Genomic DNA, 72089 nt, shown 5'->3' on the forward strand with positions numbered 1-72089 from the left:
GGATAAAATAAACATCATGTTTTTGTGGAGCAACATCTCCACATAGATTTTAGCAAATCACTGAATTGAAAGGATAAAATAAACCAAATTGATTGCTTTGTCTTGAAAGTGGAAGGAATATGCTCTCCCCTTAACTGGGTGATCAAAAATCCAGACCACTATTACAGTTTTCTTTACTTCAAGCAATAAAACTTTTAGCAGGCCTGCCTTCCCGAGGAGTTAGAATCAACTCTTAAAGCCGTTTATGGCCGGTGTGAAGGGAACGACCTAAGTGGGGAACGACTTTGATGCCAAGAATTCCAACCCACTATAATCAAATGTGGAAAGTGACGAAAGTCCTTTTCAACGGTTGCGTGCAGCGATTAGCCTTCCCCTAGTATCCTTGAGATACGTAAAGCCTTTGTTCTAAAGGTTGGGAAGCCTCCTGAGGGAGTTTATCACTGACGGCCGAACGGGAAGCCTGATTACGAATCATAGAAATAGAAGCTTTGAACCGAGTCAGTAACCAGACATTTATAACATCATAGTGCAAGGGTGGGGAAAAATCCGCCCCCAAGATTACTCATCATATATCTCTCAAGATAACTACTCAACTGTGAAGCAATTCACTTTGAGTTAATTTCTGGAAAAAGGCAAAAAAACGGGCGCCCTCTAGGGGGTGACACGGTTGTTTGAGCTGACGGAGTATCGAGACTACTGGGCTATGATGTTATTTATGACCCTTGACTAAAGAGTCTTTCTGAAGTGTATTACTTGTATCAAAACCTGTTAAAACATTGGGGATTTGAACACATCCTCGCAGAACATACACTTTTTGTTAGATTAGGCAAAATGGTTGTACTTTTTGTGTCGTGCTTGCATTTATTACCTCAGAAAATCATCCATCAAGCTTGAAAAATTCGCCACAAAATTTCAAAATTCACAAGAAAAACTCAATCAGGGTAGTTTAGCGCATAAGAACAACTTCTTAGCGCTTACAGTACTTTTGTTAGCGCATCCAAACCTCGAATTAGCGCGTCGGTTTCAAATAGTAGCGTTTGATCCCAAGACAAATCAGTGCAAAATCCTTTAGCGCATCAGAAAAATAGTCTAGCGCGTGGAAGCCGCAGCTAAGCGCGTGGGAACCAAATTTTAGCGCATAAAATCCAACAGTTAGCGCGTCGAAGACCCAGGATAGCGCATAGCTTTTTCAACAGCTAGAAAAACAATTTTAACAGTCCAAAAACTTTAGCGCGTGTTTGAGGGCAGCCTAGTGCGTGTGGTTATTATTTTAGCGCATCAAGGAATTTCAGTAGCGCATATAAACTCTGTTCTAGCGCGTGATCCAAAAACAAAAAAACAGAGAGCAAAACCGAGAAAAATTTTGAAATTTTCAAAAAACATTTTTCGAAGCATTTTTCATCAACATCATTTTTCATCAAACCAGAGTGGCAAACAAACCATTAAAACTATTTCTCAAGCAAAATTTGTGACAAAACGAATGTTGTCAGAATCCTAAACGAATCGCGCAATAGAGGATGTCTCTCCTATCATAATCCAGAAACCTCATCATCAGTATCAACAGAATCCTTTACCATCCTACGGATTTTTATCTCAAAACACTTGTTTAAAATCTTCAAATTGTCAAATCAAGTTTCTAGATCAAGAGACTTTTATCTATATCATTTGACACGCTTTGTTGTGACGGGGCATCTAAAAACCTTCACTCTGATAGAGTAAGATTTGAAATTTTCAAAAACAAGAATCAACTGAATCCAAACAAATCAAAGGAAACCATTGATCACTCATGCATGACTAATCCCCTTATTTTGAGAAGAAAGAACCTCTATCGTAACATCACGTTGAAGAAACAACAACCTAGTTTTTCCAAATTCATCAAGAGAAATAAGTTTTTGTACATCAATCGTCAACTCTTCAAATCTCATCGGGTATTCCTTCACCACGTCAAACGTTATATCCAAAACAAATCTAGCGAATTTGATAAAGAACCTTTGAAAACAAGAGCATACTATCAAAAGTCTGCTTTTAATCAAACCATAAACTGCAGCGGAAAAATCAATCTCGCATTCTTGCCCGACGAGTGCATCACTTATAACACATCTCGACTAGAACCACCCACCCCCGAACAACATATCAACGAGGCTTTTGTCCCTTTTATCACTGAGAGTTTCTACTAAAATGTTTGTTACTCGCTCTCAAAGAGACAAACAAAGCGAGGCACACGCTGAGTCTAGTATGAATCGAAGATTATCAAATCCTTTTGAAGTTCCGCCCTTAGAAGAACCTGAAATTACTGAAGCACTTCTTCGGGAATGTCAAGAAAACCCTTCATTCCAAAAACTTGTAGAAAAACTCATGGAAAATGACAAAGAAAAATATTTGTTGATGCTTACAAGTAAAGGCGTTAAACTTCCCGAAGATTTAGACCCCAACATTTTTCAAACCGGATCTCGACAATATGCATATCAAGAACAACAAAGAGAAGAAGAAAATCACATACCTGAGCAACATATACCTGAACAACATATTCCAGAACAATGCATACCAGAAATGCGTATACCTGAGCTCGAAACTCCACAACAAAACATACCGTTTACCACACCTTTTCAGTTAAGAACAAATACAAGGGAAGAACTCTTCCCTCGACAAGATAATGCACCTTTGGTTGCTCTTACTCAACGAATGCAAATGTTGCAAAGGCAAATACAGGATATGCAACAAGGGACAACAGTACGGTACTCTTTAAACGAAATCTGTCCTTACCCATTTGATAGAAGATTGAACATGGTGCCTTTTCCTCCAAACTCAGATGTTCCTAAATTTGATAAATATGATGGCAAAAGTGATCCCCGAGATCATGTTTGAGAATTTTGCACACTGAGCCTTGAATTTGCTCATGATGACACCTATTTGATGAGGTTATTCCCCAGAAGCTTGGGATGGCAAACCATGGAATGGTTATCCAAAATTTCACCACCTATTAGATCATTTGATGAATTGGTTAACAAATTCATAACCCACTATTCCTACAACATCCAACATGCCATAACCATGCTAGATGTTTGCAACACCAAACAAAAGAATAATGAAACGTTCATGGTGTTCCTTCAACATTGGCGACGTATGGTATCTAGATATCCTCGAGATATTCCTGAAAAGGAGAAAATGGAAATCTTCATCGATAACTTAAATGGCGAAATGAGTTACAGACTAAAACTTCAATGCATACCATCTTTCGCTAAATTAATTGAAAATGACATTCAAGTAGAAGAAGCATGTGTCAAAAAGGGAACACTCAAATTCTACAAGGAAGGAACCAACTCATCAAACTACAATAACCAGAACAACACCAACCTTGACAAATCTCGATTTTGGACTCGAAACAAAAACGAAGGCAACAATGAATCATATGATCCCAAATCTAAACAACCAATGCTTGCATTATCCGGAAATCCTCAAAATACGAAAAATCCTAAAAATGCTACTCCCAGTGCTAACACATATGCACCAAGCACCGATCAAGGACAACTCAACACAAACAACACCAACGATACTCAAAGCAAAAACATGAATCCAGGACCTAGCAACAATTCACGCAACAACACGAACAATTTCCAAAAGCGTATCTTCACACCACTGGGACAATCATTCCGCATTCAGAGAACTCTTGACAAACAAGATTCTTTCTTTGCCTCCAATCAGCAACTATGAACCCCCAATCAAACCACCTTGGTGGAATGATTCACACTATTGTGATTTCCATCGCAACAAGGGTCATAGAACAAACGAGTGCATGAGATTGAAACACATAGTACAGGACATGATTGATCGAGGTGACTTAACGGTGGATGGTCTCAAAACAAATGGTGATCATGGAGCCTTCAAAAATCCTCTCCCAAATTACAACAAAGATGGAGCATCAACTTCAGATGATACACGTGGAGCTCGTATTAATCACATCTACAACAACACCATCAACCACATATCAGCTGAAGATCATCAAGTCAATGTCATCACCATTCAAGATCGGCATGATCATGAATCTGTCAATGTAACAACCCGAACTCAGAAATATGTCTTGAAGGGACATACTGCACCTACAACTACCACACCAAAAATCCAATATGACTTGGTTAGCCAACTACGCAAGACTCCAGCTCAGATATCTATCCTAGAATTATTGAAACTATCACCAAAGAACAAAGACATATTGGAACAAGCGCTATTGGAAACAAATGTACCTCAAAATCTGGATACAGACAGATTTTAAGCCATGGTCGCCCATATGACAGGACCTCATAACCTCACCTTCTCAGAGCATGACAATACTTCCTTGAGTCATCCGCATAATACTCCTCTCCATATTGAAGTCATTGTTTGCAAACACCGAGTAAAAAGAGTCTTAATAGATGGAGGAGCCGGACTTAATATATGTACTTTAAAGCTTATCCGTGCATTAGGCTTCTCAGAAGAATCTATTGATCCTTGCAAGAAGATTACCATCAAAGCATATGATGCTGAGGAAAAGTCCTCTAAAGGAACAGTGATATTACCTATTCAAGTAGGACCAGTACAAAAGGATACTATATGTCAAGTCTTAGATATTGATCTCACCTACAATATCTTGTTAGGACGACCCTAGATACATGAAATGCAACCAGTTGCTTCTACGTATCACCAGTGTGTCAAGTTTCCTTATGCTGGACAAGAAATCTCCATATCAGCTGATCATAATCCATTTCAACATTGCAACGCAATGGGGGCAGCCCAAGACAGTTTGGTTTCTCATAATAGAGAAAAGCAGCGATCTTCAACATCAGATCCACAAACAGCAAAATCCAACTCCTTATGGGGAGACTTCAAGCAGAAGATGCAAATTAAAGACCAAGGCATGGGAGAATACTCTTTGGAACCGTTCTGTTTGGCCAAATTGCCAACATCACCTAGATCGCATGGTTTGCCTACTACATCAGCACATATGGCTACTCGGCCCATCACTAAATTTGATGGTACCTCCAATTGGGTACTCTAGCACATGAATCAGAAGACAAAGACATTCTTAGCTGGTTATACAAAGATGAGGAAGAGGATCATAGAGCAGCCGCTCTGGAAATTGTTCTACCAATACACCTATATGGAAAAGGCTACTTAATCATGAAGCAAATGGGATATGGCGGTAAAGGACCTATTGGAAAATGCAAAGAAGGAGTCACTGAACCTATAGATCTTCCTTCACAACCTAGTCGAAACAAAGCAAGATTGGGTTCTAAACTCACATTCCTATTGAAACGGCCACCACACACAACTACAAAACCTCAATGGAAGGTAAAGAAGAAGTACAAAGAAGAATCCTGGCAGGAAGCACTCTTTGAATTAGCAGAAACAATCCGCAAGGCACGGGAACGTCAAGATCAGAAGTTGCATCAGGGAAAGCTTCTAAGTCATAAGAAGGCCCTATCTGCAGCAGTAGCTCATATTCAAACACCAATGTCTCAAAAACAAATCATGTCATCTCCAGATACCGTTATTCCTCCCCGAGGAAGCACAGTCTATGAACAAATCCAGCAAGTAGAAGACGAATCTGATACAGAATCAACAAAAACCATCAAAATGGTATCCATCATCAAAGATTTGTTTTCACCATACAACATACCTGTTTATAGCACAGATAGAATCTGGGACGATGCCTATGAGACAGATTCCAATGAATATGAATGGGGTACCTGCTCCAATGCTACTACAGATATCCCTAATAATACTGATTCTATATCCCTTTCTCAAGAAGAACATAACACAGAAGATAGACCTCTTGAATTTGGACCACAAAATATCTATGACACTGAGGAAAGGGAACAAAAACATTATGAACAAGTCTATGTGGAAGATAATACCATCGAGGACCTCGACGAAATCCTAGACTTCTTTAAAACCAAGAACAATCACGATGCAAACTTTGTCCTAACACTCACAGTAGCCGAACTTGATCCACCCAACGATTCCTTACCGCTTATCTTTCTTGACCTCATCGACTGGGATGAACCGGAAACACATGATATACCAATTTTCCCAGATGATGAATCTATTATCCATTACCTATGTACCATAAATCCGAAAACAGGCTCTACCAGTGAACAAAATAACGATGTCTACAAATCAGGGAGTGCCAAGTCTCTCAGTCGCAAAAATGAACTAACTAAAGGATTTGATGCTGAAAACCAGTCAATGGCAGCTCTAGATCACAAAAAAGTAAAAATAAAGGACGCATCTGAGGGTGAAAACCTTTTTAAGGCACCTAACGATGGGAGACTTGACACTCTTCCTGAATACTTTCATGAGCGATCACCCATTTTGATTGAGCCCACTCAATCAATCAACATTGGTACCACAGAAGCAGCCAGAAACATACACCTTGCAGAATTTCTGACAGAGGAAGAAAGATCGGCATTCATCATCTTCTTTAAAGGACAACAAATCAACTTTGCTTGGTCATATGCTGATATGCCTGGAGTAGATCCACACTTAATCATGCATCACTTGTCCATTTCTACAGAAGTTAAGCCAGTCAAGTAAAAGCTACGAAAGATGAATCCACAGGTGGCACTCATGGTCAAAACTAAACTAAAGAAATTATTAGACGTCGGATTCATTCGACCTATTGACTATGTAGAATGGATTTCCAACATCGTTCCAGTATCAAAACCAGATGGTAGTATCAGAATCTGCACTGACTTCAGAGACATCAACAAAGCTTGTCCAAAGGACGACTTTCCTCTGCCCAGTATCGACATAATTGTAGATCTTACAGCCGGTCACGCAATGCTCTCACTAATGGACGGTTTCTCAAGCTATATCAAATCAAAATAGCCCTAGAAGATCAAGATAAAACAACATTCACCTGTCCTTGGGGAATGTACTGTTGGAATGTTATGCTTTTTGGCTTAAAGAATGCAGGGGCCACTTATCAAAGAGCAATGACCACAATATTCCATGACATGATGCACACATTTATGGAAGACTATGTGGATGATTTACTGGCTAAATCCTTCACCAGAGCCGAACATCTTGGCATCCTAACAAAGATTTTTGATCGATTGGAGAAATTCCAAGTCAGGCTCAACCCTAAGAAGTGTGTCTTCGGGGTAACATCTGGCAAGTTACTAGGCTACATTGTCTCAGCTAAAGGTATTGAAGTAGATCCAGCAAAGGTACAAGCCATTATGGACATGCCACCACCAAAGAATATCAGTCAACTCAGATCTCTACAAGGACAACTTCAATCAATCAAGCGATTCATCGCTCAGCTAGCAGATAAGAGTCTACCATTTAACCATTTACTACACAAAAATGTACCATTCAAATGGGAGGCCGAGTGTGCAGAATCTTTTTACCAAATCAAATAGTACCTGATGAATCCACCAGTTCTGGTCCCACCAGTCGCAAGAAAACCTCTTATCTTATATATCTCAACAACAGATATATCACTGGGGGCACTATTGGCACAAGAAGATCAACAAGGAAAGGAACGCGCCATATATTATATCAGTAGGATATTGAATGGCTATGAACTCAACTATATATTCATTGAAAAGGCTTGCCTAATAGTGGTCTTCGCATCTCAAAAGTTTCGACATTATATGCTAGCACACACCATCAAGCTAGTCGCAAAAATTGATCCTCTCAAATATCTACTCAGTAAGGCAGCTTTTACAGGCCGATTGGCTAAATGGGTCATGATTCTCAGTGAATTTGACATCCAATACATAGAAAGACGAGCCATTAAGGGACAAGCAATTGCAGATCAGTTGGCTGAAGCACCGCTACCAGGCAAACACACCATGGAGGTTGAATTTCCAGACAGGGATGTTCTTGCTTTTTCTCCCAAACAATGGACCCTATACTTTGACGGATCCTATACACAACACAGTTCAGGTGCTAGCATTCTGTTCATCACTCCTGAAGGACACATTATACCAAGATCATATAGGCTTATGTTTCCATGCACAAATAATGTGGCTGAATATGAGGCACTGGTCATAGGCATCAAAATGGTCGTAGAATGGAAAATCACAGAGTTAAAAGTCTATGGAGACTCACAACTAGTCGTCCATCAAATCAACAATGACTATCAGACAAAGGATGATAAGCTACTACCCTACAAACGAATGGTGGATGACTTCAAACAGTATTTTGTGCACATCACCTTCGAGCAAATACTAAGGTTGAACAACAAAGTAGCCGATGCAATGGCTACAATCGCTTCATTACTACAAATTCCAGAACAACAGAGTCGTTACGAGTTCCTGGTAGAGCAACTGTTCTCCCCCGCCTATGACCACTCTGAATCCCAGGTTATCTATGCCTTGACTGGTTCAGATTCTCCATTATATGGACCAATATACGACTACCTCAAGCATAATATCTTACCAATTGACCAATCCCGTAACCAAAAATGTAACTTTATCCGACAAGCTGTCCGTTATACCCTTACCGCTGATACTTTGTATCATCGAGGTCTCGATGGTACTCTTCTTCGTTGCCTTGATCGTAATGATTCCAATTCTGCTTTACACGAGCTTCACGAAGGTATTTGTGGCACACATTCCAGTGGCACTACTCTTGCTAAAAAACTTCTACGAATGGGATACTACTGGCCTACAATGGAGAAAGACTCCTATCACTTCGCCAAGAAATGTCCTAAATGCCAGATCCATGGTAATCTCATACATGCACCAGCACAAGAACTGCAGCCTTTTACAACATCATGGCCCTTTTGTTAGTGGGGACTAGATTTAGTTGGCAAAATTCATCCATCATCTTCAAATGGACACAAGTTCATTATAACAGCAACAAAGTACTTTACCAAATGGATAGAAGCAGTTCCCATGACCACAGTGACCGAGAAACAAATTGTCTCTTTTATCCTAAATTATCTGATCTGCAGATATGGTATTCCAAGTTCAATCATCATCGATAATGGACGGCCCTTCAAGAATCAAGATGTCCAAGAACTATGTGAAAAATTTAAAATTCAACATAGGTTTTCTACACCATATTACCCACAGGGAAATGGTCAAGTAGAAGCATCTAACAAGACAATACTGAAAATCCTCAAGAAAACAGTGAATGATGCCGGCAAAGATTGGCACGTACAACTCAATCTAGCACTTTGGGCATACAGAACCAGCATCCGCACACCTACAGGAGCAACACCATACTCATTGGTGTATGGATCAGAAGCCATTTTACCCCTGGAGGTAGAAATCCCATCTCTCAGAGTCTCTTTGAAAGATTTAATCCCAGATGAAGAGTATCGAGTTAACCGACTGCAAGAACTTGAACTATTAGATGAAAGACACCAACATGCTTATACTCATCTCAAAGCATATCAACAACGCATGTGCAGGAGCTACAATCACAAGGTCATTCCTCGCAATTTCAAGGTTGGTGACCTAGTCCTCAAAGAAAATCCAAGAAATCAGCAAGATCGAGAAAAGAAAGGGAAATTTGAACCTAACTGGTTGGGTACCTATGTTATCATATCAGTCTATGGATCAGGTGCCTATCAGCTAACAAATTCTGAAGGAGATGTGCTCGATGAACCAACTAACAGCATCCATCTAAAGAGGTACTACACTTAAGTGGCCTAGGGCACGGAAAAAGCTAAAAAAAAAATAAAAAATAAAAAATAAAAATAAAAAAAACTCCAGAAAAAGGCAAAAACATAAAGTACAAATAAAAACAAATGGTGAAAACCTGGTAAACAGGTGCTCTTGTGAAAGAACGGCTCCTCTATCTATTTCCATGCCATTTTATCCATCAAAACACTATCGGCCATCGCCCGACACTTAGCATATATTCATTCAGGACATACTTAGCGTAGTCACTATCCTGAGTTATCCATCTATATCTATCCTCTTACTGCATTCCACCATGGCTTGGAAATCACTGTACATGATCATATCAAGAGGCACACTCAGCTAAGGGCATTAACTTGTTCAAAAACTTGCAAACATTCAAGACATCACAACTATTGCAAAACTCAGAAGCATGACATCCAACAAACAAAACTACGCCTCATCGCAAAAACCAAAACAAAAAAATTCACAAAAATGCCAAGGATGGATGATTTTCTGAAGTACTAAATGTTGCATTCTTGCATAAAGTCTTGACTAGTTTTGCATTTTGAACTTTTTGAATTATTGGATTCTCTTCCTTGTCTCACTAAATGCTTCACAACTAGAGGTCAAGGGGAACTTCCAATATTTTCTTAGTCTTCTGTTTAGGAGGCGATCACTTGTATTGTGTGAATCCTTGCCTCGAGACGTGATACATCGAATATCACTGAAGGCCTGATTCCACTTCACGCATACAAATGATCAAATCTTGTCTGTTTACGCAATACGCACTCAGGTCGTCCTGGCTCAATTATACCTTGACGCTTGTGCTATCTTGCAAAATCAAAAATCATGTAAATTTTTCTCAAGTCATTATGGTTCAATTATACCATTATGCTTGTATAAATTTTCAACATATCCTAAACAAATCAATGCTCAATGATGATATCTACAAAGAAAGCAAATGAATGGCTATATCGGATGGCAAATACAGAATGAGGGATGCTCCAAAAACATTAGTTGCATATCATTTTACAATTAGTTGCATATCATTTAAACATGTTTTCATATCACTTTAACATCATTGCATATCATTTTACATGTTTGCATATCATTTTAACATCATTTACATATCATTTTACATTTAGTTGCATTTTAAAACATACATCTCATTTTCAAGATACATCTCATAGCATATAAAAACATACATCCTGCATCATACCTTATACATTTAAACATTGCATCATCATAAAGAAACGAAATAGCCCACATAACATGCATCCATATAAACACATCACATGATCAAAAATGGTGCCATATCTATATATATCTCAAAAATTATCCAAATATACAAAATGTGTCCAAAACTGTGTCCAGTACAAAGAATACAATGCTCAAAAATACAACAGAGACCATGTCTCTCAAGTATGACTATCCCCTGACGGAGATGGTCTGGCTCCAGATGCACCCGCCCCTGGATCCCCAGGAGGGTCCTGTCTCGGTGGCCCTGTAACACCTCGGCTCTCAGACCGTGACCCAGTAGTTCGAGATCGACTAGATCTCGACTGTGCAAAGCTCTGTACTCGTCGGTCCCTGGGTACTGCAGCCTCATAGTGCCGCCTGTAATACTCCGCCTCCTGGGCTCTCAACGCCAGCTCTCTCAGGGTGTCTCTCATCGGACCACCCGTCGCTGCTCTCTGCATGCTCGACACCACCTCCTCCGCTCGTCCCTTCCGCTCTATCTCGGTATCTCACTCAATGGTCAACTGAGAAATCTGCCGCTGATAGGTCAAAATCTGTGCCTGCAGCTGCTGAATAGTCACCTGTAGGGTCCGGATCTGAGCATCCTCCATATGACCCGGGATCCGAACCCGTAGTGGTACCTGTGCTGGAGGAACCCCTCCCAATCAACCTGTCCTCGGTGCTGGAGGTGGGAGTACATCCGTCCTCCTCCTCTGCGCTGGTCGCCTAGGCTCATCATCACCCCCCACCGCAGCCAACACCTCCCCCACTCTCCCCTCTCCACTGGCTCCGATCGCCAATCCGCCTCTCCCCCTATCTATCCTCCCCTGTCTCACTACTCTATCCACACCTCTATCCCCTCTCCTCCCTCTATCTCCCCGCCTACCTCTGGCTCCTCTCCCTCGTCCTCCTCCTCCATCATCCCCATCATCTCCGTCGTCTCCCCCGTCTCCCTCCTCCTCATCTGAATCAAAGGCTGGCCTCATCTCATCAGGATCAGATATCCTGGCCACCGCCCGCGCAGCAAACAATCGAGCAAACTCATCCGTCATGCCCGCATCCTGAATCTCAGGGGCATAATCCCATATCTGCCCAGCCAACCCCACAAACTCCTCCACCGCCACTGCACTATCAATGGTCGACCCCCAATCCGCTACATCCTGCTGTCGCCGTGCATATAGGCACGCTCCCTGAGGAATACCCTACTGGCGCCCAAACTGCCTCAAAACTCGAGTAACCACAAACCTCTCTATAACGAACGGGGTCCTCCCAATCAGGTACCTGGTCATAAATACAAAGGGCATCTCTGGCCCATCCTCGGCCCACACCTCACATCCTGTATACGGTCGTCAGGTGACCGTATCTATGTCATCCAGTACTCTCCTCCAATGCTCTAGTTTGCCCAGCTTACACTGGACAACTAGACCCCTGTATCCATAGGCATATGCACATCCTACGAGCCTGTCCCTGTCTGCTAGTGGCCTCGCTGCTGGAATGTGCTCCCAGCACCATACCTGTAATAAAGTCATGCCAGCTGACAAACTGCCGTAACCGAGGTATACTACCTCATGCAGACCCCTGTATAAATGGGCTAGCATAGTTGACCCCCATGCAAATCTCCGGTCCTGAGTGACCATCTCCTCCAAAACCAGCCCCCATCCCACTGAGAATCCCTTTGACCTGCGATCAGGACAAAGGAATCCACCAATGAAACCTGCTAGTACGGATGGCAGCGGTGCATAATCTAGGTCCAAAAACTCCTGCCATGGGATCTCATAGCTGCAGACGGTATCATCCTGAAAAATACAGCGCAGTGCCTCTGTACCACCTTCCTCTGACTGCTCATAGGGTAGTAGTGCCCCTACTACAAGGATGTGCAAGATCCTGTAACAGTCCTCTAGTGTGACTGTCATCTCTCCCGTGGCAAAATGGAAGGTGTTCGTATCACTGTGCCACCTCTCCGCAAGTGCTATCAGTAGCCCCTGGTTCACAGTGAACCGAGGCATATCCAAGAGAGAAGTCAATCCACATCTCTCAATAATGTCAAGGTCGGCCTGCGACAACCGCGGTATCAATGTCCACGGTCTGGGAAATCTCTCCCGTGACTGGACCACACCCAATCACTCCTGTCAAACAAGCAAAACAAATCCAATATCAGTTTCCACATCAAAACAACGATATCAAAATCAAACTTACATCAACAACATGAAACAATTTGCTCATCTATATCAAAGTTCAAAATCCTATCATTTCATATCAACTTGTAAAATAACTCAAGTTCTCAAAAACCATATCAAAACTTGTAACACAACTCAAGTCTCCACAATCACATAAACTTGTAAAACAACTCAAGTTTTCCACCCATATCAGCTTGTAACACAAATCAAGTTTCCAACCCATATCAGCTTGTAACACAACTTAGGCTTCACACATCGAACTTGCAACAAAACACGCAAACAAATCATATTTTGATCAAACACAACACATTGATATCTATACATAACTTGGAAAATCACAAATCAAAACAAGTTATATCAACACTCATATTGGACAAAAGCATAAAATCATGATAGACAGACCAAAACAAATTTTCAAATCGGCTCATCTCACAAATTTTTTTCAGATGCGCTAAAACAAATACCCAATGCGCTAAAAAACCCCCATGCGCTAGGCTGTCTTTCCTACACGCTATTCTTTTTACCCTATGCACTAGACTGACTCTACGCGCTAAAATTTTCCCTCCATGCGCCACCTAACCTACCCTATGCACTAGACTGACTCTACGCGCTAATCTACATCTCCTGGGTGCTACCCATTTGGCCCTATGCACTAGGTTAACCCTACACGCTAAACTCCCTTACCTATGCAAACCCCTGCGACCCCTATGCGCTAGGTCTACCCTATGCGCTAACCTGTTGACTTGACGTCCTACCCAACGGTTGCCATGCGCTATTCTACCTATATGCACTAACCTATTATTTCTATGCGCTATCTTATCTATTTCGAACGCGACCCCTAAAAATCGACTCGATGCGCTACTCTAAACTTTGTATGTGCTAATCTATGCCCTAGACGCACTAAACCATTAAACCCGAACTTTGAAAATCAAAAAATGACTAAAAACGACAAAATGAAAAGTCAAAAGAGGGTCAAAAATGTTGACTTACTAGTGGTCCACGCGCTGCAGGTCTCCGATACCTCCGAACGCGCTCGAAACGGTGTCTATGATAAGGAATAGGCATTTTCTCTGCAGACCAAATTCTCTTTCTCCAAAGTCAACAGAGCACAAATGAATCTAATTCAAGCCCTTTTCCCCTTTTATAGGAGGAAAATGAAATTAGGGTTAGCCAAATGGACTTGTAATATGGTCGCGGTCTCCCCTATACCATAACATTTGTAACTTATCAAGAGATGAATCAATTTCACCACATTTCACATGCACGAAATCATACACATCATACACAACTCATCAAATTAAATAAAAAATTTTCAAAATATTGATTCATCTCCCGAGGGGGCATCACCATCAAATATCGAATTTGGGGCATCACACATCAAATCAAATCCGGGGCACGACTGACAAATCAAAAGAGCGACAAAAAAATTGCATTTGATCATAAATCACAAAAACACATCATTTTCTTTGAAATAACATGTGCACACATGTCACTTCAAAGAGGGGCAAAATGTAGACGTATAAAAATGACTATATTCCTAAATGAATATTTTATGTTCATTTCTCTATTTGATTAAATTCAATTTAATTAAATTATCCACATTCTTCTATTTTATTAAGTAAATTACTCAATTTATTTAAATAAAATTCACTATACCCATTTAATGAATAAATCATTTTATTCAATTAAATCCCCCCTATCCACTTTTAATTAAATTCAAATTTAATTAAATAGTTATCCTAAATTGAATAAATCTAATTTATTTAATTTCCCCAAATTGCAACCAAATTGAATTAAATCATTTAAATCATTTAAATCAATTAAATCCTATTATCCCTCCATCCACTTGCAAAATCCTAAATCCCTTTCTAATCCTTTCTAGACTCTTCTAATCGCTTCTAATTAGCCTAACCCATCCTCTAAACTTTGTCACATTCCTAAGCAAGAGGAGGTCACTTCTCAATTCCTCAAAGTCTTTGATAACCATTAAAGGCTTTCAACCTTCAACCACTTAATTCCTCAAAGTCTTTGATAACCATTGAAGGCTTCCAACTTTCAACCACTTAATCTCCCAAAGTCTCCAATAACCATTAATGGTTAACTCAAACCCTCCTACATGGTTAAAACATTTGTTTTAACTCAACCTTCATCCAACCCAAGGGTCTCATCAGGCCTTTAATGCTTTGACCATGATTATCTCTTAACCATTTGCACAAAGGTTTATCCTTAGATTAACTCTTAATCCAGTGGGTAATCCTAACTTAAGCTTGACCCTTAGCCTCTAGATAACCATGAGGTCTTCTCAGGCATTCAATGTCTCCAACCCCTTTTTCTCAACCCAACCCTATGTTGACACTTGTCACCATTTCATTGGTGCAAATTGCAAACATGGATCCCCAACTTTCAAACTCAACCCTTGATCAACTCTTTCAATCCTGACCATCCATTACCCTATTTTTGCTATAAATAGAGCTCTCATTCCTCCATTTTAATCATCCTTCAAATTTGTAGTATCACATTTATGCTCAAATATATTCAAGCTTTCTTATATCATTTTATGCTCATCATTTAGCCTCTCTTTAGAATAAAAATTAGTCTAAATATGCATGTTTAGAATACTTTCTTTATCATTTAGCTCAATCATAGACTAAATATATCATGTTAGGATAGTACTCATACTAACCTTGTCATCTTATCATCTAGTTTATTGCATTTCTAGAATCATACATAGCTTATAACGCATCTCATACTAAAATCTATCGAAACATCCCTCGTTCTTGCATTTGCCATCCCTAAACCATTTTGCTCAGTGATCTGAGAGCAAAAACATTGGTTTGAGGGACATTGTGAGATAGAGAACCATGAGACCCACCTTGGGAAGCTAAGTAATACGTCATTACTCCATAGCTTGCACCAAGAAGTCCTGTGTGTGTGTGTGGACTAGTATTTAACAATATTTTCACATATTAAGTTCTATCAGCCCACTTTTCCCGCATACAGTATCAACATGAATACTGACTTCTGTTCCATTATAAGGAAAATTTAAGCATTGATGGCATGTTGATGGAACTGCCTTCATTTCATGAATCCACGACATGCCGAGTAAGATATTGTATGAAAAAGGAATATCAAGTACCTGGAAAAGGACATCTCTTTCTACAGGTCCCACTCTGATAGGTAATGATGCCAGACCTTTAGAGGTCCTTTCTTCTTTATCATAGGCTTTTATTGTTATTTTCTTGTCGGGATCAATGACATTTTCAGAGAATCCTAGTTGTGTAAGCAGACTGTAAGTACATATATTCAATCCCACACCTCCATCTATCAAAACATGTTTGACTATGTGTTTATGGATCATGGCTTCAATATGCAATGGCTGGTTATGTGGATGATTTAGCGAGTTATCATCTTCTTCAGAGAAGGTCAGATAGTGAGGTGAAGTCAGATGACCCACCATAGACTGAAACCGATCAATGTCTAAATCTTTTGGAATGTTAGTGGTGAGCAATGCTTTGTCTAGGATATATTTGTGAGCAGGCGAGAGTTTTAGCAATTCAAAAATTGAGATTTGAGCATTTATCCTTTTCAACTATTCAACGACACTATATCCAGAAGCTGATGATGAAATCAACCTTTTAAGTTTATCCAAGGTTGATTCTTTTTGTTTGTTTGACGAGGCTGGTGAGTTCGATGTTGCTTGAGCTGGGTTGGAAGAACTAGCTACTTGGAGAGTGACTTTCTTCTGAGAACGGGTCAGAGCTCTTACATATCATGATTCATTCGGTTTATCTTGGACTATAATCACATTGCAATATTCTGATTGGGAAGGCTCAATCATGTTAATGATGTTGTCATTGCTGGTATAAGTATAATTTACTTTGGCACCTCCTTTGGTCTTTGAGGAATCACCTTATTCGTAAACACGTAAAGGGTCCTTAAATGCTTTATGATCAGCATTGATCAAGTGATTCCCAACAACAACTTTACTAGCATATGTGAGATCTTGAATCTCATGTTTTAGCTTCATGCAATTGTTTATATTATGACCTTTTTTCTGATGGAAGTCACAGTATTCATTTTCTCTTCACCATCTTGGTTTGACTTCTGGATCATATGGTCTGGAGTTATCTAGTAGTGTTATCAAGTTGTTTGCCAATAGAGTTTTGAAAGCGGATTCATATGATTCTTCGAGAGGAGTAAAATCACGTTTAGTTTTGGAAAGACAAGGCTTTTCTTTGAACCATTCTTTTGTTTTCTTTGGTGGATTTTCTGATGTAGCCTCAACAGCTTTAAGTGCTTGTGTACCACTAGCCAAGTTGAATATTGTGGGCTTTGAGTTAGTTTTAATACTATCTACTACTCCATCATTAACAACATTCTTATTGTTGCCTTTGCCAAATTTCCAATACTTATTCTTCTCTTTAGAGCTAAATCGTGGTTGTGTTTCTTTTCAAGGTGAGATATCTCCCTTCTTTATGAGCACATCTTCCATTTGAATGGCATTATCTACCATTTTGTTAAATGATGGGTGTACTTTCATTTGTACACAATACTTCAGTTCAGAGACCAAGTTATTGACAAATATATCCATTTTCTCAGAGTCTGGGATAGGTCGAGAATACCTAGAAAACATCTTTCTCCAGCGTTGGAAGAAAGTAAGAAGAGGCTCCCCTGTTTTCTGTTTAGTATTGCAAAGCTCGATAATAGTCATAGGATGTCGAATGTTGTATGAGTATTGTTGTAAAAATAGTTGGATTAGTTCTTCAAACATTTTTATTCCTTTGGGTAGACTTGAGAACCATTCCATTGCTTGACCCCCTAAACTCCTTGGGAAAAGGCGCATGAGGTACGTTTGATCATGCATGAACTCCATACAGGCAACACGAAATTCCCTGACATGATCTTGAGGTTCCGAGGTACCATCATATTTGTCAAATTTTGGGATCTCAACTCGTGAAGGAAATAAAGGCATGTATATATTTTTGTCAAATGGAAAGGGACATATTGTTTCTAGAGAATATTGTTTTGGGGACTTATCCTTATTCTTCAGTTATGTGACCTCCATCCATAAGGCTTGTAATTGTTTGTGTACCATGAGTATAGGTGATTCTTCCTTTTTAGTAACAAGTGTCTGAACATCATATCCAGTAGGAAGTTTGGCACCTTGTTTTTCTAGTTCTAAGAAATAGTCTTCCTTCTCTCGAGCCAGGATAACTTTCATCATTTTTCTAAAGTCTTTGTCCTTTTGACAGTCAAAAATATCTTTTTCTGGGGGTTCTGTGTCATCTTCAGCTTCACTTGATGAGGAATCATTGTCGATTTCATGAACGTTACGGTTGTTTTTGTCATTGTATTCTGTCTCATGTATAGTGGGAGATTCAGGTTCATAAAAAATTGGTCTGCTTGATGACGAAGGTATGCCAGTGAGTGGATCCTCCACGTAAAATGAGTTGTCTTGATATGAGAAGGGTTGTCCTTTGCCTTTGCCTTCTTTCTTGTGAGAACTCCTAGTTTGAGTAGGCATTTTTATGGATTAGTGTGACCTAAAGTTGTTTGTGATGCAGAGATCAAGATCAATTTTAGAGCTAGTTGTTCGGTTAATGTATTGTTTGAGAGAAACAATTAAGATTTTAGTCTGGTTTCAGGAAAGACCTATCCTGTATAAGATGTCTATCTAAGTTGATTATAAGAGTAGTGTAAGATTCAGTCTGGTTTCAGGAATGATCTATCATGTGTAAGACACTATCTAAGTGACTTAGGTTTGATAGGTAGTTGTTTGAACTAGCTGAAAAGATGATCGACCAAATCGTGCAACACAAATGGCAAAGGTACACTGTCTTGATCTGTTTATGCTTAGGATAATGATAACCAGTATTATGCTCGTTGTAGACTATTTTTAGGCAAGTTTGACTGTTCTGTTCTGACAAAACCAGAGACTCATACAACAGGATTTTCTGAACCGGACGACAATTTAGCAGCTATAGGATGACAACAGTTCTGTTTTGTACGAGTTGTTGTCTAGTACCGTACGACAAATGGGTATGTGCAGGAAGACAAAAGACTTAGGGCAGTTCTGTTTTGTATGACACAAGATTTAGCTTCAGACGATAGACTTTTGGATTTCGTATGACACATGATACAGTGCAGGACGACAAATGACAAAACTTGTATGACACAGGATGTGATGTAGGACGATAAATAATCAGTTTCGTACGACTGTTCACAGGGAAGAGACTAAAATTCTGAGTTTTTTCGATTGCTGAGTATGACAACTAAGTATGACCAATTCTGAGATGGACTGATTTTTTACCAGGATAGGCTAGTTTTGGACAAAATTTTGACTTAGGATGGACAAGTTATGACACAAATAGAGTTTCGACTTAAGATGGACAAGTTCTGACACAGACAGAGTTTCGACTTAGGATGGACTAACTCTGACATGGACAAAGTTTCTAATCACTGAGTTGTTTATTGTTTTCTCCAGTTTTTTGGTATTTCAGTTTTTGTTTTGGGGATGAAAACACAGAAAACACGTAGTATAAATAGTAACTCCAATCACAACATGCAAGCCCTAAGGAATTTGGTGACAGAAGAAAACCTTTGCTTGTAGACTCAGGTACACACCCAATAGCTAATCAGAATACGGCCGCTGAGTCTCACGCAATGGATTCTCAACGCCGTATTATCCGACTCCAAACGCTAATGGGGGCACGAAATGACAAGTATCTTAGGAGAGTTACTATCTCTCTTGCACAAAGATTATCCCCCCTTTCGGAGGTGAACCGAGTGGCTTCTAATTTTAATTGGAACTAGTAAGGGATCCGTTCGACACGTCGAGGTATAAACTCAATTAAGAGGTCTCCCAGACTTGAAAACCAAGGTTTAATATACTCGAAGGTACAGAGGAGAGCTATTCCCAAGCACTGTTGTTGACTTGATTTTCATCAAATCACATTTATTTTATAGTGGGTTGGAGTACTTGGCGTTTAGCTGTTCCCACTTAGGTCGTTCCCCTCACACCGACCGTAACAACTTTAAGAGTTTTTCAACCCCTCGGGAGGGTAGACCTGCTAAAGATGTAAAAATCTCAAACAAAGAAAAAGCCTCAAGGGTTTGGATTTCTGATTGTCTAGAAAATGACAAGAGCATACTCTCCTACCTCTCAGAATTTTCAAAAAACATGAAAGACAGATTTGTTACCAAATAGCAATTTAGGTGCCTACAAAATGAATTGAAAGAATACACGATGTTTAGTCAATTTTCCTTAGGCAACCTACAAAGACAACGAATCAGTAGTCATATTGTCTTTGTGCGACAAGCATATTCTTTGGCAATCGTTCTGTAAAAACTGATTAGGCTGTGAAAAATTCTAAGATAGACAGATAAACAACTAGGGTCAGTCGTCAGAATAATCAATTTGAATAGAATACCAAAATCATGAAATTTGCTTCTTTTGTCTTTTTAACAAAAAAAAATACAGAATCTTACGACAGTATGTAAACTCGTACGATACAGGATTCTAGCTTGTACGAGACAGGATTCTAGTTTGTATGACACCTGCAGTTTGTCGTTTCAGCCTATGGGAAATATCGTACGAGATGTATAGATGAAAATCTGAAAAATCTGAAATCTGAAAAATAACAAAAAAGTAAGGAGTCAGTCTTGGAGGCCAAAAAATGTAGTCTTCTACCCCACGGTGGCCGCCAGAGATGTGTGTGTGTGAAAAAGGGTCTGTAACTGCAAGCACAACACTTCAATTAGGTCATTACATGTATGGTTAGAAAATAAATAATCAATAAATAATAAACCATAACAAAGCGACTAATTGCCTTCTAAAAGATGCGAGTATAAGATTGCTCTCAGATTTTTTATAATCAATACCAATGACTAGACTACACCAAGACGAAGGATTTAATCTATATGATATTAACTAAATGGATGCAAAATGGATGAATAATTCAAGAAATATGGATTCAAGCAATAATGAATAAACTAAAAATGGATGCAAATAATCTAAAAAAGCACAATGATCTTCAATGACTCCAGAGTGAAATTAGCGTGATAATAATCTCCAAGTGTGTTCTCAAAAATTTCTGGGGTGAATTGAAATGAGAGCTGAAGGCTGAATTTATAGAGAATTACAAGAGAAAAGCTCAATTTAGGATTAATAGAAAATAATTGATAAATCAGGTTTAGTTAACCTTGAGATAGACTCCAATTATAATTTAATTGAAATGCATTTAAATTAGAAGTCCATGTTGCATTGGAAATAATAATAAGTTAATTCCATGCATTTGTGATAAAAATAGACAATTCTTTTATTTATTCAAGAAAAGAGTCTTTTCAATGCAATTGAACTTCTTTTTTTGAAAAGCTTTGAGTTCCAATTTTAGAGAATAATCAATAATTCAATTTAATTGCTTTTTTGATTTCAAGTTCTAAATTTAGAAAAAGAAATAATATCTCAAGTTTGATTTCTCTCTCAATTCATTTCTTTTTGTTTAATTTTCAATTCAACTCTTGTTTTGTAATTAATTCTTCTTTTTGTAATAAATTAATTCCTTTTGCATGATTAAATGAAAAAAATTATTAATTAATTAAATATGCAAGGATATTTAATAAATTAAAATGGGTTAATTGATCAAAATGATATTCTTGGAAATGATTCAATTAATTAAAAAAATATTTAATTAATATTGAGTAATTGATTTGCCATGTGATATTTGATGATTAAAGAATTAATAATGTGCCCAAGGTTGATTTAATTGCCTTTGGTTAGGACCTTGGTGATGTTGTCTAGATTAGGGGCCCATGGTTTAGATGACCATTTTTAGGGTATTACAAATATCACAAAAATTTAAAAATCGCAAAAAATTCAAAAACTTTGCAAAAATGATCCGATTCATCTCCCGAGGGGGCATCCTCGCATCAGTATCTATCAGTCAGCATCTGGGGCATCATATCGAGATTTATCATCTCAAACATCAAAACTGCATCATACCGAGATTTATCATCTCAAAATTGAATCAATATCATATCGAAATCGAATCCGCATTGAAATCAAGATCAAATCTACATCCTTTCAAAATCAATATCAATAATATCATCAATCGAGTTTTCTTTGAACCAACGTGTCATCACACATCGCTTCAAAGAGGGGCAAAGTGTATACACCTAAAAATGGTCTGAATATAGTTAATTAAATACGCAGTTATTTGATTAATCCCCCTTCCCAATTAATTGAATTCACAAGCAATTTGATTAATTTCTCTATTCATCTATTAGTAAATAAATCTACATGATTTATTTACATAGTTCATTTCATATCCCCTTTTGATTAATTAATTCTAAATTAATTAATTCCCCTCCATATAAATCAATTCTTCTAGTCCCTAATTAAAATTAACAAACTCAAGTTTGTTGAGATTAATTATCATTTTCCAAATTATTTGAATTTCTAAATTCAAATTAGCACACGACTCCTAACTTTTAACCACCTAACCTAACCATCCCCTAACCATCCCCTAACCTAACCCATTCCACCTAACCCTATCCTATCTTGCACATTCTAACCTCCTATGGTGTGGATATTCTCTCCTTGAGACACATGGTACTTTTGCCACATGTCTTCTTCCTTGGACATTTGCCCTCTCATGAGCAAGGCTCCTTGACACTTGTCATCACAGAGATGACAAGTGTCCCTTCCTCCAACCTCTTCTCCAACTTCCTCAATCTTGGCCCTTGATATCTTTAGATCAGATCTGGATCGTCGATTCCTGCCACCTTAGTTTTGGCCTTGGAATTCCTATAAATATCCTCCATTTTGGAGCAATAAGGATCCCTTGCATTCATAGTTTTAGCATCATTACTATAGGCATTTTCATTTCAATCATCTAGTAATTAACATTTTGGATTAATCATAGCATGCTAATCTAGTTTCTTAGATCATGCATTTCATATCATTTGTATAATCAATCATGATCAAGTAGCTACTCAACTCTTGAGTTGCCACTTTGGAGGTCATTGCTCCGCTGAAAGCCAATCAATCCAACACCTTCAAGGTCCTCAAGAATAGAGGAAAATGGGACATTTCAAGGAAGACTTATGGTTTGTGTCTTTAATTTAGTTTTCAATTAAGCTTTCCATTATGTTTTATTGTCTCATTATATGTGCATGCCTTTTTTTATATACCACATTTTTAGCATCACACACACATATATAAACCCCACACACACAAACAAAGAAAAGACAAGACCTCAGCTATAAAACAAACGAAAAAAAAAAGAAAATCTAAACTATGAAACAAACAACCAAATAAGAATAAATAAATATAAAAAATAAAATAAATATTTGTCTTGTAATATTATGTGTCAAATACTTCACCACTTTCAAATATCGTATAGATTGTAAAAATTGTGCTTTATTTCATTAGCCTATTAAAGTAATTTTCTTCCTTAACAATTTTACAAATAGAAAAACAAAGCCAAATAACCTGTGGGGAAGCGAAGAGCAGCGAAGCAGAAGAAAGAAAAAGAGGAGAATGGCGGACAGAGTGGATCTGGATGGAAGGGTAATCGATGCCATGACGATCTGCATGATCGGAGGCGGAGGCTTCATTGGGTCTCATCTGTGCGAGAAGCTGATGCACGATACACATCACACGGTGCTGGCTGTTGATGTCTACAGCGACAAGATTGAACATCTACTAGAGGCGGGACACCCCTGGTCTAACCGCATTCAATTTCACCGAATCAATATCAAGCACGATCCCCGCCTCGAAGGCCTTATCAAAATGGCTGATCTGGTACTTGCATTTGCTTGCCTTCTACTTTCCTTTCCATCATACATCTATGCATGCTACATTCCTTTTCATCATTTATTTATGCATGCTGCCCGATCTTTCTCTCAAACTCTCTTCCGTTGCCAGGGTAGGTCGTATGTGTATATGGAAGAACAAATGTATGGATGAATTTGGGGATCTTTCAGAATATGGAAAAAATGTCTGGTTGCAGCTGGAAATATGGGCGCATAAGCAGACCTTGAGAGTAATCACTTTTGTTGCGAGAGTGATAACTTTTCCCTTTATTATGATATTATGAATAGATTTAGTCGCATATGGGTATTTTCAGATATACTTCCGCTGCTCCTAATTACCCTTTCCTTGTTCCTATCTATACTCAAATGCTGTAGCTTGTTTTCTAGGTTTTACTGGAGATCACAGTATCAATTTTAAACTTCCGGATGTTACAATTAGCTCCTCCTGTAAGGAGTGATTTGAACTGCGTTTTTAGGCCCTATAGGGGATCATTGTTCCAATTTCAAATTTTCAATAGAGACCTGTTGTGAAGCAAAAGCATCTTGACAATATACGAAGAAAACATCCACAGGACAAGTTATCAATATTCTTATCACTCAGGAAAAAAATTTACAATCTTCACTAAACCAAGAGAAACCAAACTCCACCTCAACTTCTCTACCAGTATTGGTTTTTTAAACATGTCTGCATTGTTTTTTGTTGAATGTACTTTTCCAAGAGTTAGTGCACCTCCATCAATAATATTCAATTGCAACATGCTTGGTCCTACCATGATAAGCTGGATTTTTAGCCAAATGAATAGCACTTTGACTATCACAAAATACAATCACTTTGTCCTGCATTTTTCCAAGCCTACCCCAAAGATTCTTTAACCAAATTGCCTCTTCACATGCATTTGAGATAGCCATATCCTCTGCCTTAGTTGTGGATAAAACAACTATTTTTTGAAGCTTTGATATCCACAAATAGATCCTTTTGCAAGAGTAAAGACACAACTTGAAGTAGATCACCTTTTGTCCAAATCACCTGCAAAATTTGAAGTAACATAACCACACATTGAATCACTGCAACCATTATAGGTAATACAATTATCACTTGTACCTCTAAGATACCGAAGCATTCATTTCATTGTTGTCCAACTATGTTAGGTACGCGTTTCCGGGACGGGGACGACAAGGGATGGAGGTACATGTTTCCGGGACGGTGTTTTTTTTGCCAATTTTGGGGACGGCAAAGGGGACAGCTTTATAAAAATAGGAAAAACTAAAATATATAGGGAAATTTAAAATAATCATATGAAAACACGGATAAAGCTTGCACATATACATTAGAGAACCTTAACATATAAGAACTAGCAGAGTTCTTATGCCAAATTTGTGTTAAATTGAGAGTCAAAGTTAAATTGCTTATGGAATTCATTGTCAAAATTCACTGTCAATATGCAGAATTTATGGGGATGTTCCCGGGATGGGGACGCCTGAAAAAAATACCGGGGACGCGTCCCCGGGTAACATAGCTGTCCAATGCTCTTTACTTGGATTTGCCATGTATCTATTGACAATACCAATGGCATGTGTAATATCTGGTCTTGTACATGCCATCACATGCATTAAACTTTCTACTTCATTAGCGTACAATACACGAGACATATAATCCTTTTCTTCTTTATTACTAGGACATAAACTTGAAGAAAACTTAAAATGGGAAGCTAAAGGGATATTAATTGTTTTCACATTTTGTACATTGAATCTTACGAGGGTCTTCTCCACATATTTTCAGTTTGATAACCAAAGCTTACCATGTTCTTTGTCTCCGTGTATTTTTATGCCCAAAATTTGTTTTGCTGCTCCTATATCTGTCATAACAAACGTCCGAGCCAACTAAGTTTTTAACTTACTAATTTTAGGCATGATTTTGCTTGCAACAAGCATATCATCGACATATAACACCAAAATAATGAATAAACCATTTTTCAAACTTGTAAAGTAAACACAATGGTCATAGTCATTTCTTGTAATGTTTTGGCCCACCATGAAGGAATCAAATTTTTCATACCATTGCTTGAGTGATTGCTTTAGGTCATATAATGACTTCTTGAGTTTGCAAACAAATTTTCTGTTGCAATTTTAAACAAATCCTTCTAGTTGCTCCATATGTTTTAACATCTAGCTATTCTAACTCAAAATCAAGTAATGCAACTAATGCTAATATAGGACGGATAGAAACACGCTTAACAACTAGTGGAAAAAATCCTTGAATATCAATATCTTCCTTTTGAGAATATCTTTTTGCTACCGGTCTTGCCTTACACCTTTCAATTTTATCATCAACACCCTTCTTCAGTTTGTAGACCCATTTGCAACCAACTTTCCTACCCTTTGGAATTTCTACCAAGTCTCATGTTTTATTCTTCTTCAAGGCATCCATTTCTTCTTTCATTGCTATTTTCCTTTTAGCATTTCTAGTGCCATCCATTGCTTCTTGATAACAAATTGGTTCCCCATCATTAGAAATCAAAGCAACAAATAAAATAAAATCACCATACCTTTTAGGAGGATTTTCACCATACCAACTGAACTTGTTGATATTGTGGTGTTGGATCTCAAATCAACAGATTGGATAGGTTCTAAGGAAATGCCATCTCCTATGATCAAACCCTCCAATTGACTTGGCCAACTTATAGAGTGAACCTATTCGGTTACTAACTCTCTCACTTTAGGCTCTGCAAGACCTAGGCGGGTATACCTATTCACTAGTAGCTTTTGATGACTAATGTGTTTTATAGCAGATTGAGTATCTTGGTCTAAACTCTTCCTTGCTTCAGAATGGCATGGCTTCCTGGGAAAGGTGATTTTAGATGAGTTCAAGATTGTTGTTGTGGAAGCTATTCGATCTTTGTACTTGAAATCTATAACTATTTGCTAATTGGTTCTATGAATCCTACTCACTTATCCTATAGTTTAAATGCAAAGGTAATTAATATGGAAACGGTTGTGATTTTGTGAACGACCAATGTCTTATCTGTTATTTGGGCTACAGAGTTTTATATTTCTTTAGGACTTAATGTATGATTTGTGAGACAGTTTTTAAACCTACCCCCTTTGGTAAATCTGCCAGTTACTGTTTCTTATTAGATCTGTTAAATGTTTATATCATAAACTGCTTGAATGAATTTAACCTTAACCTTAAAGGACCATTCAAGGAAGAACTACAAGGAACAATTACAATTCGCAAGTAGATCCTTTTAATCCAAATTTATAACATAGAAACATAAACTTCACTGTAAGAATATGAATAACCTTATCTCCCTTAGATAATATCACAAACAACTGCCGATAGAAAATGAGATAATCCACAGCACATATGCAGAAGAAAATGACTGATTCTATTAAAGTTTCAAAATGGTACAATAGTATGCCAAAGGTTATAGTATCTGTCCAGTATCTAATATTCTAATCCCCCTCATTTTACAAAATTTGCTCATATAAATAAGTGAGCAACACCTATTCTATGAGAAGTTATGTCCCTTCATCATTAACAATCTGATTACAATTGCTTAACAAAGTGAAAGATAAACAGATTAAGCATGCCAAGATGATTAATATAATTGTCACTCTTATAGCATCTAACGGCCACACTCTTTCTTTTCATATCTGTCTCCAATGAAAAGACATCAAACACTGCCTGGTTGACATGTGGGGCTATATCTTCATCCTCGTTGAATCTAGCCACGACTTTCTCCTTAATCTGTGCAAATTCCTTTTGCCATTGCTCTAATGGAGCCAGTTCACCTTCCTTGTAGACAACCGGTATTGTTGCAACACAATCTTCGTCCAATATTTGGAGATCTTTATTCAGTGTGTCTGTGTATTTGTCATGCTCCATCAGGTATTGGTCCCCTTGAACTCTTTCTTCTGCAGTCATGGCCTCATTGTTCTTCAATACATCTTGCAATCTTGCCTTTAATCTCTCATGCTCTTTTAGAGCTTTCACAGTCCTTGTGTATACTTTCCAATATTGGTTAGCATGTGGCAACATAGCTTTGAACCTGTGCTCAATGACATCATTTGCCAATTTGTTCATCTTCTGTTGGGCATTGGTTAATTGCTTTGCTAACTTTTCAGCCTTTATCCTCTAGTAGGTAGCATCGGATATAGCATCTAAGACCCTTAGGTCAGGTTGAAAACCCATATCTGGTTCATATTCCCCCATAATAGGAGTCTTTTGTGACAACTGTCCTTGTAACCTCTGGATTTCTTCAGTAGCCTTTTCATACAAGCCTTTGTAAGTGCTGTTCTCCTTGACCAAAAACTTTGTCTATTCCTGATTCAGTTTTGCTACATCCAAGTTCAACTTGGCTGTGATTCTGGGATCAGTTTTCCCAACTTGTTGGATCATTAGGTGGCCAAAAGCTTGCTCTGTATCAACCAGTATGGGTCTCTTCTCCTTTGGATACAAGGCCCACATCATGAGAGCCTTTTGATCTGGATCGCAGCCTGAGCCCATAAAGATCTTGTCAATCTCATCTGGCATGATCTGCTTGTTGGGGTCTTGCTTCTTAAGGAAACTGTCAAACAGTAATGCAGACCTCATGTCCCACCTTGAATAGATTAACACACCAACATCCTTGAGTAGCTGCCTTCCTTTCTCAGGTGTCATTTCCCTCATAGCAAGGTCCACCTCTTCTTGTAACCTTTGGACCTGTTCTTCCTCTGTTTTCTCTTTCATAGCATTCCTAACCTGTGTTCCTTTATGCTGGCATAAAAATGTATTGAACTCTCTAGAGGAAATGAAATCATTGTCAGCAATGAAATTTTCATGTTCAAATATCCTTATATCTCCAACATCCTGGACATTGTATTGTCCGGTCATCAGATCCATTTGTACACCACCCTCAAATCCAGGAGGATATTCTTCTCTAGGGGAGTCAGCTGGAAAAACATTAGAAATAGATTGAGGAGACAATTGGGCCAAGGGCTCTGTATCCTTGACAGTTTTGATGTGCTTCCCATAGACATAAGCAGGCACTCCCTCAAGCAACTCTAGCTCATGCTCCATAAATTTGTTTGCTTGATCTAAGGGATCTTTGATGTTTTGAAGCATGCCCTCGTTTATTCTCCCTCGGAAGAGCTTCCATTTGTAGGCTTGTAACACTCGCTCATACTTAGCCCTTTTTTCATTAGCTTCTTCCCTTCTTATGTTTCTGATGAAATCATCAGGTATGAGCGATACATGCTCTCCAGCCTTAAGTTTCTGGGATGACCTCGCTGCCCCTATGTATCCCTCTGGATCAAAGTTTGGCCTAGGGTCTCCTTCTACCATCTTGTAATAATCCAATTTATTCTGCAGCAAACCATAACTCTTTGAACTTTTGACAATGAAATCTGAAAACACCAGTAATCCAAGCACAATGGATTGTTTTCCATAGTCAGTTAAGTGTTGGGCTCTTACTATTGACAACTGCCTGACAATCTCTAGGCATGCCACTCTGTTAGGCACAGTGATAGGCAATACACATGGTTTTCCCTCAAATCCATACACTCTTATTTGAGTGCAATCCGAAAAGCAGTAGAAATCTCCCTAGTTGTGCTCAATTGCCGTGTCTTCGCCATAATCCTTTGGCCTTAAGAATCTCTGAATTTTAGGAGACAAAGCATGATCACATGGGTGTCCCAATAATTTGTGTAGTGTCTTAACAATGTGTTCCTCGAAATGCCAGTACTGGTTGTTGTTGTATCTTTGGTCCCATGAAGATATCCATAGTTGCACAGGCTTCCTTATCCCAGCCTTATCATACGCCCTAATGCACAACTCATCTGGCCATAGCCCTTTGTCTTGCCCAACATACAACAACATGTGCATAAGAACAAAGATATACTTGAAATGCACATTAATCACATCTCCTTTCAGTTTTTCTAGTTCATGATTGATGGCATCAACAAGATAGGTAGAAAAATCAAATAACCAGGGATCTTTAGATTGCAAATCTGCACAGATGACCATAGCCGCTATATCCATCAAGGGGTGAGCCTCTATTCCCAGAACCTGAGCAGCGCAGTAGTATGTATACTTGAAGTAGGGGTGGAATGAATTGACATCATAGGGAGATTTGTCATCTTTACCCAATGGTACTGTCGATCCTGCAACCCTGGGTCTATGTATGGGAAGTCTCCACCTCTTATAGATGTCCTCCAGGTTGAAGTACTCTTATGCCAATTTCTTAGTATCAATTTGCTCTTCGAACCCCCAATCCAGATTAAACACAGTATCAACAATTTCCCTAGTAATCGATAGTATTGGTTCCCCCATGTAGTTATATATAGTTTTGGTCTTGGGGTCATAATTGTTGGCTAGGGATTTCATAAGTTCAACGTTAACAAAGACATTCACTACTGCTAGTTTTCCCAAATTGAGTCCCCATAAATTGCTTACAGGTTTAGGTGCGTTCCTTCTGATATACCCAAAAATAAACAACTCATGGCCTCTTATCTCCGTCCATATATCTCCAAGATGCTCAAATCTGTCTTCTAAACCCTCCTCATCGGTCTTAACCTTTTTAGACCCGAGGCTTGACGAGGGACACTGATCAATCAAATCTTGGGCCAGTGAACACCCTTCCCTCTTTTGTCTCTTAGGTTTATCATCTACAGATTGGGTTTCTTTTGCTTTCCTAACTTTACTGGCCTTTGAAGATGACGACTTCATTTTAATTACAGGTTTCTGAGGAAGAAGACTTACTTGAATTCCAAGGGCTCTTCTTGCGAACCCAATTCCGAATTGTCTGGCTCTGAATCTCTCTCTGTGAATTCTCTTAGGCACTGCCAACAACGTCTCCTACTTCGTCAATTCATTGAGCATTTATGGTGAACTTACCAGTTAATAATTCCAGTTAAGCAATCGTCACATAGGTATTTGTTTTGAATTTATGGTGACGTGACTTTACTGAGATTTGTTTTGATCTTCGCGGCAACAAGTAATCATTTGTCTAGCAGTGTTTTGAATTTTCCACTGACATTTATTTAACATTACACCTGTGCTGCACTTCGATGAAATCATATGTCTCGATGGCTTTACCTTATGTCTCCCCGAAACACCATATTCCATCGACATCATTCTTTACTTCGGTGAAATTGACATCATCGCCGACACATTTCTTGGTCTCATCGATATCTTTATTTCATCGATGCCTTGCTATAAGTGTTTGTATCGGTGTAATGTTTTATTAATTTATCGAAATCTTCCTTTTCGATGAAAATCCTTTTATCGCTAAGTCCCTCCATCGTTTTATTGATGTTAGAATTCCATCGAAACAGTTCTTCATTATCCGGCCTTCGTACTAGCGTCGATGAAATTTTCCCTTTCGGTAAAAGAAAAATACTCTTCTTTGACTCTTTATGTTCGGCCGATAACAAGTCATCGATGGAAATCTCTCATATTTCATCGATCCTTTAATCTTTGATGAGAAAGCTATCTTCGGTCAACATCTTTTGTGCCTCTTCGATACACTCTTTTCCTCGAAATAGCTTCGTCAATAACATATCTGTCGGTTGCTTCAATATTACTCTTTCGGCCAAACTTCTTCCCTCGGCGAGCTGTTCACATGTCTCATCGATACTGTAGTTTCATCGAAACTTCTTTATTTTATCGGTGGGACCACTTTTGATTTCCTCGATGTACTTTATGTCGACGGAACTAATGTTTTCGGTGAATCCTTTTGGAGGTCCATTGCGGCCAAGGTTTGTTCGATAAGTCACTTTATCGATAGGATAACGGTAGGCTTCTTCGATAGAGTCATTTCGGTCAGACTGGGCTTTTCAGTGAAGGATGGACACCTATTACCGCCAACTTTAGTTTAGGCGATGTCTTAGGGTTTTTTTTGGTATCGGCGGAATTTTTAGGGTTTCTATCGAAATTATCAAGGGCTTTTTTTAGCCTTTTATTACTCTTTTAAAAATCATCTTAACTCCTAATAAAACCTTGGATTTTTTACATTTTTTAAATCTGATGCTCAACATGTGGTACTCATTCCTATTTCATATCAACTTCTACTATGTCTAGTTTATGAGAGAAGACTCATCAAATCTACATCTTTGCTAATGATGATTTTTGGGGTAGTAGGATCCCAGGATCTATATCCTTTGACTATGTCACCATTGCCAACAAAAATATATTTCTTGGATTTGGGGTCTAATTTAGAACACTGATCCTTAAAAATAAGAGCATATGCATCACGACCAAAAAATTTCAAATTTGAATAATTACAAGAATGACCTATCCTTACCTCTTCAAGAATCTCACAATCTATTGCAACTGATGGTGATCGATTTACTAGATAGCATGCTGTATTGACTGCTTCCGCCCACAACTCTTGTTCCAACTTGGCATAATTGATCATGCTTCTCACCCTTTCTAGAAGAGTCCTATTCATATTCGGCAACACCATTTTGCTAAGGAGTGTAAATTGTGGTTTAATACCTTTTGATCCTAACTTCCTTACAATAATTTTCAAATTCCAAAAATGTGAACTCACCTCCATTATCTATTCTACACTTGATTGATCTGCTAGAACTCTTTTCAACTAGAAGTCTAAATCGCTTAAATACACTAACAACACTAGCTTTACTTTTTAGAATATAGATCCATACCTTTCTAGTGTAGTCATCTATAAATGACACAAAATATGATGCTCCTCCAAAATAAATTGTAGGGGATGGTCCCCAAACATTTGAATGAATATAGTCTAGAACAGCCTTACTTGTATGATTACCTGATTTTAACTTTTGTCTACATTGCTTTCCAAAGACACAATGCTTGCAGCAATTCAAATTCAAATATTTTAAATCTAGAAGTAACTTATAGTTTATGAATACCTTTAGCCCTTTCTCACTCATATGACCCAGTCACTGATGCCATAGATGAGTAAATTCATTTACTTAGATACCACCGCTTCTTTATTTATTTCAGTACTCCCTTCTAGCTTGTAAAGATTTCCAACCTTTGTAGTCTTCAAGACCACCAAGATGCCCTTGGACACTTTTAGTACTCCACCTTGACATGGAAATTCATAACCTCTAGAATCTAGAACCCCCAAGGAAATTAAATTCTTTTTTAGTTTTGGTGCATGTCTTACCTTTGCTAATGTTTTTACAACATTGTCAAACATTTTAGTCTTAGTGCTCCCAATTCCAATAGTCTTACAAGAAATATCATTTCCCATAAGAACAACACCACCATCGATAGCTTGGTAAGTAGAACACCAACTCCTATGTGGACACGTGTGATTAGAAGCACCAAAACCTAATAACCAATACTCATGATATTGTAAGATATTACAAACAGATAGTACTTCACTAACCATACTTGAAATTGTCTCAATTGGATTTGCTTCCTTTGTGGAGTCATCATTGTCTTCTTTTCTTTTTCAACAATCTTTCTTGAGATGCTCTGATTTGTTGCAATACTAGCATTTCCCTTAGCCTTTTGGCCTTTTGACTTAGATTAGGATCTACCTCTTGAATCCTGCCCTTTTTCTGTGAATAGACACCCAGCCACCATGCTTTTGGTGTGGAGGTTTATGTATTAGATTTACTTTGCACCTCTTAAGACAACAAAACTCCCACAACAAAATCAAATTCAAGGATGCCAGTTGTGCTTTAATGGAAGTGACTAAGTGATTCCACAATTTGGGCAATGAACATAATAATGTGATTACCTTGTCTTCATCTTTGATTTTTACACCCATACTAGTTAATTGACAAATAAGAGTATTGAAAACATTTAAATGATTGACAATTATTTTTGCAGTGACCATGTTAGGATTTGGTGTTGGTTTGCAGCATCAAATGGCGAGAGCACTTGTTGTGGAGCGAAAGCATAAACCCAGGAAAATGAAATATTGCAGCACAAATTAGTTGTGAATAAATAACAAAGAAAATAAAATAGAAGATCAGAATAACAGACAAGACAGATTTACATGGTAAATCCTTGACAATATGTCAAGGAAACGTCCACGGGGCATGGTACCAGTATTCTTATTGCTCAGAGAAAATAATTACAATCTTCATATCTACTGCTATTACAATTAGTTTGCCTTCAAGGCAACAAAGATATAGAGAATTTCTTCAAGGTAACAACCACCATCAAAGTTAGAACAAACTAGTTTTTTTCCCTTAAAGAAATTAGGAATCATCTCTCAAGGTAAAAACAGTTTTTTTTATCATAAGATAAGATTTGACTTGTTTTATTCTTTAATTGTTATCATTATCCAACAAGATCTATTACCTCAAAGAAGTTAGCAACTTCCTTATATAGCATTTTTAGGGTAGAGTTTATAAATGAGAAGAGTATTGTTTTACAAGGTAGACTTTAAATATGAAAGAAAAAAGTTATTGAAAAATAAGATAAAATGTTCACTGGGGAAAGCTTCTTGTTCAAAGTTATGTTCTAGCATTCATACTGGGAACGATTGATCTCTCTCCTCTATCAGCATTCACAAGCATATCAGTATCAGCATTCACAAGCATATGTAATGTCCTTAACTAAAGCCATGAGGCTTAACTATGCAATGGCTGCCCTTTCCTTGGATTACCCAAGAGGAATAGGACTTAGAGCATTATCGGGTAAGTGTTAGTCTATGACTTGTTCTCTATTCTAAAGCTGCGGGCACATCTTTTGACGCAACTTAAGTGAATCTTGGCCTAAAGACTTAATAATTTTCCTTTTTTGAGTTTAACAACTTAAAAGACATCTACTTCAAGTAATTTCTATCAAAAATGTGCAAAAAAAAGGGCAAGGGGGTGTTGGAATTTAGGGAGCCTATTGGCTCATTTTTTGAGGGTTTTATTTTGAGCATTGGATATAGTTTGCAATGGCTCATTTTTTGAGGGTTTTATTTTGAGCATTGGATATAGTTTGCAATGGATCTATGGCTGAGATTAAATCATTCTTTTGGGAGTCATTATATAACAGATTAGGGTTCTTTTGGAGCTCATAATGTGATCAGTCTCCTCTCTATTGCTGCTGTAGTCTTTTGCTTGAGGCTTGAAACCTTCGAGTATCCTTGGTTTTAGAGAGACATATGAGCTCCTTGTAAAGTTTTATTCAATTTCAATAAAAGAACATATTATATATGTGAGAATTTTATATGATTATAATGTCTAATAATCTGATTATTTTGTTGCAGGCAGAAGGAGAGAGATCATTGATATTTTTCTATGTCTTCTCCAAATGATTCATGTCGGGCTTTATATGTTTTAGAAGACCGGTCAATAGATGTCTTGACCGGACATGACCGATCAAGGCACCTATTGATCGGTGCACATCCCGATTTCGGTTATGTTTGGTAACTAACATTAATACTTAACACTCGGTTGAAGCGGTGTTAGTTATGATGCTTTGTTAATGGCCCGAATAAATGTTTATCCCTATAACAAATGGCATTACATATGCTATCGGGTTAATACCCCGATAGCATATTAATGCCGATTCATAAATGAATCGACATTAATATGCTATCGGGTTACTAGCCCGATAGCATTTAGATCGACGCTTAACTATGTTAAGCAAGTCGTCGATCTAATCCATATTTATCCAATGTCAATATCATAATCATGATCAATGTTATAATCTGATAAACATATTCAGTTTGGAAAGCATAAATCAGATAATCTAATAGCATAGATGAGTAAACCAAAACAGATAGAGGAGATTAAAGGGTTAGGAAAGTCTTATCTTGCAGAAGCTACTAATGCATTAACACTCCCTCTTAGCTTTGGAAGATAGATAAAATAACCTGCATCACATTTCTTTTCCATAATGTCAGTCTCCAAGAATATATATCATCTATACATATGATATGAAGTATCATCAAGACATAAGACACAAGTATAAAACATCACTCTAAGTATGTGACATAGAGTATCACCTAACCATGTGATATAAAAGATTCATCATTTCATTATGACAAGATATCACCTGAACACGTGATATCAGTATTGCCTAAACACGCAATACTAAGGATAAACATATGAGGATGGTTAGATTCTCATCTTATCCAGGTTGTGATATGTGCACAAACATTTTATACAAATGTTTTATCACAACACCATCATGGCACATCCATGACATACCAGAGATCCAACATGATAACTGGTTTAGAGAATCATAAGATCGTCACCTTATGATGTCTGCATACAAGTGTTCATAATCTGAGAGATCGTCACCTCTTAGATATGAACACAGGGGGTGAAACCCAGAATGTCCCAACATGACAAAAGAAGTTTACACATTAAACATCTTATTTACAGAGCAGATTACCTTTCTATCATACCTAAACCTTTTCTGAAGTGATCAACCTTCACTCTGGAAAGTGGTTTGGTCAGAATATCTGCAGTCTGATCTCCTGTACTAACATATTCCAATTTGATCACATTTTCGTCTACTATGTTTCGTACATAATGGTATGGAATCTCAATATGCTTAGATCTGTCATGAAATACTGGATTTATAGAAAGTTTTATGCAGCTCTGGTTGTCACAGTGGATGACAGTGGGTTTCATGGGTTCACCAAATAGTCCCACAAGCAACTTCCTAAGCCATACTGCCTCTCGAGCAGCCATGGAAGCTGCAATGTACTCGGCCTCGGTGGAACTCTTTGCTACAGAAGACTGTTTTCTGCTGATCCAAGATATCATGGCTGATCCTAAACTGAAGCAACACCCTGAAGTGCTTTTCCTGTCAGTCACACTCCCAGCCCAATCCGAGTCTGTAAATCCGTGTAGGTCTAGATCGACTTTCTCATATTTGAGACCAAGGTTTAGAGTACCTTGTAAGTATCTCATAATGTGCTTCACTGCAATCAAGTGGATTTCCTTAGGCTCACACATAAACTGACTTAAGGCATTGACCGCATAACAAATATCTGGCCTTGTATTCACCAGATACATCAGGGACCCAATCATCTATCTGTAGAGAGTAGGGTCAGTGGATTGTGACTCTGCTGATGCTTCCTTAAGTTTATGTAAATTTGTTTCCATGGGAGAGGTCATAGGTCTGCAGTTATGCATTCCGAATCTCTTCAAAATGTCCAAGGTATATTTCCTTGGTTTAGTATAATATTTTCAGAATTTTGCCATATTTCCAAACTTAGGAAATAATGAAGGAGTCCCAAGTCCTTCATATCAAATTCTTTAGATAAATCTTTCTTACATTGATCTATGAGGTGATCTTCTTCTGTGATTAGTAAGTCATCAACATATAGAATCAATATTAACATATCACCTTTATTTTGTTTGTAGTAGAGATTTGGATCTGCATCATTTTTAGAGAAACCTAGTTTAAAGAGATAGGTGTCAATTCTTTCATACCAAGCCCTGGGAGCCTGTTTAAGCCCATAGAGAGCTTTTTTGAGTCTGCACACATGAGACTCAACACCCTGAATTTCAAATCCTTCAGGTTGCTCTAGGTAGATTTCTTCTGGGATCTCACCATTAAGGAATGTTGTCTTAACATCCATCTGGTGCACCTTCCACCCTTTTGCTGCTGCAATGGCTAGTACTGTTCTTACTGAGGTATATCTGGCTATAGGTGCAAAGGTTTCTTCATAATCTATTCCTTCCCTTTGAGAGAACCCTCTAGCTACAAATCTGGCCTTGTGCTTTTCAATACTGCCATCTGCAGCATGTTTGATTTTAAAAAGCCATTTAGATGAAACAACAAATTTCTTAGTAGGCCTAGGAACGATCTCCCAAACATCATTCTTCATAATGGACTGATACTCTTCAGACATGACATCCTTCCATACTTGATGTTTAAGTGCATCTGATACATTGTTTGGTTCAGCTTTAGAGAGATCATTCATAAGAGCAACATAGCTAGTAAATTTATCAGGTCTTTTGCTTTCCCTGAAGGTTCCTAAAGGAGCAACAAACTTTTGAGCTTCTGCTACAGTCTTGGTGGCCCATAGAGGTCTTTTCTTGAGGTTTTCTCTAGGTGGGATTGGAGTTTCACCTATAGTTTCCTCAAGATTCTCCCTCTGAAGCTCAGGAGTAGGATCTCTTCTATGTTAGGAGTGAGGATATAGATTTCAGGCTCTATTGTACTTAGGGCTTTTTTGAAGGCTATATCTTCTTCAAAGATTACATCCCTACCAAGTTCAATATTTCTCTGACCATGTATATATATTCTATAGGCTTTGGATGTTTCACTATATCCTACAAGTATTCCCCTTTTTCCAGAAGGTTCTAGTTTTAGTCTTTTCTCTTTAGGTACATGTATATAGACAAGACACCCAAATATCCTAAGGTGGCTGATATCTGGCTTTAGTTTGGTAAATACTTCCTCAGGAGTTTTATCTTCAAGATGTGAGTGAGGACATCTGTTTTGTATATAAACAACAGTGTTAGTTGCTTCTGCCCAAAGATTGATATTTAGATTCTGGTTAAGAATCATGGCTTTGACAGCTTCTACAATTGTCCTATTTTTCTTTTCAGCTACCCCATTTTGTTGAGGATTATAAGGTATTGTTAGCTCCCTCTTAATCCCCGAGTTTTTACAAAAATCTCTAAATAATTCTGATGTGTATTCCCCCCCATTATCAGTCCTTAGGATTTTAATTTTATTTCCTGAGTAGTTCTTCGTCAGGGATTTAAACTCTTTAAACCTACTAAGGATCTCTTCTGATTCTTTACACTTCAGAAAGTAGATCCAAGTTTTCCTAGAGTAGTCATCAACAAATATTACATAATACAAACATCCTCCTAAAGAGGGAACGAAAACTTTGCTTGTCTTCCTAGTACTATTATGGAAGGCACCCTTGATATTTTTACTTAGGGCACATCTCTTGCATGCCTCTGAATGATATTGCTGCAACTTAGGTAAACCTGTGACAAGGTTTCCCATAGATGATAAAGCTCTATAATTCAGGTGGCCTAGTCTTCTATGCCATACCTCATTTGCATTTGTTGCTTCATGAATTAGGGCTAGGTTGGGCTCTGTGCACAGCTCATACAAATAGCCTTGTCTTTGACCAATGACTTTAGCTTTCTTGATGGAAGAATTTCTTGGCCAAGCCAACACCTTGTTCTCCATGAAGGTTACTCTGTATCCGTTATCTTCTAGGGCTGATATGGAGACTAGATTTCTCTTGATGTCGGGGACATATAGTACTCCTTCGAGTTGCAATGATATGCCTGTCTTCAGTTTGATGGTGCAGGAACCAATTCCTCTAACTGGATGTGAGGAATCATCTCCGATGGTTACTTCCTCATCATTATCCTCTGTCATGGAGTCTAGCACTTCTCTAAACCCTGTAATGTGTCTGGATGAGCCACTATCGATCACCCAAGAGTTAGACTTATTTGATGCATGGCTTGTAAGTGCTGAGTAGAGGACATAGTTCTGGGAGTCATCTTCTCTTTTAGATTTTCCTGCTCTGGCAAATGTGGCTTGTTTGGCTTTCTCTGGACATTTTGCAACAAAGTGCCTGAACTTATCACACCTATAGCATTGAATATGTGATAGGTCTCTCTTTGAAGTGTTCTTGCCTTGATGACCCTTCCTCTTCCTAAATTGCTTCTTCTTGGTTGTCTTATTTGTGTTAGTATTTAGAACTTGAAGGTCTTCGTCTATGTTTTGTTTTATTCCCATCTTGTTCAATCTTGATTCTTCTTGGAGACAATCGTCCCTTAATCTTTCAAACTTAGGATACTTGGACCTTGCACTGATGCCTTTGACGAATGTATTCCATCCACTAGGCAACCCATCTAGAGCAATGAGTGTTAACTCTTTGCTTTGAATCTCGTAATCCAGAGTTGCTAGTTCATCTCTTAGAATTGATATCCGCATAAAGTAGGCGTTGATTGTCTCCCCCTTGTTCATGGTGATATGATTTATTTCTCGTTTTAATGCCAGAGTTCGACTTGCATTTGATATCTCAAATGTGCTTTCAAGTGCTCTGAACATTTTATAAGCTGTCTGATGTTTTCTTATGATGGGCATTATGTTGTTTCTCACCCCATCAACTATTATTTTGATGGCCTTTTCATTTCCCTCAATCCATGCTGTTTTGTCAGGTTCATTTTCAGGTTGATCATTTTTAGTTTGAACAAATGAATCCACTTTGTTCTCCTTTAAGATCATCTGGATTTTGAACTTCCAGGCTGAAAAATCATCGCCACCTCCGAGTTTGTCTTCGAATCTGATAGCGCTGGCCATTGGAGAAATGTGATGTAGTATATAACCTTGTTCTTAAATTATTCACAAAATTGAATAGTCTCAAGTTCGATCAACTTGGCTCTGATACCATGTAAAGTTTTATTCAATTGCAATAAAAGAACATATTATATATGAGAGAATTTTATATGATTATAATGTCTAATAATCTGATTATTTTGTTGCAGGCAGAAGGAGAGAGATCATTGATATTTTTCTATGTCTTCTCCAAATGATTCATGTCGGGCTTTATATGTTTTAGAAGACCGGTCAATAGATGTCTTGACCGGACATGACCGATCAAGGCACCTATTGATCGGTGCACATCCCGATTTCGGTTATGTTTGGTAACTAACATTAATACTTAACACTCGGTTGAAGCGGTGTTAGTTATGATGCTTTGTTAATGGCCCGAATAAATGTTTATCCCGATAACAAATAGCATTACATATGCTATCGGGTTAATACCCCGATAGCATATTAATGCCGATTCATAAATGAATCGACATTAATATGCTATCGGGTTACTAGCCCGATAGCATTTAGATTGACGCTTAACTATGTTAAGCAAGTCGTCGATCTAATCCATATTTATCCAATGTCAATATCATAATCATGATCAATGTTATAATCTGATAAACATATTCAGTTTGGAAAGCATAAATCAGATAATCTAATAGTATAGATGAGTAAACCAAAACAGATAGAGGAGATTAAAGGGTTAGGAAAGTCTTATCTTGCAGAAGCTACTAATGCATTAACACTCCTCCTAGTCAGAAGGGTGTGTTTAAGTGGAAGGGCTTTGGTTTGCGATGCCCTAGCACATCATTTTCAGAGCTGCTTTTCCTTATCAGGTTTGAAGGCCGCTTTGGAGGTGTGATTCAGAGTTATCAGTATCAGATTTGGACAACCTACAACTATACGTCTGCATGTTTCTAAGCAACATTGAAGCTAACATTAGAAAGGACAAGTGGGATGTCATTGTGAGACCTAGTGCTGGTTTTTGAGGATTTTGGCAAGGGCAGCTGGGGTTTTGAAGACGCTTTTGAGGTATTTGAGCACAAATCTGAATATTGTTGGTCATATTCATCTGAAAAAAATTAAAAAATAATAATGTAAGTTATTTCTAAAAATTCTTGGCAGATTTAGAGTGTTTTCTATATTTTTTTATACTCATAAATATTTAGAAATTTCTATAAATTAGTAGAAAAATCAGATAAATATTCGGAGTCTAGATCTGTGAGTTTGTTGAAGGGTTTTTCAAGAAAATTTAAAAATTTTCTATTGGATATTTTTGGAGATATTGTTGTTTTGATGTTTTCCCTTTATACTTGTTTGAGGATATTACAGTGTTAGAAGAGCTGCAAGTCTTGGCAGCTTGTTGGGTTGGTTGTATGCATGGAAAGGGTGGTCATAACCTTGAAAAGAAAGAAGGGAATAATGGATAGCAGCGATCAACCATCAACATCCAGTGAAGAGGAGGCAAATCAGATGTTCGTAGAAATGCTAAAACAATTACAAAACACCAATCTTTATTTGAGTTAGTTGGGTCATAACATATCAAATGGAAGAGATATGGTGCATGTGGAGAACAATGAGGATGCTGATATTTTGGCTAAGTATCAAGCTTTGGGGACAATTTTTCAGTCAGCTATCTCTTTTAGAGATTATTTGGATCTCACCAAACGCACAAAACTAAAATCAAATCATTGGAATCAAGGGAAGCAAGATTATGGGCTACAAAAAAGGTGTCGTCTATCTTTGCCAAGTTTTGATGGATCATCAAAGGGTATGTTTAGAGCTTGGATCTAGAAGTTGGATACTTAGCTCACCTTGAATCAGCTGAAGGAGATTGAGGCCATCAAGTTTGCTACCCTTCACCTTGGAAGAGATATGGTGCATGTGAAAAACAATGAGGTTGCTGATATGTATCAAGCTTTGGTAACAAATTTTCAGTTAGCTATCTCTTTTAGAGATTATTTGGAGCTCACCAAACACACAAAGCTAAATCAAATCACTAGAGTAAAGGGAAGCAAAATATGGGCTACAAAAAAGGTTGGGTCGTCTATCCTTGTTGAGTTTTGATGGATCATCGAAGGGTATGTTTAAAGCTTGGATCCAAAAGTTGGATACTTACCTTGCCTTGATTTAGATGAAGGGGATCGAGGCCATCAAGTTTGCCACTCTTCACCTTGAAGGAGTGGCACATGAGTGGTGGGATCACGGTTTAGTGACATAGGGTCATGGTGCGATAGTTTCTTATGATCAGTTTTGCACTACTTTGATCGAGTGGTTTGACCACAAGGATTCAGGAGCACACGTTAGAGAATTGGCTCAGTTTAGATAGGTTGGGACACTTGATGCATACATTTTAGAGTTTTTGTGGTTGTTAGTAATGGTTTCATATGCGATTGAGAGGAGGTTGACATCTTGGTTCATAAAGGGTTTGTCTAAACCTCTCAAAGGTTGGGTTAAAGTATTTGATCTACCATCTTTGCAAGGCTTTATTAAGCATGCAAGGAACATGGAGCTCTTGACACCACAAACTAGATTTCTTAGCAAGTTTTCGAAGAGACCCCTATCGCAAAGTTTGTTGTAGAGGAAGGATAAGAAACCATAGTTTACTAGGCCAATTGGTGAGATTTCTAGGCCATTTGATGGTGCACCTTGTGATTTGAGGGATGAGTTGAGATGGAAGAGGCTTTCATTTGACTATCATGAACCTTGGACACTTGGACATAAGTGTAGAAGTGGGAGCAAGGCCCACTGGATTGAGGTCTTCGAGGAACATAGTGATGATGAGTTGGATGAGACACATGTTCTTGACGAGCAACTTGAGTAGATGGATGTGGAGATAGGTATAGATGAGCATTAGGATGGTTTGGCACAAACGGATGGTGCAATTGCTACCATCACTGCCACTCGTCATTATAGCATCTTCAGAATAAGGGGCGTCATGTAGGGACAACAAATTGTTCTTATCGATAGTGAGGCTATCGACAACTTCATTGGTTTTTCCTATGTGAAGAAGTGTGGATTGCAAGTTGAGGAGCATGATGGCTTTCGAGTGTAGACAATGAGTGGCATGATGTTGCGTTGTGTTAATCATGTTCCACAGTTGAGTATGACTTTGGGCAATTACATCCTTATTGATGACTTTTATGTGGTAGACATTGATGAGACCAATGTTGTGCTAGGTGTTCAGTGGTTGCATTCTATAAGTCCATGTGTCACAGACTTTAAGACTATGTAGTTGAGTTTCACTGCAGATTTTTGGAAGGTAGTATTACGAGGCTTATCTTCAGATGCTCTTAGAGTCATTTCAGCTAGGATGATGGAGAGAGTTTTTTGGCATTTAGAGGCCGAGTGGGCAATGCATTGTTTCATTTTAGACAGGTCTACTGATATAGAACAACGTGGATATCATGTTGACATACAAGGCTTGTTGGACAGGCATAGTGTGGTGTTTTCAGATCTACTACATGGTCTACCACGAGATTGTGGTTTTGAGCATGTTATTGAGCTTGTGGATAGCAAGCCAATTGTTATGGATTCCTACCGTCACCCTAGACGATTCAAGGATGAGATTGAGAAGACTATTCGGGAGTTGGATGTAGGACATACACAACCTAGTTCTAGTTCCTTTGCTTCTTTTGTTGTCTTGGTGAAGAAGGATGGTACCATGAGGATTTGCATTGATTATAGTGCACTAAATAAGAAGACCATCAAGAACAAGTATCCTATTTTGTGCATTGATGAGTTGATGCATGAGCTACACAGAGCAATCTATTTCTCCAAAATAGATCTTCATTCTAGATACCATTAGATTCCATTAAGACAAGTTTTAGGTGCCACTATGGACATTTTGAGTATTTGGTGATGCCCTTTGGGTTATCAAATGCTCCAGCTACTTTTCAGCCTTGCATGAACCATGTGTTTAACAAGCAATTGAAGAAATTTGTGCTAGTTTTCTTTGATGACATCTTTGTTATACGCTAGGACATGGGAGGAGCATATATGACACCTTGACGAGGTGTTAATTATCTTAGCGGCTAACTCCCTCTTTGTGAAAGCCTCTAATTGTGAGTTCAGAATGACTGAGCTATTATATTTGTGATATGCCATTAGTGAAGGTGGTGTGAAGGCACATGGGGAGAAGATTCAAGCTATACTTGATTGGCCACCGCTAAAGAATCGTCTCATTTGAGGGGCTTCTTTGGTCTATGCACATACTATAGACGGTTTGTGAAGAGATTTTTTTCATTAACTGCTCCTTTGACAGATTTGACCAAGAAGGATGCCTTTGTTTGGATGGATGAGACTCGAAGAATCATGGATCATTTTAAGAAGGTAATGAGTATTTGTCTTGTTTCAGCTTTACTGGATTTCTCTAAACCTTTTGTGCTTGAGTGTGATGCACCCAGTATTGGGGCTGTTTTGATACAAGACAAGCATCCAATTGCTTACGAGAGCCAAAAATTGAATGAGGTTGAAAAGAGTTGCATCCAATTGCTTATGAGAGCCGAAAATTGAATGAGGTTGAAAAGAGTTTCTCTACATATGACAAGGAAATGTTGGCAACCATTCATGCACTTGAAAAGTTCTGTCAATATCTTGTGGGCAGCAAGTTTATAGTAAGGACTGATCATATTAGCCACAAGTATTTCATGGAGCAAAAGGGATTAAATGAGAGACAACATCATTGGGTGAGCAAGCTTAAAGGATATGAGTTTGATATTGAATTTGTCAAAGGGAAAATAATGTTGTTGCTGATGCATTATCTAGAAATCTGAGTCAGAAACCCTTCATTTTGCCCACTTTAGGAAATTTCAGCTTCTTGAAAGGATCATTTACTACTAGAATATTCAAAAAATCAGCATGCTTGTGAGATTCTAGATGGTAAAATTAGCAATATCTGTAATAGAATGGAAAGTAGGCTTGGTGAGGTAGTGCAAAAGGGTGTTGGTGCTGGAAGGAATTTTGAATGAAATGCAGGTTGCTAACAATGCATTGAACCGATAAATGTTTGAGCATGTGGAGTATGTGGGTATACGTGCCATAATGCATTTTTAGATGATGTTGACAGTCCACTTTCCCAGTGTCTACATATATTTATCCTTGTTTTTGTAATTGTTTAAGTTGTAGCATCATTATTTGCATGTGAAGAATCATTTAATAAACAACGATCGATATAGGGTGATATTTTACAACTTTTCTTCAATTATTTTGGTCGTAAGCTCTCATGTAAAGATGCTCCTCTTGCTGTTAATCTTTCCAATAACATGGTTTATGAAACTATTAAGTAGATTTGGAGATTAGATGTAGCTGTTTTTAGTTTGTCTTTATTGATGCTTTTGATATTTAAAATGCATTAACTTAGTATACATGAGGTTTCCACTGTCCATTAGATTGGAAACAAGAGCTTTTGGAAAAAAGCTGTCTTTGTTTTGTTTACATTAATCCAAGATTCATCATCAGAATGATAGCAAAACATCTTGTGTGTTGCATTTACTTGTTAGGTATTGAAAAATATGTTTTGAATAGCAAATCTCCCATCATCTGCAATCTTCTTACTTCTTTTGGGTGTGCTGGGAAGGTGGGGACTGTGTTTCTATCTGCCGTTGTTAGAAGAATGCTGGCTTTCCTGGGTTATCTGATTTTAAAAAATCTAACTATGTTCACTTATTTTATTTATTTTGATCACCACAATCCTTTGTTTACCAAAACTACTGGTTAGGCGAATGTTCTAATTGGACACGTTACTATTTAATTTCTATGTTTGGTTAAGACTTTAACTCTAGATTACTGATCTTAAATGCTGAGACTGATTCATTCAATATTATATTGTCATTTTTGCAGACAATCAATCTAGCTGCTATTTGCACACCGGCAGATTATAATACACGTCCTCTTGATACGATTTACAGTAATTTCATTGATGCTCTCCCCGTGGTAAGTGTTGTTGTTTGTTACAAGGACCTGGTATTCAAATAATTTATTTTTACAGAAGTAGAGTCTTTATTTGCAAGTAGTGAAGTAGAGTCTTTATTTGCAAGTAGTAAGATAAGATAGTAATTTGTGTAGTTGGTATGACTTATCGGAGCCACATATACATTTCTTACTATCTTAATATGTGTTGAACGATGAGATCATAGTTGACAGAACAGAATTATAGAAGTAGAAGGTGAATTTTGAGGTTCTGGCATAACCTGCAAGACATGTTGGTCTATAAGACCTGCATATATTAGATTTTGTATTCCTGAGTTCAGGATCAAGCTTGGGAGTGATCCAAGCCTTACAAATTCACCTGCACAAAGAGATTGATCATTTGTCTGAAATCTTGACCTTGATGGTTATTTAGGTTAAGTACTGCTCAGAGAACAACAAACGCTTGATTCACTTTTCTACCTGTGAAGTATATGGAAAGACAATTGGGAGCTTTCTTCCAAAAGATCATCCTCTGCGACAGGTATAGCAAAGAGTCATTCTCCACCACTTCCATAACTGAATTGTTCTTTTGCTTGCATGTAATTATATTTTTCTGTGGAAAACTTTGATGTGTGCCAGGACACTGAATTTTATGTACTTAAAGAGGATGAATCTCCTTGTATATTTGGTCCAATTGAGAAACAGCGATGGTCATATGCATGTGCAAAGCAACTGATTGAGAGGCTTATTTATGGTAATAAGAATATTAATGGCTGTTTGAAATTTAATGCAGACTGATAATACATTGGAATTTTTTTCTGATATTTAATTCGAATTTTTCCAGCTGAGGGGGCTGAGAATGGCCTTGAATTTACCATTGTGAGACCCTTCAACTGGATTGGACCAAGGATGGATTTTATTCCTGGAATTGATGGACCTAGTGAGGGTGTGCCAAGGGTTCTTGCCTGTTTTAGCAATGTAAGTTTGACTATACCCTGGTCTCCTCCTTTATAATAACTTTGATAAAGGTAAAATTTTTTGGTTGGTCAAATAATGATGAGGAAATGGGAGGCTTCAAGACATCCATATTAAAATTGCCTTTCGCTAAATGATTATGGATCAAGTGTTTCATATAATCGCTCTGATCAGTAATTATCAACTCTCAGGGCTTATTGCGGGGTGAGCCATTGAAACTTGTAGATGGAGGACAGTCCCAGCGTACATTTGTTTATATAAAGGATGCCATTGAGGCTGTTCTCCGGATGATTGTAAGTCAATTTGTTTTTTCGAAGGTAGACTACTTTATATGATTTAAGTTGTTCATGTTCTCTCATCATCTAACTTGTTGGCTTTACAGGAAAACCCCTCAAGGGCAACTGGCCACATTTTCAATGTAGGCAATCCCAATAATGAAGTGACTGTGAGGCAGTTGGCTGAGTTGATGACTGAGGTGAGTGTTGCTTAAAGAGAAATGTTTTATTGAAATTTTTTCATTTGAAGACATAATCGTGGATTTCATAAATGTTACCAAAAACACGAGTCCTGACTCAAGCTGCTATAAAACATATAACTTAGAATCTAGCAACTAAAGCTATTTGCACGTTAAATAGCCTTAGCTTTGCAGATATCTTATATACAGAATCCCCTTAGAAACTATACACGGAGTCTGAAAATTAGACTTGGGTTGTGTATGCTCCATAATCTCAATAATGTTTATGTGTTCATAGTGCAATTTAAATCTTCAGTGTTTTCTTAGCTAATGCATACTAGCCTGTATTGTTTATTGCATACTAGACCTTTCTGTGGGTATATAAATGTTTGAAAATATTTTTATACAAACTAATTAAAGGGTTATAAAAGCAATTCAAAAAGCGACACAAATGTATTGAAATCTCAACATGGAAATTGCCACGTGAAAATACAAGGTAATTAAAGGTATGAATGCATGTTTGGTTGGTAATATAGCTTTAGCAATATGTATTTGCAGCTTGAAGCATAAACCCATTGCTTCTTATTTAGAATGTGCACCCTCACTTGTGCCTGAGTACTAAACAAATTTTCTGGTTCTTTTTGCTGTGCTAAGGTATACTCTAAAGTAAGTGGTAAACCACCCCTGGACATGCCAACTATTGATGTAAGTTCCAAGGAGTTTTATGGCGAAGGTTATGATGATAGTGACAAGCGAATACCAGACATGACTATCATCAAACAACAACTTGGTATGTAGGTTCAGTTCAAATTTGTTTGGTTTGAGATCGGCTCAGTTCATTTGCAACTCCAACCACAAGTTAAGCTCAATTAATATATAAAATTTCAATGCAGAGTGGGAACCAAAAACCTCCTTGTCAGATCTGCTTGAGTTTACTCTGACCTATCAGCATAAGACTTATTCCCATGCCGTGAAGCAGGCGATGTCTAAAGCAACTGCATCAAGCTGAATCTTGCCACAATTCCACAGTTCAATCATCATTGAGAACTATTTATCAAGGATTTTATCGGCTTACCATTGCAATTCTTCTGTGTACTTAAAAGTTTTTGTGCACTTGCCCTGATCAAGTTTGGAAAAGTTTTTTTGTAACATTTCACTGTTATGTTCTCGAGGAGTGCAAGTCAGAAGAAGTAGAATGTAGAATTTTTTATTATTATCATAATTATTAAAAATTATTGTATAGGCTTTCAACTGTCTTTGCTGTATGGTCTACGTGGGCGATCATGTTCCTGTTTCCGGGTAGCATCCCTTTTGGCTAAAATCTATGCAATTTATGGTCATTGTCTTCGTCTTTGCAATTATCACTCACGCAATCATCAATATGTAGTCAGTTTTCAATTATGCAGTCAATCCCACAAGTGGAAAATGAATCCGATACCAATGTCAGAAAATATTTCAGATGCAATCATATGTTAGATTGAACATAAGCTTGTAGGGTCTTAAAGAAAGGCTTGAAAAATAATTGACTAAAAGAATTAATTATTCTAATATCTTCTCTTAATGGTTATTGTATCAACTAAGTACCTGACAGAAGACGCTGTAGGTCTTTTGATCACAAACACAAGAACACTTTGCTGATGTGGAGACCTTCCCAGGATTTGCAAAGAGTTAATGACCAGGAATAGCTGAATTCGTCCTAGTGATGTAACCTTCATGCAAATTATAGAATTGTCACACGAATTATTGAGCTTGAACCATGATTTTGAGAAAAAATCGTCAAACCCTCCAAAGAGCAACAAACACAATTTTAGCAAAAAATTGCAAAAACTTTTGTAGAAGAGTACTGAGCACTATTTGATCCAGCAACTCCAAAACATACTCCAAGATACCGCGGTTGCAGATGTTCGCCCCAACAACTCTTGGTGCGACCCAAAATAGATTGCAACAAAGCACGATTTTTTTGGAAAAAACCGTCAAACCGTGAAAATAAGAATCCTCCAAAAGAGAACTCATGATTTTTGAGGACAAAATTGACAAAAACCAATGGACAATTTTTCAAGAAAAAATTGTGAAAACCCTCAAAACAATTTTTGAGGAAAAAATCGTAAAAACCCTAAAACGTCGTGTGGCAAAATACCAGACATCATGTAGCAAAAACTCTGATTTTTGAGGAAAAAATCAAGCAAAACCTTCCCATGATTTTTTGTGGCGAAAAATCAGAAACCCAGAATAATTTTGTAAGGGAAAAATAATTTTTAAGGAAAAGATAATTAAAACCCACAAATAATTTCTAAGGAAAAAATTATAAAAACCTAAAATAATTTTTTTAAAGACAATTATAAAATCTCAAAATATATTTTTTTAAAGAAAATTATAAAAAATCTAAAAATAATTTTTTTCAAAAATGTTTTTAAAAAACCCACTAATAATTTTGTCAAGGGGCAAAAATCACGAAAAACCCAAAATAAGAACTTGAATCTCCAAAATGAAATCTTTAGCGTGAAAAATTGCAGATGAGGCATAAATTGTCGTGTGCAGAAAGACAGACCCATTGGAAAAATAAGCGAAAAAACCCGTCGAAACACAGATGCGCGGTTAAAAATCGCGGATGTTAATGGGTATGGGTAGCCAGAGATAAAAAGGTCATGCCAAAAACATGAACTTGTGTTGGAAGGAAAGAAACCGACACTGCAATCAGAAGAACCCATGAATGCCCAGAAAAAAAAAACTTCCGCACAACTTGCTGCCCACAAAATCGGAAAAAAAAACATAAACCCTTCTTTAGAAATTTGCAAAGGAAAAAAAACGCGGCCACAAACTCGTGATTTTCCAAAACCGCTTGCAAATAAGCCCCAATCCATGAATCACAAAATCCACCTAGAAAATTTTAAGAAGAAAACCCTATTCCATTTTTCTGAATTTTTTTTTCGAAAATTCATGCAAAAAATCCCACGAACTGAAAATAGCAATTAGAACCTAATTTTTTTTTTTTCTGAAATTATTTCTAGGTAGCACCTCCACAAATTTTATTAAAAAGTTCGTCAAACTTTAAAAAATCCCATCGACCCATTCTGATACCATGAAAAATAATTGAATGATTGGATAAATTAATTATGAATATACATCCGTATATAGAGGAATTACAAGATGGTGCTCTAAAACGAATGAACCGTTAAACTAAAACTTCAACATAAAGCTAAAACGCTTAAAACATTAAAAAAAGTTAAAAAGCTAAACACTAAAAAGCAAACTATGCGTTCCTATAAAAGAAGCAATAGTTGCACTTAAAAGACTAAACAAACTAAAAAGCTAAATAAATCGACAACTAAGAAGACAAACTAGAAAGCTAAATGACTAGTAAATGACCATTAATAGAACAACTAAAAAAGTAATTGACTAAAAGAATTAATTATTCTAATAAGGCTCTAAAAAATGATTTTCTAATTTCAAATTTCTATCATGTTTTTTGGAATGACTTTGTAAAGCTTTGAGTTTTTTAAATAAATAAAAATGTTTCCACGTCTTATTAATATTTTTATTAGAAATTTTTATGTTTGGTTTCGAAGGCATTCAATTGTGATTTTCTACTTGCATTTTGGCATGATTATATAAAGCTCTCATATTTCTATAAGTTAAGATAACAATAAAAGTTTATATTAGGGAGTTGCAAAAGTTTATAGCAATGTCTTTATTTTGAGAAAAATAATGCCAATATACTTCTCAGATGAAATCTTCCCACTCAGTCAGAGAAAGCTACAACTTTTTTGTGAGTTGGCTTTGATGGTGGAGAGTGTATTGTCTTAAGTTTTACATCATGACATTAATAGACAAAATATAGGCCAATAACTTTTTGCATTACAATTGCAACATATACATGTCACAATTTGTACTCAATACATGATTGTGTTGAAATTGAATATCATAACTAAAGCACAATATGACGCTACCAAGTGTGTGACATCACAAGGTCTACAAATACCAAATAAAATCACATAAGAAAAAGACTTACAATGATTGAGAGACACATCACTTGGACAATTGAGTTGGTAGAGGCTTCTTTGACATGATGATAGGTTACAAGATAGTGTACATCGTCTCAACCTTCAACCAAACAAGATGACCATACATCCACAATGATGTGGAAATGATACCCCAATCATAGGCTTGCTCACTCAAGGAGTATGATTACAAGATCTAAGGCCTCACTCAGTCATACAAAATACTAGTTATTCTCACACAAAGATGCTACGAAATTATATAAAAAATAAGAACATGATATAATGATGAATTTCATCATATTTCAGTAACACAATTCAATGCTTAACTCAACTATAATAATCATTCTTTGTAATTAAGGTTGGACTAAATTATTCAAAGCATGTGAACAAGATTATCAAACATGCTACAATAATATCAATTTGATTAGAACTTTTAGGAAATTGAGGTTTAGTAAGCACCAACCATACTAATAAATTTCAAATAACAATCATAATACATAAAAGAAAATATTACTTTACATGCTTTCCAAAAATCATAATTATGAGACAAACACATCGCATGGGCAATTGAGAAGGTATAGACTTTTCTAATATGATAGTTGGTTATAAGATAGTAGTACATCATCTCAACCCTCAACCAAACAAGAAAACCACACATCCATCATGATATAGAAATAACATCCCAGCCATAGGCTTTCTCACTCAAGGAGGATGATTGGGAGATCGAAGACCTCACCTAGTCATACAAGAGATAAATCATTCTCACACAAAGACGTGACTTTTGACACGAGGAATAACTAACAAAGTGCAAGCTATCATTAGACTAAGATGACATTCATTCATGGTAGATCCCAATGAACAACCTTATAAAATGTTTTTGAAAAAAGTTTGGAAGTGTCTGTTGTCTTTGGATTTCCCATGTTGGGTCCAAATCATCACTATTACAAGAGGAAATCTCTTAGGAGATTCGAGAATCATCCTTGGCTATCTCAAAATTGCCTCTATGCTATGATAAGTGATTTGAAGTGGGACACATACTCTTTTGGCCCACTAGAGTTTTCTTCAGCTCCAAACTTGATTACGAGCATATGAAATGAATTCATTAAGATTCCAACACCTTAATTGCCCCATGAAACCAAGGTTTAAACAATCAACACACTTACCAAGGAAAAATGTCCAAACCCCATGTATTGTTGAGCAATGCAAGCCAAATGTTAAGGACACCAAATTACCTATACTTACACACCCAAAGTGTTGTGTGAAAACAACTCCCAGCCATGGGATATGACATCCATAACCATCCAAACCAATTCTCAAAATCCAAAAAATACATATTTTAGAAAGCAATTATTTTTTCATTTCTACACATGGCTAACAGGCATACTTTAACATGTTACTAAAAACACAATTTAGGGGCTATCTTTCCATGCAACATAAGTAAGCAAGAATATGATATAATGAAAAATCTTATTATGTTTCAATAACACAATTCAATGCTTAATTCAACCATATTCATTCTTTCCAATTAAGGACAAAGTCAACTATTCAAAGCACATGAACAAGACTAGCAAACATGCTATAATAATATATCAATTTAATTAGAACTTAAAGAGGATAAGGGTTGGGTGACCACCAATTATACTTATGAATTTCAAATAACAATTAGAACACATCCATCCAATAAAATATTACTTTTACATGTTTTCCAAACATTGTGAATAGTAAGTAACATTTACAATTTTCAAATGGCATTGTTGTTTACATAACCATTTCTATCAAAATAAAAAAACACAATAAATATTATAATGACAAGCATAGACATAGTGAATACGAAGGTGGGTGTATTTCAAGGTCAAATACATGATTGCAACTTTTACTTATATACAAGGTATAAATACAAACTAATCAAAATGCTAAACTAAGAACTCTTTACTTCAAGAGATTTGCACAAAGAGGAACATCTCTCAAGTACTCTAGGATGATATTTTGTGTTGAGCATTTGTGCTTGTGGCTAGGGGTGAATATAGTGGAGCAACAAATCTAGTAGTCAACAGTCATTCATAATTAATAGTAGTTGTTAGTAGGACATGGGACTTATCACAATGCTTGCGAATTGATTGACAATGTCTTCGTCATTGATGTTCATCAGTAGGCCATGTGGTTCAGCCAAGCTTTTCTTTGGCCAATGATACCTTGATCTCAAAGCCTTTGGAGTATCTTTCTCACAAGTGCCTTGATGTGGGTTTTGTTGGATAATAGAGGATGTTACGTAGCACCCTACCATATTACCATTACCAAGAAAAATAGATTCCTATGCCACTCTAGGAAACACTTTTTCTTTGCAGAGAGAAGATCATGGATACACTGCATGCAAGAGCATCTCATACACAAATACGGATCTCAAGTGAGACACCACAAATAATCTACACAAGGTTGCACATGGTTTTCACATGTCATTCAATGCACAATCACACTATGGATAACTGATCAATTATGGTTCAATGCACAACCATAATTTCAATACATAATCCATTAACTATTTAATACCCAATTCACATCCTAGATTTACACAACCTAGTAAAGTAAGAAAATAAAATAGTGTAAAATGATTTGACAATATTTTAAATTCAATCACATTAACCTTGACTATCCACTAGCACTACTCATTCCATTAAGGGAAGACTGGAGACCAATCCAAAAACAATATTACCACTATGAAAGGAATAATAAATGAAATAAGGAAAATGCTAATCCAAGAGAATTTTTTTGAAGGCAATGATTACCATTAAGATGAAAATCTAGAAATCCAAGAGAATGTACACCGAATATCTAAGAGGAGACACACGATTTTATAAGGGGAAAGGACAAAGAGAAAAAATCCAATATTATAATGGCATAAAGCCTAAGAATGATGCAATGGGAGAAAGAGAGAGACATATCAAGCATTGAATACTTCATAAGAAGAATGAGAGAAGCACCTCAAATAAATTGAGGTTAGAAAAGAGTTGCATAAGTAACTCCCAAGTCTATGCATGCCACCTTTCATCCTATGTGTGTGCAAGATGTCAAGATCCTCATATGGGTGAATCTACACCTAAGCTTTAATATTCCATAAAATAGGAATAATAAAAATGAGTCACTCTCACACGTGTGAGAATACTCAAATAAGACAAAATAATTGTAGGGATTTCTTTGGAATATTCCTACAAGTAAGTAAATAAAATAAATGACCTTTAACCAAGTAAATATTAATTACTAACACCCCCCTTATGTTGAAAACTAGAGTTGTCATGCTTTGTTGTCATTGATGTCAATGTGTCTTGTGTTGTCATTGATGTCAACCTATCCTATATTGTTGTTTTGTCTTGTGAAGATGTTGAATATGGATGGTGTAGTGGAAGTTCCAATATGCAGGAAAGAGTATTTATGTGTTCCAAGGGTAGTACGATAGAACTTTCAATATACAAGAAACAATATTTAATGTCCTAGTGAAAGAATTCCTTGCATTCCTCTGATAGTGAATATTATGTGCTATGGATTTGAATATAATGTCCACGTGTCTATGTATATTGTACTATCAGATTTGCAGGTATTCTACTGCTTAGTTGGTAGAGTTGATTGGTGTTGCTTCTGACAGTAAAGCAATTTGTCAGAATAGGTCTAGAGAATGCCCGGTGGCTTCCAAATATGTGGATTCATGTGCTACAGTTTGGAGGTTTTGTTCATATGGTCTGTGTAGTGTTACAGTTTAGTATTTAGGTGACAATTTGATTGGCAAATGAAGTTATGATATTCTAAGTTCTTTTTTGTTTGCTAGTCTGGTTTTCGACTAACTGTGATATTTTATCCTACTTGGATCATATTCTTTTGGTCTGGGTTTTCTTTGGAGGATGAGTATGGTTAATGTTTTGGGTCTCACTATGGTGTGTGTAGATCCACATTTTGCATTTTGCTTTGGAGACTGGTTCTTGGGCTGACTAGCTAATGTGCTTTAATGCTTATCTACACGTTCCATGTGTTGACAACCTTCGAGGATGTGTTAGCATGTGCGGTCCATTGGAATCATTTGTAAATGATGTATTAAGATGTCTTTGGGTCCTCTGTATCCCTTGGAGTGGATCAGAATAAATATTTTATGTTCGAGTGGCCAAAATTATGTAATACTATTTATTCTATCTGTGGCTGACCTAGTTAAGGTTTTTGTTGATTGTATTTTATATAAAGGAGTGTGGATTTATGAATGAGTGTGTGAGATATGAGTGAATTGATGTGAAGTGTGTGCGGGTGATTTGGAAGTAGTTTCAGTATTGGAGATGTGCGAAAGACTATTGTGAAGAGCTTTAGTGATGATATCTTAAGTGTGAGAGTATTCAAATATTGTGTTTGAAGTCAAATGAGTTTACCATGATATTGATCGCTTAACACCTTGGTTCAAGGAAAATTTCATGATTAGGAGATCTTGTTCAATTCAATTAAGCTATTCCTTTCTTTGCTAAAAGATAGTGAGTCTCTTGACAACTTTCTATATCTTGCTTTGAAACAATGTGTTTCAACTTTGCAAGTCATTTATATCTTGCCCCAAGGTTGTGTGCCTTAGTTTTGCAAGTTCTCTTAGGAGTAGTGAGTTCTAGAGGCAACATTCTAATAGATTTTATTTATAGCATGAGTATGATTCTCACGGTTTTTCCCTACTTGGAGTTTCCATGTAAATCCCGTGTACATATGTTTGTTGTGCTTTATGCTTTCATGATTCATTTTTGCTGTAATAAATTGCTTATGGTTTAAAGTTTGAAGATAAAAAACTAAGTACTTTTGAGGTTCAAATTGATTCGCCCCCCTCTCAGTCTTGTGGTGTGTTCAACATCTTAAGATTTACTTGGGAAGTTTACATCAAACCTTTCAATGGGTGTAAGCCTAGATTATTACAAAGATGGAGAAATTTATCTTTACAATGTGGTTTGGTAAGAATATCTACAACTTGATCTTCTCCTTTACAATAAAAAGAGAAAATTGCTTGTCTTCAAATTGCTTCTAATAAAGTGATGTTGAAGATAAATGCGCTTGGTCCTTGAATGAAAGATTAAATTCTTTGCCAATGCAATAACACTTTGATTATCACAATATAAAGGTGTAGGAGCCTCTCGAGGTAGACCCAAGTCTTCAAGTAATCTTCTTAACCATAGTAATTGTTTATGGTAAAACCTTTATATTCAACTTTTGTAGAGACAAGAGAAATAGATGTTATTTTCTTACTATTCCATGAGATTGCACCTTATCCAACAAAGAAACAATAGCTGCAAGTGGATCTTCCATCATTGGGATCACCTCTCAAATCTGAATTAGTATAACCCTTTAAATTAAACTCACAATTTGCATCATAAAAGAGACCAACATTAAGAGTACCTTTAACATATCTTATAATTTTCTTTGCATCTTTTAAATGAGTTTATTGTGGTTTAAACATGTATCTAGAAACTAAAGCAACACTATATGAAATATCAAGTCTAGTAAGAGTTAAGTAATTTAAACAAGCTACTAATTGCCTATATAAAGTAGGATCGACAAAATAAGTTTCCATTTCAACCTTAAATTTAGCTCCTAATTCACAGGGAGTAGAAACACAATTAGCATCATTCATTTTTAATTTATTTACTTAAGAGATCTTGATCATATTTTCTTTGAGAAAGGAAAATACCTTTAAGATTTTACCAAATTTGTATACTCAATAAATAATGTATAAGCCTAAGCCATTCATTTGAAATTGTTTATTGTGTAGAGACTTAACATCACAAATCAAATTGCTAGTGAAGACACCTAAAAGTTGCACAACAAATTAAGTAAATTTTATTCATTTAATTATCCCTATTTCTTCTGTTTTGCCCATTAATCGAATTAAAGATTCGATTAATATTTCACTTTTTCTATCTAAGCCATTTAATTAAATTCACATTTAATTAAAATCCTCCTTCTATCCATTTTTAATTAAATTCACATTTAATTAAAATCCCCATTCTAGCCATTTTTAATTAAATTCACATTTAATTAAAATTCCCATTCTATCCATTTTTAAATTAAATTTACATTTAATTAAAACCACCCACTTGCAAAATTAAAAATCACATTTAAATAAATCAATATTTATTTAAATCTATCAAATGCAAGTTGCAACCGAAATTAAAATAAATTAATTTATTTTAATTAAATTCTTTTTCCCCCACCCACTTGCAAAATCCTACATCTCCCACTTGCCTCCTAAACCTCTTCTAGAGCCTTCTAGATTCTTCTAAACCTTTTTAATTAGCCTAATCAACCTCTAATCATGTCATTTCCCTAAGTTTGAGGAGGTCACTTCTCAAATTTGGAGGAAAGTCTTCTAAAAGCAATAAAGGCTTTATCCATTCAACAAGCTAACTTGTTGAGTTCTCCCAAATTTGGAAGGACTCTTACAAATTTGTTGTTAGTCCCAACTGGTGCTGAGAGGGGAGGGGTGAATCAACACTTTACCGGTTTTACACAATTAAAATTTTTAACTTAAGTTTTCACTAACTCAACATTCATCAATATAAATAACTACCGTAGTAGAATACACATGCATGAAAAGATACACAGTGACACCAAGATTTATCTCGTGGAAACCCAAATGGGAGAAAACCACAGTGTGAGTAGGAACTCACAAAAATTGTACTCTTTTGGAGTATGCCTGGTGAGGAGCCATCGCTGTTAGGAGATTACAAGGACACTATTAGGTGCCACCCAGTTAAGGGATTTTGATTCAGGCCTGTTAGAGCCTTATCCCTGTTAAAGGTAGCCTTGTTAAAGGTCTTAAGATCATCAATTAAGATGACACCCAGTTAAGGGATTTTTACAATGGGAACTGTTAAAGTCCACCCTATTAAGAGATTTTAATTGCAATGGTTAGAAAGCAATATAAAGATGATCTGCTGAAGTGGCTACTGATAGCTTGATCAGATCACACTGAAACTCATGCTCTATCTGCATCGGTTGTGTCTGCTCTGCACAACACCGGTTTCCTGAATATACCTTCGACTCTGCACTTTTTCGGTCTTCTAATCCTCGACTCTACACTCTGCCGATCCTCTGACCTTCGGCTCTACACTATGCCGGTCCTCTGACCTTCGTCTCTGCACTATGCTCTGCTCCCCCTGTGTTCATACTTTCTCACAATACTTTTCACATAAAAAACAACCTCATCAAAAATGAATTATGTGAATTTATTACCCTTTCAATTTGTCGCCAACTTTCCCTCCAAAACATCCTATTCAAAATTATGTTACCATGCCATAAATTACTCTCCAGAAATCATTCCTGAAATCTCTGTCAAAACAATCGTTCATGCCGATAAGACCGCCGGTTAACTGGAGAAGACTGCCAGTTTATCTGGATGTTAACTGAACATTACCAGTCTGTTGGTTACAGACTATATCGGTGTACCGATCAAAATCTACCTAGCCGACTACCTTCTGTATACCGATTTGTTCATTGCTTAACCGATTGACCTCTGCTGTGCCTGTCTACTCACTACTTGTCGGTTGATCTCGTGTATGCTGGTCTACTTCCTGCTTACCCTATCTACACACTTCTTAACCGGTTAACCTCTGTATACCGGTCAACTTACTGCTGATAGACTGTGAAAATTTGGGAGATGATGTTGCCAACAATGACAACCATATCATTCACTGGTCATACAAAAATGCACTAGAATGCCAACATTTGTCCCCAAAGTCTTCTTAACCATTAATGGTTACCTCAACCTTCCCACATGGGTAGAGACTTTCTCTCTAACTTAACCCTTATCTAACCCAAGAGTCTCATCAAGAACTTATGGCTTTGACCCTAGTTATCCTATTAACCCTTGCACAAGAGTTTACCCCTTGGGTAAAGACTTTATCCATTGGTTATCCACTAACCTAACCATAACCTTACCTCCTAAAGTAACCTCCATGTCTCCTCAGGCATTTAATGCCTCATACATCTCCTCTCAAACCCTCTCAAGGTGATATTTGTCAACTTGGGATTGGATTGAATCCTCACATGGATTGATAACTTTCAATCCTAGCCCTTGTTGAGCTTATTCAATCTCAACCCTCCATTGCCCTATTTTCCCTATAAATAGAGCTCTCATTCCTCATTCTCCATATATTGTCTTTTGTGCATCTAATTTATAGACTCATTTCATCAAGCATTGTTAGCCTTTCTTTGATAATAGCATTTTAGATCATTTAGTAACATCATAGCTCAGATTTATCATGTTAGTAATATCATGTTAGCTTCATTTCCATATTAGCTTAATATCATCTTAACATCATTTTCATGTTAGTTTAGCTTCATATCAATATCTTGCATCATATCATCATCTAGTTTCATATCTAAGTCTTTTACTAGGATCTTAGTTGCATCCATTTTGATCCTAACATCATTCAAATATCGTTCTCTAGGTTGTCATCCAAGAGATCAAGTTCTCTTCCAAGTGAGGGCCACCTTGAATCTTGAGGATCTTTAGAGATAGAGGAGCACAAAACGATTTTAAAGAGTTTTGAGTCATCAACTTGCTTTGCTTTGTTTTGATTTCTAACTCTAATGCAATGTTTTATGTGTATGTTTGAAGTGTTCTTCTCTATTCCAGGCTGATACCACATTTTCTAGCATACATTAATTGACGCCCATCGTGGGGCTCAAACCCCATTTTTAGGCATTTCTAATTTTTTTTCTGCAAAATTCATGCCTACAGTTTTCAAACATAGAATAGCACATATGACAGATCTTCTCGCACATTTGACTCCTCTTCTTGCACATTTGACTCCTCTGCTTGCACATTTGACTCTTCTTCTTGCGCATTGGACTCTTCTTATTGCACATATAACTGTTTTTCTTGCGCATACAACTATTTTTGTTGTGCATTTGACTGTTTTTGTTGTGCATACAACAGTTCTTTTGGTGCATATGATCTCTGTTTTTGTGCACATAAAACATAGGATGAAAAGTGTAATCCAGTGTAAAAATAAAAAAAGGCTTGTGGAAGCCCACCTGAGATTTTGATTTTGCTAACTTCCTTTCTTGAAGGTTTTCCTAATAGTTTCTTGCAGATTTGGAGTTAGAATAGATTTTGTTTTTCTTTTTACTTCCTTTCAAAGTTGGCTTAAAAATAATTCATTTTTCTGTTGGTTTAAAAGAATCTCATCGTTATTTTGGGCTTAAAAATCAAACTCATTTTCATTTGGGCTCTAAAAAGAATCACATTTGCAAGGTAAAAAGAACAACAAATCAAACATTTACTTTCTTTCAAGTTAGGATTCACACCTCAAATTTGGGCTGTAAAAAGAACAACAAATCAAACCTTTACTTTCTTACAAGCTAGGGCAAACACTTCAGATTTGGGCTTAAAAAGAACCAACAAATTTTCAATTTCTTGCAAAGGATTAAAAACAACAATCAACTTTATTATTACAAGTTAAAAAGAACAAGCCACAAATTTTCAATTCGCCAAGCGATTTTCATTTCAAGTAAACGTGCTTTACTTTATGTTGACCAGGATTTCAATTTCCTAGTTAGACAACAAATTGCTTTGTGGGATAAAAAGAACACCATGCTTGTTGGAGAAACATCTCCAAATAGGACTTAACCAACAATTGCTTTGAAAGGGTTAAAAAAAACTTTGATTTGCTTTGTCTTAAGTGGTAGGTATATGCTCTACCCTTAATTGGGTGATCAAAAAGCCAAACCCACTTTTTCATTGCTTTATTTACTTTCAAGCATTAAATCCTTTAGAGGGCCTGCCTTCTCGAAGCCTCGAAAGGGCTAGTGTGAAGGGTACGACCCAAGTGGGTAACAACTTTATCGCTAATTTTAGAAACCCACTATAATAAAATGTGGAGGTTGATGAAAATCCCCTCCAACGAAAGTGTGTATTTGATAGCCTTCCCCTAGTATCTTTGTGATGCGAAAAGCCTTTGTTCTAAAGGTTGGGAGGCCTCTTAATTGAGTTTATCATTTACCGCACCGAACAAAATCCTTACTACGAACCTTAGCATTAGAAGCTTTGAACCGAGTTAGTTGCCATACATTGACAAATTCATAGTGCATGGGTGGGAAAGAATCCGCCCCCAAGATTACTCACCATATATCTCCCAAGATAACTACCCAACTGTGAAGCAATTCAATTTGGGTTAATTTCTGGCCAAAAGCAAAAAAACGAGCACCCTCTAGGGGTGACAAGGTTGTTTGAGCTGATGGAATATCGAGACTAGTGTACTATGATATTGTCAATGACCTTTGAATAAAGAGTCTATTTGATGTGTCTTTTGTTGTAAATCAAACCGATGATAACATCGGGGATTTGAAAACATTCTCACAAAAACATACACTCAATGTTGAGCATAGGGATGGCCATTGTTTTCATGTGTGCTATGTCTTCTTGTCATGAATGTTAAAACATCTTGCAAGTTACAAATCAACTAATACAATAATCAGTTCAAAACAAAGAGCAAAGAGCAACCTTAGTGAGAAGATAATTTCCAAATCCAACTAAGCACCTTTAGAAAAAGGTATCAGATCTTCAACTATCTTAGGATAAGATTTCATCCAACAAGTCTTATGAAAACAATACCTAGTTAGGTTCTCAAGTTGTCAAATTAAGTTTCTACATCGTGAAACTTGACTCATATCATTTGACACACTGTCGTAGAAGACAATCAAACTAAACTTCTAGTTGACAAGTAAATTTGAGTATCCAAACAAAGTATACATATCCAACATCAACATCAATATTGATCATTTTGTATGACCACTCCCCATATTTTGAGAAGAAGAAGTCTTCATCAAAAGACTAAGTTGAAGAAGAGACAACCTAGTTCTAAGGCGCTTATCAAGAGGAGTAAATTTCTCTATATCAACCGTCAACTCTTTAAATCATATCGCATTTTTTTACGTCATATGTGGTTGTATATCCAAGGAAAAACTAACGAATTTGACAAAGAGACTTTGAGAAGTAGGTCTTACGTTCAGAAAGCAACATTCAACCAATGCCTTAATAGGGGAGGAAGGATTAATCCTGCCTTGTTTCCAAAGTTTCTTATCACTTACAACAAAGTTCGACCTGAGCCACCAACTCCACCAAGAACCCCAATAGAAGAAGAGGAATTCACTACTATAGAGATATATTGATTCCCACTGTCACTTGATCTTAGAAAAAACAAAGAGAACGAATCACAACCAGAATCAAGCATGAGTCGTAGAGTGTCAAATCCTTTTCAAGAATATACAAATATGGGAGAAACAGAGATCACTGAAGAGATTCTCCAAGAATGTCAAGAGAATGCCGCTTTCCAAAAACTTGTAGAAAGGCATATTGAATTAGATAAGCAAAAATATCTCCTCATGCTAACTAGTAAATGAGTCATTATTCTTGAAGATTTTGACATAGAAAATTTAAGGAATACTGATGAAAGAATATCACGAACAAGAGAAAGGACTCAAACTTACAAAAATCAAGAAGGAGAGGAAATGCATGATCAAGACAACACACACAACCGAGATCACACCCATGAACAAGATAACACTCACGAACAAGACAATACTCATGACCATGACAACATTAATGAACGAGGGGAAGCTCACCATCGAAGGACCAATACACCCCTAGCTATTCTTATGCAACAACTCCAAGAACTTCAATGACAAATGCAGGACATGCAACAAGGGACCACAATAAGATACTCATTGGAGGACATTTGTCCTTATCCTTTTGATAGGAGATTAAACATGGTACCTTTTCCCCCAAACTCAGATATACCAAAGTATGAAAAATACGATGGTAAGAGTTATCCCCGTGATCACGTCCGAGAATTTTGTACTATGAGCTTGGAGTTCACTCACAATGACACATACCTAATGAGACTATTCCCAAGAAGTTTGGGAGGGCAAACAATGGAGTGGTTGTCAAAACTCACACCTCCTATCAGATCATTTGATGAGTTGGTGAATACATTCATAACACAATACTCCTATAATATCCAACACGCGATCGCCATGCTTGACGTATGCAATACGAAGAAAAAGAAGAATGAAACATTCATGGTGTTTCTACAACGATGGAGGCACATGGTCGCAAGGTACCCACAAGATGTACCTGAAAAGGAAAAGATGGAAATCTTCATAGACAACTTAAACAATGAAATGAGTTATCATCTCAAACTACAATGTATACCATATTTTGCAAAATTAATAGAGAATGGTATCCAAGTAGAGGAAGCTTCCATCAAGAAAGGAACCTTGAAGTTCTTTAAGGAAGGTATTAACTCGTCAAACAATAACACCTTTAACAATCAAAACAATAACAACAACTCAGACAAGTCCAGATTTTGGACAAGAAATAAAAACATTGTTAATGATGGGGTAATCGATGCCAACAATGTAAAGTCTAAACAACCAGTGTTGACTTTATCAGGCAACCCACCATCCAATAATGATCAAAGAAGTGCCAATCAAGGCACTAACACTTATCAACACAATACCAACCAAGGATCTTCAATGTCAAACAACAATAACAATCACCAAGGCAACAACAACAACAACCCGAGGAACAACACAAATCAAAGAGGCAATGCTAACATTTCCCTGTATCGAAGAATACACACACCATTGGGACAAACCTTGGAATCAACATTTCGAGAACTATTGGCAAATAAGATCATCACATTGCCAGCCACAAGCAACTTTGAACCCCCAGTCAAACCACCATGGTGGAATGACTCACAATATTATGATTATCATCGAAACAAGGGACATAGAACAAATGATTGTATGAGGTTGAAGAACCTAGTTCAAGATATGATAGACAAGGGAGACTTAACAGTCAATGGTCATAAAACCAATGGGAAGCTTTGAAGAATCCTCTTCCTAATTACGACAAGGGAGGAGCATCAACGTCACACAACAATAAAGGAGCTCGTATCAATCACATATACGAAAACACCATCAAACACATATCAGCATATGACAATCAAGTGAATATCATAAAAATAAAAGACAAACAAGAACATGCATCGATAAATGCGACAACAAGGGCTCATAAATATGTCTTGAAGGGGAACACATCAACAACAACAACTCTCCCCAAGACTCAATACAACTTGGTCGACCAACTACGAAAAACATCCGCTCAGATATCAATACTTGAGTTGCTCAAACTCTCACCAAAACACAAAGATATTTTGGAGCAAGCTCTTGTCGAAACAACCGTTCCAAATGATCTGGATGTCAATCTTTTCCAAGCCATGGTGGCCCATATGACGGTGCCACATAACATATCCTTTTCTGAACACAATGACATTTCCTTAAGTCATTCGCATAACACCCCACTATATATCGAGGTATTAGTCTATAAACATTGGGTAAAAAGAGTATTAATAGATGGAGGAGCTGGTCTCAATATATGTACCCTAAAGCTTATCTGTGCATTGGGCTTCTTCGAGCAAGCTATCAATCCCAAAAGGAAGATCACCATCAAAGCCTATGATGATGTAGAAAGGTCATATAAAGGAATAGTGGTACTACCCATTTAGGTAGGGCCTATGCAAAGAGACACATTATGCCAAGTCTTGGACATAGACTTGACATACAATATACTATTAGGTCATCCATGGATCCATGAAATGCAAGCGGTACCTTCCATGTACCATCAATGTCTCAAGTTCCCCTACAATGGTCAAGAAATTTCAATATCTACAGATACTAACCCTTTTCAGTAGTGGAATGCTATGGGGGAAGCTCAAGATAGCTTGGTTCCTTACAATAGGGAGGCCCAGGCTTCCTCATCATCCAACCATAAAGAAGAACTCATGTCCCTATCCATGAACTTCAAGAAAAAGATGAAAATAAAGGACCAAGGCCTGGGAGAATACTCTTTTGAACCCTTGTGTCTATCTAAGTTGCCAACTTCACCAAGGTCTCATGGACAACCTTCCACATCAAGACATCAGGTTGTACGACCCATCACAAAGTTTGATGGTAAATTTATCCAAATGGGTACACTGGCTGAAGAATGAAGAATCAGAAGATAAAGACATCTTTAGTTGGCTATACAAGGATGAGGAAGAAATCAGAGCTGCTACTCTAGAAGTAGCCGTACCAACAGAACAATATGGAAATGGGTTCCAGATCATATAGTGCATGGGGTACAAAGGAAAAGGTCCTATTGGCAAGCGTCAAGAAGGAATCATAGAACCCATACAACCCCATTCACAATTTGCAAAAGACAAAACAAGACTTGGTTATGGCCAACATGTTCCACCTGTGCAAAAATGAGATCACCATAAAAAACCTCAATGGAAAGAAAAAAAAAACATAACGAAGACCCATGGCAAGAAGCACTACACCAAGTAGCAGAAAAGACAAGGCATGAGTAAAAACATGAAGAAAATGAGAGGCGACAAGAAGAACTCGCTATCCAAAGGGAGACAGTTTCTTTTAAGAAAATATATCATGTACAAGAACTTGATCAAACCAAGTCTGAGCCATGACTTGAGGAAAATTCTACTCAAAGAAGAGAAACTGTGTATGAACAAATTCAAATAATACAAGAAAGCACCGATCCCGAATCAGAACAAACTACCAAACTTGTGTCAATTATCAGTGATCTTTTTTCACCATACAACATACCTGTTAGATTCAGTGAAGCCACCTGGGATAGCGATTCTGAAACAGATTCCAATGAGTATGAGTGGGACTCCTATTCTGATGTTACTGAAGATATTGAGGTGGATACAATCCATGCATACATAATTGTTTCTCATGAGGGACAAGGCTCAAGATCTTGATCGTTTGAATTTGGACCATAACATATTTATGAGGCTAGTAAAAACGAGCAGCGACAATACAAACAAGGCAATATTGATGAGAGTACCATCAAAAACCTCAAGAATATCATAGACATCACCGACATCCCAAACAACTATGACAATTTCTCCATAATGACACTCACAACAACTGATCTTGACCTGCCAAATGACTCCCTACCGCTCATATATCCCGACCTCATAGATTAGGAAGAACCCGAACATCATGATATACCAATATTCCCAAACAATGAGGCCATTGTCCAATACCTGTGCTCAGTCAACCCATAAACATGCTCCACCAGTGAACCACATAACGATATCTGCAATCGAGGGAGTGCCAAGTCTCTCAGTCACAAAAGCAAAATTAAAAATGGATCTAATGGTGAAAACCATTTAATGACAGTGTTAGATTGCAAAAGCAAAAAAGTAAAAAATAAAAGATGTATCTGAAGGTGAAAAAATTTTTGAGGCACCTGAAGATGAGAGACTTGACACTCTTCCAGAACATTACCAGGAGAGGTCACCAATCTTGATTGAGCCAACTCAATCAATAAATATCGACACTGAAGCAACAACCAAAACCATACATCTGACATAATCACTCATAGAAAAAGAAAAAAACACATTTTGTCAAATTCTTCAAGGAGAAGTAAATCAATTTTGCTTGCTCTTATGTTGACATACCAGGGGTAGATCCGAATCTAATCATGCATCACTTGTCCATTGCTCTTGGAGCTAAACCTGTCAAACAAAAATTAAGGAAGATGAATCCACATGTAGCATTATTAGTCAAAGGAGAATTGAAGAAGTTATTAGATGTTAGATTCATCTGACCTATAGACTATGCCGAATGGATCTCTGTTAGATTAATCGAGTCTTTACTTGATTAAATAAAACAAAATTTAATTAATTAAGTTCCCCTTTATCTCTTTTTACACTTAAGCTAACATTAGGTGCATAATAATTAATTCTTTTATTAATTATTATGTGCAAGCCTAGGGTTTTCCCTTTTAGGGTTTCTTGACCTATTAGAGGTTGAATTATTTTCTTTGTATCATTATTCTATTACACATTTTTGTGAATACAGAGCTCTCACATTCTTGAGCATTTTTCCTGTGTTTATTATTTTTCTCTGTTGTTTCCTTGCTTCTCCTTGTAACAAGTTTATTCAGCTTACAGAGATCATTTGGGCTCCTATGGTGTTGTATTTCTCAACTCTCACATGGTATCAAAGCTTCAAATCTACAACTACCTGTTCTTGTTTTGAGTGTTTTGCATTGGAACCAGATTTGGGGTTTTTCAGAAGCTTTTTTGTGCACCTAGGTATAGGCCTTTTTTTTAGCACTTTGGACCTAAACTAACCTCACCATCATGCTTAGAAGGCCCAAAAACCCCTATGGTCATATAAAATATGACCACTTTCAACATCTGAGCCTCTGGGGGTATTTTTTTTGTTCTATACCAGGCCATACGACCCTGACACATAGTTTGAGAATTTAAAAAAAAAATTCATCTTTTAAAAAAATAAAAAAAATAAAAGAAAACATCTTTTAAAAAAATTGGCAAAGTTTTTTTAAGAAAAATAAAAAAATCAAAAACCTTGGGTTTCCCAAGGTACACCGGCCCTGTCAGTCTAGCCCACCGCCGACCCTGACAGTCCGACCGTTGCCGGCTTCCCCCTAGCCACCACTGTGCCACCCACCCGCCATCGCAACCCCGCCGCCGCCTCGATCCACTGCTCCGCCATCGGAGTGCCACCCAAGGGCCACCTCTGCCCGACCCTGCCACCAGATAGCCTCCCTCTTGCCTTTTTAGGGGGGGTTGGTTTTTTCCTCATATCTTGAGCATACGGAGTCGGTTTTTTTGAAAACAAATAGGAGTTAGAAAGATGGTTCCGAGCCGGACCTCATGGTGTTGGAATTTTTTTTCAAATTTTCTGTTTGACTGTAGTTTTTTCCAGTCAAAGTGGGGTCTCTTTTCTACACTTCTGGGGCTGTAGAATGGGCAAACAGACTCCGTTTTTTGAAAATGAATAGGCGTTGGAAAGCTCTCAGCATTCTCTATTCAGATATGTGATCTTGTTTCTCAGGTATTTCATCAGGTACATGAGATTTAAGTTTGAAGTTTTTTTGCTTATGCACTACTTCCTTCTCACCAGTATGTACTAGGGTTTGAGTTTATCTTTTGTGGGGGTGTGTTTTTTCTCGCTTTTTGTCATTTATATAAAAAATATAGAACACCAAAACTCTCAAAACAAACAAACCCTTCTGCATCTTCTGTCTATTCTAAAAGATCACATAATAAACAAAACACACAAGCAGGTACAGGTGCAGAGTTTCATGGCAGATTCTTGAGTTGAGTTGTTGACATCACACAACTATCACAGCTGGAAGCCTTGCATCATGAGTCTTCTTAGGGCATGAGGGTTGTGGTCTTGTTTGGATGAGGTTCAACCTCTGTTGCAGTGTCCTTTTGAGGTTCTTCAACATGGAAACAAGATGGATGAGGCCATGGGTTTGCTCTCATTACATGTTTCTGACAATCTTTTGTTTCACCTTGATGCTTTGCTCACTCCTTGAGCTAAGTGGTTGAAGTTTGAGACTCTCTTTGGGAGAGTTAATGAGATCCAGGCATTACAGATTGAGGCAAATTTGGTTTCCTTGTTACCTGATTCCTTTCCCACCATTGAGGATTTTTTGAACAAATTCAAGACTACCAGATCTGTTCTCCAGGGGTGTGGAAAGATCAAGACAGACCCAGAGTGCATTCACTTGATCCTTTCGAAGCTTCGGGGTCCTTTTCAATTTTTTGCCTTTGCTTTCTACTCCACCATGGATGGCTTGGGTGCTCATTTTACCATGCGTACCTTTGTTGTGTTTTGTGAGCGTTTGTCTCTTGACCAGTCTCACCTTTCTCAGTTGGACATGCTTTCTGGGTCTAAGAACAAAGCATTGGTTGCTCAATCCTCTTAGGAGAAGAAAAAACATAAACCAAAGCCAAAGAAGAATTCTGCAGGCTGTGAGCATTCCTCCAAGACACCTCCCAAGTCTTATTCTAAACCACCATTTCCTCTGAAATAAGGGAAATCTTCACAGTCTGGTGAGTCTTCCTCCAAGACTAAGAAGAAATCAGGAGATACTTGCAGTTTTTGTGGCAAGGAAGGACACCCAGTTTCTAGGTGTTGGAAATGATTAAAGGCTTTAGAGGAAGCCATGCAGTAACATCACATCTCCTCACTTCAGGTGTCTTCTCCTTCCACAGGGAAAGGTCATGCTCTCATTGCTCAAGCTTCAACCTATGGGTCCACTTGGATTTTAGATTCTGGCACTTCTCACCATATGAATCACACTCAACAGTTGGTTACTTCTCTTGCCTCTTGTGGTACTTCACAAATTGCACTGGGTGACTCTGTTCAGCTTTTAGTCTTGGGTTCAGGTTCTGTCTCTTTGGATGGGGGTACTCTACAGGATATTTTGGTTGTTCCTGACATCTCGACGAACCTCCTGTCCATTTATCAGATTTGCCATTCTGGCTCTGGTAAGACAGTTGAGTTCTCACCACATGATGTGGTTATTCGGGACCTCCATGACTCTTATTTGGTTGTGGCTACTAGGAGTGTTGATACTACATCTCATCTTTATAGATTTGATGGATTTGAGCCCTCTATGGGTGCAGGTTCCTCTCTTATAGCACATGCAGATTCAATGAGTAAGCTTTGGCATGAACGCTTGGTCCATGTCATTTACAGATATCTTCAGCAGATGAGTACACAGACACTTGTTCTTTGGCTCCCACAGATTTCCTGCATTGATGGTGTTTGTCATGGTTGTGTGCTTAGCAAGCATCAAAGGGATCCATTTCTGAAGGGAAGAGCCCCTCGTGCTTTGGTACCTTTGGAGTTGATTCACAATGACCTCATGTCATTCCCTACTCCTTTTTTTGGGGCCAAGTATGTACTCACATTTATTGATGACTTCTCCAAATGCACATGGGTGTACTTTCTTAAGTACAAGTTTGATGTCTTTGATTCATTTTTAATCTTCAAGACATTTGTAGAGAAGCTTGGTTCACAACATCAATTTACAGCATCAGTTTATTGTTCCCTACACCTCTCAGCAGAATGGTGTCGCTGAGAGAAAGAACATAACTTTACGGGAGATGGCGAATTGTATGATTCAGTCCAGGTCCATGGATTTGTCTTTTTGGGCTGAGACAGTCAATTGTGGCAACTACATTCAGAATCAGATGCCTCACAAGGTGATTCAACATATGAATCCTGAGGAGGCTTTGTCTCATGACAAGTCTGATGTTTCTTTTTTCCGAGTATTTTCTAGTAAGGCATGGGCATTTATTCCTGACGCTCAAAGGAAAGTAATAGAGTGCAAGAGCCAACCCCTCATTTTTGTTGGCTACTGTGAGGATGTTAAGGCATATAGGTTGTTTGATCCTGATTCCAGAGAGGTCCTGTTTCGATGGGATGTTCAGTTTGATGAGCGCCTTCCCATAGTGGATACCCTGTCTCCAGTGTCTACTCCTCTCACTACTCCTCCCACTGCATCTCTTCAAGATTATTTTGAGGATGATTCTGATGATGTTGCTAATGATCCACCATCCTAACCTCCACCTACTCCACCTCAGATGCCCAAGTGGGCTCGCTTTACTGTTGAGGTAGCAGGATCTATGGCCGGTGATCCTTCAGATACTCGTCGCACCCGTTCTCATAATGTGGGTTGTATTCTTTTGAGTCATGCCATTTTAGATGATCCTCAGAAGTTTTCAAAGGCAACAGGACACCCTGAGTGGGATTGTGCTATGAAGGAGGAGTATTCTTATTTGATGAGGAATAATACTTGGGATCTCTGTCCTCTTCCTAAGGGCAGAAAGATGGTTTGGTACCACTGGTTGTATCACACTAAGTATGCTGCTGATGGTTCGATTGATAAGTACAAAGCATGTCTTGTTGCGAATGGTTTCTCATAGGTTGAGGGTATTGATTACTCCAAGACATTTGCACTTGTCGCCAAGATGAACTCTATTCGCTTTGTACTATCCCTTGTAGCTTCTAGGGGATGACCCATTTTTCAAATGGATGTGAAGAGTGCTTTCTTGCATGGAGACCTACATGAGGAAATCTATATGGAGCAGCCTCAGGGATTTGTGTAGGATAGTTCTTTGGTTTGTAGACTTCGACGTTCATCGTATGGTCTCAAACAGGCCCCTTGAGCTTGGTATGAGAAGATGTTAGGTCCCGGAGACAACTGAGAGGGGGGGGGGGTGAATTAGTTGTCAAATAAATTCAAACCAAAAACTAATTAACCAACTTGATACTTAATACCGGTGAACCAGTTAAATATGTCGGTAGATAGTGTTAACAGTAAATTACTATACCGGTAAGGATTAATGCATGAAACATAAACATAAAGTCATCCACAACACATAACACCAATATTTGTATGTGGAAACCTTGTAAGGGGAAAAACCACGATGGGAAACCTTACCCACAATCAGATGATACTACTGTAGATAGTAAGTGTACATAGATGGGGTCTACACATGCAGAAAGGCCAATAGCCTAGAGCTCACTGCTCAAACACAAAATGGGAGTCACACTGACTACAGTTGGATGGTTAAATCCAATAAGAATGTACTGCACAAAATAGCATCTTCATATGCTGGATTCAGTACCGGTGTAATGCTGGTATGCTTCTACAAAAACCTAGCTTCACCTTCAAATGATGTCTTCATGTATACCTCTGCTTAATCTCGCATATACCTTCACTCAATTCTTTTTCGCATTTTTTCACTTGATCTTACAAATAAG

General features: G+C 37.4%; 2 protein-coding genes across 3 annotated transcripts; one reads left to right on the plus strand and one right to left on the minus strand.

Moving 5' to 3' along the window:
- Positions 1–10931: 10931 nt before the first annotated feature.
- Positions 10932–50418, minus strand: LOC131857303 (protein MAIN-LIKE 1-like). Its single transcript, XM_059209583.1, has 2 exons — positions 49000–50418; positions 10932–12982 (listed from the first exon to the last, which is right to left on the minus strand). Exon 2 carries the CDS (start codon positions 12860–12862, stop codon positions 12206–12208), a length of 657 nt encoding a protein of 218 aa, XP_059065566.1. The 5' UTR covers positions 12863–12982; positions 49000–50418; the 3' UTR covers positions 10932–12205.
- Positions 23490–48666, plus strand: LOC131078834 (UDP-D-apiose/UDP-D-xylose synthase 2). Of its 2 annotated transcripts, XM_058016633.2 has the most exons (10): positions 23490–23837; positions 45918–46010; positions 46420–46527; positions 46626–46740; positions 46831–46964; positions 47153–47254; positions 47344–47436; positions 48070–48205; positions 48309–48331; positions 48363–48666. In XM_058016633.2, exons 1-10 carry the CDS (start codon positions 23574–23576, stop codon positions 48387–48389), a joined length of 1095 nt encoding a protein of 364 aa, XP_057872616.1. In that variant the 5' UTR covers positions 23490–23573; the 3' UTR covers positions 48390–48666. The 2 variants fall into 2 exon arrangements, with proteins under 2 accessions (XP_057872616.1, XP_057872608.1); XM_058016625.2 differs by having other exon boundaries at positions 23491–23837; positions 48309–48666.
- Positions 50419–72089: the final 21671 nt, after the last annotated feature.

Source organism: Cryptomeria japonica, chromosome 8, assembly GCF_030272615.1.
Source record: "Cryptomeria japonica chromosome 8, Sugi_1.0, whole genome shotgun sequence".
Classification (NCBI taxonomy): domain Eukaryota; kingdom Viridiplantae; phylum Streptophyta; class Pinopsida; order Cupressales; family Cupressaceae; genus Cryptomeria; species Cryptomeria japonica.

Coding starts and splice junctions, on each gene's coding strand:
- LOC131078834 (XM_058016625.2), top strand. CDS start 23,574: ATGGCGGACAGAGTGGATCTGGATGGAAGGGTAATCGATGCCATGACG. Junction 46,528..46,625: donor AAGATCATCCTCTGCGACAG/GTATAGCAAAGA, acceptor GATGTGTGCCAG/GACACTGAATTTTATGTACT. Junction 46,741..46,830: donor GATTGAGAGGCTTATTTATG/GTAATAAGAATA, acceptor GAATTTTTCCAG/CTGAGGGGGCTGAGAATGGC.
- LOC131857303 (XM_059209583.1), bottom strand. CDS start 12,862: ATGCCTCGGTTCACTGTGAACCAGGGGCTACTGATAGCACTTGCGGAG.